Source organism: Protopterus annectens, chromosome 1.part2 (genome assembly GCF_019279795.1).
Source record: "Protopterus annectens isolate FY-2018-M chromosome 1.part2, PAN1.0, whole genome shotgun sequence".
In the NCBI taxonomy this organism is placed as follows: Eukaryota; Metazoa; Chordata; order Ceratodontiformes; family Protopteridae; genus Protopterus; species Protopterus annectens.
Window position 1 is genome coordinate 751,193,894 of NC_056727.1, and position 72,089 is coordinate 751,265,982.

Consider the following 72,089-nt stretch of genomic DNA (forward strand, 5'->3'; position numbering starts at 1 on the left):
TCAAGAAATCCCAAGGATCATTTAGAGACACTCATGGTGAGCAATCCCTCTGAGGGGGCAACTCATCTGGAAGACGCCCCTTTCAGGCTAGAGGGGATCTGCGTAACCAGAGCACTAGAGATTCTTTCTCCAGCAGACCCTACCAGTGCTCCTGAGCAGAAGCCCAATTGCTTTCCTCTGGAAGCAGTCGGGGGTCATTTTTCTCTGCACCTACCAGCCTGGCAACTTATTACTTTTGATGTTTGGGTGCAGAGAATAATATCCAGAGGCTACCAAATACCATTCAATTTAACTCCCAGATCCATCAAAAGAATTCCCAATGTGCCACCCAATCAGAGGGAACTAGCAGCCTTAGGAATAAAAAAGCTGCTAAGAAAAAGAGTCATCCAACCAGTCCTACCAGACTAGACAGGATCTGGGTTTTACTCGAGGTTCTTTTTAGTGCCAAAAAAGACAGGGGACTGGAGACCAAGCCTGGATCTCAGCTTATTGAATAAATTTATCAAACCTCAAAAATTCTGGATGGTCACAGTACAGTCCATTCTCCCCTTTCTAGGAAGGGACAACTGGATGTGCTCTATAGACCTGCAGGATGTGTACTACCACATAAAGATGGATCGCCACTCCCAGATGTTTCTCCACTTCCGGCTGGGAGCCAATCACTACCAATTCAGGGCACTGCCATTTGGTCTCTTGACAGCCTCCCAAGTGTTCACCAAATGTATGGCAGTTGTGGTAGCTCATCTTCGACTACAAGGATTCCAGGTTTTTCCATATCTAGATGATTGGCTCCTTACTGCATTGACCAGGAATCTCCTAGTCCGTAGCCTCTCTTACACTCAAGGTCTTGTTCTCTGCTTAGGGATTACAATCAACAAGGACAAATCTCAAATGTCCCTAACAAAGACACTGGAAATTATTGGAGCAGTCTTCGACACAACATCCTGTCAAGCTTCTCTTCCTCCTCATAGGCTTTTGAAAATAAGACACCAAATCCAAGACCTTCTTCCTCAAACTTATGTACCAACATGCCTTGTACTGCAACTCTTAGGTTCCATGGCAGCTGACATTATGTTAGTACCACTGGCAAGGCTGCACATGAGAATCCTACAGTGGCTCCTTTCCGCAAAATGGTCATTTTTAATGCAGCTATTTGACCACATGATACGTCTTACAAACCGTTGCAAGGAAGAAATGCTATGGTGGATGAAGTTATAAACAAATCTTTGGTGTCGACCATTCTGTCTTCCCCAGTCCATGACCATGGTGACCACGGATGCTTCCCTGTTAGGGTGAGGGAGCATTTCCAGGGAAAGATGGTCCAAGGCACCTGGTCCAAGATGGAAGCCAATTTGCACATAAATGTCCTAGAACTGAGGGCAGTTCTCTTAGCGTTGCAAGCGTTCCATACATCCCTACCTCCTGTGACCATTGCAATTCAGTCAGACAACATGTCAGTTATCTGTTATATTAACAAGCAAGGCAGAACCAGGTCTTACCCCCTCTGTCGGGAAGTAATGAGGATTTGCCACTGGGCGATAGCTTCCAACTGCTTTCTTATAGCAATGCACATTCCTGGGAGTTCCAACCTTATTGCAGACAATCCGAGCAGGAATATCCTGATACCTCACAAGTGATTCCTCAACCCTGTAACAGTGGATCGGATCTTCCAATGCTGGGGCAAGCCTTGCTGTGATCTGTTTTCTTCCCCCTAAACAACAAATGCAGAAGCTACTTTGCCCTGATCCCCCATCAGGGGAACCCCCGAGGGACTCTCTAATGCACAATTGGCCCCCGGGTCTACTGTATACCTTCCCCCATTTCCACTCATTCCAAAGTTTTTTCCAGAAAGCTCAAAGGTTGAGAAGCAAAGTGATCCTCATTGCCTCCTATTGGCCCCGTCAAGTCTGGTTCCTGTCTCTATGGCCTCATCTGATTCACAGCCTGTGGATCCTGGATCATTCCCAAGGCATGTTATCTCATCCTCAGGGACTGATTCATCCCAATATCCACAGCCTCAAGCTCACAGCTGGGTTCCTACACTTTCAATGATTGCCAAGCTGTCTGACATCCCGTCTCCTGTTAATGAAATTCTTCTGGCTTCACACAAACCTTCCACCAGGAAAATTTATTCTAGTAAATGGACTAGGTTCTCTATTTCGGCCAAAGATCAGAACATAGATCCCTTCTCTATGTCTATTCAAAACATCCTTCAATACCTGATGACTCTTTTACATGCAGGAGCCTCAGCATCGACAATCACTGTACATTTAGCAGCTATCACCAATTTTCATAATGGATTTGATTATTCTTCGATGTCACACCGCCTATGCAAGACATTTTTGAAAGGAGTATTACATGTTAAACCTCCAGTCAAGCCTCCCTCAGAACCCTGGGGTTTCACTTTGATGCTTCAATCTCTCACAGGTCTTCCTTTCAAGCCTTTTGATTCATGTGATTTAAAGTTTTTGTCATGGAAAACCTTACTTGTAGTAGCACTTACCTTTGTGAAAAGAGTGTCTGAGCTGCAGGCGTTGAGTATCAAGAGACCTTACTTGATCTTCCACATGGATAGGGTGTCCCTTCATACTGACCCTTCATTCTTGCCCAAGGTCATTTCTGGATTTTCCATTAACCAATCTATTGACCTGCTGGTTTTCTTCCCTCAGCATTCTAAGAGGGGATTACCTTTTGCAAACCCTTGATGTGCATTGGCAGCTTCATTGTTATTTGGACAGGACTAAATCTTTCAGCATAACAGATCAATTGTTTATGGCCTTTGCAGGACCCAGACTGGGTAAACCAGTTTCCAAAGTGACTTTATCCTCCTGGCTTAGAAACGTCATTATTTTTATCTACGAACAGAATAAGCTATCCTTACCTTCCAGAATAAAGGCTCCCTCTACCAGATCTATGGCTACTTCTGTAGCATTCCATTCCAGAGCCTCTATGGATGATATCTGCACAGCAGCCACTTGGGCAAGACCTCATACCTTTATCTCTCATTACAAATTGGATTTGGCCTCCAGGGGACGAGCATCTTTTGGTTCTATGGTGCTCAGGAAAGTCCTTCCTTAGGGCCACCCAGGACTCAACTAACTGGGGACTCGGTCCTAATAGTAAGGAATGAACAAAGATTTACAACATCAGATAAAGAAGTTATGTCTTACCATAATGTTCCATCTGTGTTGTAAATCTTTGTTCATTCATTACTTCCCACCCTCCTTGCCCCTGCCTGGACCCCTGGTGGACTTTAAGAACTCCTGGTTAGGGTGTTTGCTCAGACAGAGACTTCTACTATTTTCTATTTACTACCTCTATTTTACAGGGGTGGGCAAACTCGATCTGGAGTAACTAGGAGAAGGGCACTATGGGTAGGTCTTAACTGAGAGTTTTTGGCTGGTGCAAGCTTGGAAATGGCCGTATTGGTTCCTAGGATGGAACCGGAGTCCTAATAGTAATGAATGAACAAAGATCTACAACACAGATGGGACGTTATGGTAAGGCATAATTTATTTTTTTCCTACCCAGCACGCTACACAGTACAGTTTCTTGACCTCACTTTAACTGTGTCACAAAGTCTGCTTATTTACAGTAACAAATGCAAAGATTAACTGTCAGATACTTCCAAACAGTAAAATAACATTTAATGCCAATGAGAGAGAAAACAGCACTTTAACATTAAACTCTACAGGAAACATAACTTGTAACCATTTAAAAACCTTGTGCCATAAAACATACAAGCATATCACTGTCAGAGAGACCCAATTTATGTCAAAAGCTGGCAAACAGCTTTTTGTTCAGACAGGTAAAAATATATATTCTCAAACAATCAGAAGTTATAAATATTAAAGAAACTAGTTAATATATACTAAATCACAGATATGCCCTGTTATCCCATGTATCCAAAACAGTTTTGATAAATTAATCTAAGCAGTGACTATGCCTGTGTAATAACTCAGAAGAACATTTAGCAGGGCAAAGGGCTTATATTATTTGAAATAAAGCATGTCATCTTAAGGTCATAAAAGCAAAGATAGCTTACTGTTCAGTTATATCACTCAATAAACCAGTAATATTATACTAATATACTAAAAGCATAAACAGTTATTTAATTTGTATATGAACAAAAAAAAAGTATAGAAATGAAAAAGCAAGAAGAGAAAGAAAAGCGATAAGAAAAATATTGTCATGACATACCTTGCTTGAAAATTTAGCAAGTATAAAACAAATTAAAGTCCAATTGCAGTAGATGCTTTGAGAGATTTAGTGGGAACAGCAAACTTTGACTCGGTTTTTTGTTTTTTTCTTTTTAACATCAGTCCAAAAAGATTTATCAATAACTCTCTTCAGAGATGCTGATGCCCATTCCATATCTTCAGGTAAGGAAATAATGTTATTGTTTTAATAAAGGCAGTGGCTTCCTCTAGGGCATTAAATGATCTCATTTCATTCTGATATAGAATTTTTATTCTAGCAGGAAAGGCAAGCTGAGTTTTGATGTTATTCTGCTTTAACAGTTTTATTAATGGCCAAGCTTTTTTTTCCTCTGTTCCAAAAGCCTGGTAGAATAGTCATTATCAAACCTAATTGGGTTTTGATTAAATGTTAATGGACTTTTCCTCCAGGCAGGTTTTAGGACCAACTCCTTGTCCAAATAAGATAGAAACGTTATGACTATTGATCTGGGAGGAGTAGAGGAGAATGTTGACACTGGCTTTCCTAAAGCTCTATGAGCCCTTTCAATACCAAAGGACAGACCCTCCTTTAAGTCTAAAATCTCTGGAATCCAGGTATTCAGGAAAGAAATAATATCTTCTGCTTCAGCTCTCTCTCAGGGATGCCAAAAATCCTTATATTTGACCTTCTTTCCCTGTTTTCCAGGTCATTCACTTTATTGAGAAGCCAAATGTTTTGCTTGATGATAAAATCTTTTTGGCTTTCTTCTTCCTTCACTCTTCCATCAAGATCATTCAGGGATGCTTCTAAGTGTGTTATTCTGGATTGATGTTCCTTGAGAGAATCTTTTTGTTTCTGACAATTTTCCTTGAGATTTTGTAAATTCTCCTTAAAATCATCTATTTTTAGTGAGAGTTCTTGTAGAGCAGATGTCACAGCTGCATTTCTTTTAATAAACCCATGTCAGAATGAGAGATCTTCGAAGTGCTCATCTCCACAAATGATATATTCTCCTTTATAGCTTGACAGGAAAAAACTTTTCTAAGTTCACCAAAGTTACTAATAATATAGTTTATACTTTCATCTATCAACGTTATTTTTGCTAAACTAAAATGTTATTTCCTGTTTTTTATACTAGTTTCATGGATCTCTGAAAAACTGAATATATCAGTTGGCAGGCAGGGTGGCAAAGGGGGAAGAGGAGGGGAGGTGAAGAGAGGAGAAGTGAATCTTAGTCAGGATTAGAACAAGGACATAACCAGTGGCTTTTTAAGTGGGCTTTTAGTTTGGCTTTGAAATGATGGGACGATGATAGGGTGGTAATAGTGGGGGTGAGTATTCCATAATTTGGATATTATGCAGGAGAATAGAGCTTCTCCATCTGAGTTCTTGGCTTTTGTAACTTGTAGGTTTTTGTTGCTGGAGAGTAGTGGTCTAGTAGTGCAGTAGGGCTAGAGACGGTTTTGAAGGGATGGGACGTTTTGAGGATGGTTTACTAATTTGTGGGTGAGGGAGAGTTGATTGAGTTGGAGAAGTTGCGGGAGTTCTATCCAATCGAGCTTTTTAAGAGAGTTACAGTGTGGCTGTGGTAGGATGACCCTGTGGCAATTTGGCTATTTTGTTGTAGCAGGCCTCTAGCTTGTTTAGGTCAGTTTGTCTAAGACTGGCAAATATAGGAGATGCATCGAGTAAGGTTGAAATGAGGTGGGAGTTGGCTACTGAGATTCTAGCTGCATTGGGAGGAATTGCTTATTTCTATACAATGAACCTAGTTTTTTGTGGACTTTTTTATGGTTATAGAGATGTGAGTGTCGAATTTGAGATAGTTGTCAATCTCAACGCAGAGTAGTTTGGTATGTTCTTTAGGAGAGATTATGGTGTTGTTGCCGACCAGCATAGTGGGGGTTAGGTTGGGTTTAGTAGGCTGGAAGATTAGATTAGTCTTGTTAGGATTTAGTATTAGCTGAGTATTGGATAGCCACTTTTCTATAGAGGAAAAGGCTTCCTGTGTTAATTTGTGAAGTTCTGGTAAAGTTGGGGCTGATCAGATGAGAGTTGAGTCGTCTGCATACTGTATGAGAGTTGCCTGCTTGGTGGCTGTGTGTATATTGTTGGTGAAGAGTGAGAAAAGCAGCGGTCCAAGAATGGAGCCCTGGGGGATGCCAAGAGTGACAGGAAGTCTAGGTGATAGGTCATTATGCCACACAACGGATTGTTAGTGGCCATCTAGCTAGCTGTAAAACCAGTTTGTAGCTGATAGTGAAAAGGAGAGGTTAGAGAGAACAGAGAGTAGTTGTTTGTGTGAGACCATATTGAAAGCCTTGGACAAGTCCTGGAATGTGGCAGAGGAGAACAGGCTGTTGTTTTTGTGGTGCAGGATAGTGTTAGTGAAAGAGACTAAGGCAGTGGTAGTATTATGGAATGGCCTGAAGCCATGCTGGGTGTTGGAGAGAAGGTTATTTTTTGTAAATAGTCTATAACTTGAGAGTGAATGCATTTCTCAAGTATTTTGGAGAGTGGAAAGAGGATGGCTATGGGGCGGTAGTTGGAGAGTTCAATGGGGGAGCCACCTTTATGGAGGGGTATTATGTGGGATATTTTCCAAAGTGGGGACATAGCATTCTGATAAGGATCTGTTTATTAAGATAGAGACATGGTATGCTAGGACATTGGCTGCTAATTTTAGGCATTTGCAGGGGAGGTTGTCAGCAGCAAGTTTTGTGGGCTTAAACTTTAATAGATGTTTTTTATTATGGAGTTAGACACAGGAAAAAGAAAACACAGTGGACAGAGTATTTGGATTTGATTTGAGGGGGTGGGTGGTTGGGTTTTGTTGTCTTTACAAAGAATGGATTCAGTAAAGTGTTTGTTGAAAGAGGTAGCAATAATACTGGAGGAAGGAAGAGAGGTGGGTGGGGAATACCAACCTTACCTAGGTGGAGAATGGAGTTTATGGAGGACCAGAACTGCTTAGGGTTGTTTTGGCAGGAGTTTAGGGCAGTCTGGTAATAGCTGACTTTGTTGTACTTTATCTGCTTTTTTACCCTGTGGTGCAAAATGTAGATCTGTGAGGTACACATATGTTTACAAGGGTAGCTTGCTGACCTCTCTGAGTAGCTTCCCACCATTACATTATCTATTTTCTCTTCTTCTATTTTTTATATTTCCCTGCCTTTTTATGAGTGTAACCATTCCCTTTTTCCTTCCTTCATTTACTTGCAAGGAGTAACATTACCATCCACTCTGATCAACTTTTAACCTTCCAGTTTATTTAAATGGATTTCCTGTAGAAATATAATCTGTCCAATGTCTTTATGAAAGCAGGTAATATTTGCCTTTTCCCTAGAACAAGTAGACCATTCATGTTCCAAAATATTTTACTACATTTTTTCATCTATTTCTACCAAAAATAACATCCTTTTTGCTAAATGTCCACCATCCCTTTACTAGCAATCTATTCTAATCCTAATACATTAAATGCAGTTTAGAGCTGGTGACCATAGCTGGAGTTAATAGAACATGACTGGATTCTTCTTAACTGAAACTAATCGCATTGTATGGATGAAGAAAAACATTTAATGTATACATCCAAATAGTATTAACAAGTAACAACATACAAATAACACAAAGTTTAACTATAAGGAGACAAATGTCCTTCATCCTGTCTAGGAGATTTCACTCCTAGCAGTCCAATAGCATCCAGTTTAAACAGATGAATCTGAAGCTGGTCATCAGTTAGTGTGCATTCCATTATTTTCTTCTCAGTTGCCTCTCTTTTCAAACATCCAGCTCCACACAGTGAGAGGAGCTGAGCCTCGAACTTCAAACCCCATGTGAATACATGCCTACAGTGTAAACCAGTGTTCCAAAGTAAAAAGTAAATAAATAAATAAAATAATTCAAATAAAATTAAACTTGACACTCTAAATGAATTACGAATCCTATTCTATTAATCACTACTGCCCCTGGGATCTCACACCTCCTCTATGACAGCTCTTGGCAGTAAAGTTCACATACAGACATCTTAATAATTTTAACTCTGATTTCATTGCATATTCTTACCCTGCATAAATTGAACCATGTGGGATTTTCTTATCCTATTCAAGATAACTGTATTTTGAAAAGTATACCCCCGCCTGGAATAGGGACACTAAAGCAATTGCATTGAAACAGAACTGATCTTCCAATTCTCAAATATGTCTCCTCAATTCCACTCTTAAAGAGAAAAAAGTTTTCATCCTGTAGCCACCCATTACATGGCTTTCTAAATTGTCAGCTTTTCCATTTTTATGCTTTTGACCAGAAGGAGTGGTTCCCCATCACTTAGTTTCATTTATTTGATAAGACAGTCAAGAGTGACCTGCTCCAATCCACCATGCAAATCAGCTCTTCCACTTTTGCGATGGATTGGTATCCCCTAACCATGTGATCTATACTAGACTGTTAGCTTGCATGTGTATGCCATCTCCTATAGAGTGCTCACAAAGTAAGAGAGCTGTCAGTTCTGTCACCAACCTATGCTCATCCTAGTGTGGAAATTTTTGCAGTGATGGAGGATGCTCAAATTTTTTATTTTTCTGAAATCGTGCTGGCCTTTGTATCTCTTTGTTCAAGAGGGCCTTAACAGCAGTCTAATTCCACCCTGTAATTCAACTCTCCTGTTCATTTATAAACATCTGCAAACCCTGTATTACCATCAGTGGAATCATTGCTCATGATATCTGTTTGATTTTGTGAGGTAACCCAGTAAATAGCCATCCTTGTAAAATCAATGTAAATATTATAAGGTCATTCTTATGATCCATGTGATTAATGTAGCATTTGATCTGCTCATTTAACCCATACATTACAGGGTTTTAATTTTAAATTCACATTGACACATTCCTTTGCAAAGAGCTCACTGTCAGCTAGTACTTTTCCACACCAGAAATCTCAAGACCAGTCATATTTAATCTCTTAATATGTCTAGAGTTTCTTACATTAAACAGTTGATTACTTGTGTTAGTTATTGGGACATATATGTGGTTTAGCGCATGTGTGGGGCCTTCCACTTTTGCAATACCTTAAGTCCTTTTAAATGTTGTATTACTAACCATTTAGAGGCTATTTGCTATCAGAGACAAAGTGCAGTTCCATTTAGACACAGCAAAACATACCCAATAGCAATGTTTACATTTAATGGAACAGACAGAATTGAGAAATATGGGCTACATAAATTAATATGGCCTTGTCTGTTATACTGTAATGAAAATGTAGATAGTTACTACAGGACCACTTTGTAATCCAGGTTTAAAGGATCACTTATAGTTCTGTATTTATTATGTGATTGTTGGTGATATTGGAAGGTTTATACACAGTATGGCACTACTGCACAAATTTTCACAGATATATGTTTTATGTGAATGCCATCGTTTCCATATAACACATATTTAGATTATATTCAATTTATTTTAGAAATGTATTCAAACAGTTAATATTTATTAAGAAAGAATCATTTATTTATTGTTCAGACCGAGTGAAACTATTTATTTATTTATTGTTCATTGGAGTATTCAGAAGGAATAATAAAATGACCATGTGGGATAACAGTATGATCAGAACTGTATGATATGGCCCCTTAAGGATTAGGTATATATGAGTGATTACAAAGAGTGGACCTACTTGGAACAGTGCTGCATAATGAAGTAGTATTTTAGAAAAAGTCTCAGCCACTGTGCAGTTGTGTAGAATGTACTATGATAAGTCACATGACCCAGAGTCATTGAAATGCAGGTGCCCATCTATGGCAAAATGATGCACATGATCAGCAGTGCGAGCCAGGGTGGCAGCTACACAGCCATGACCCACAACTGCACAAACCCTCTGTGACCTATTTGCCTAAACATGCTTATGGTGGAAAGCTGGGTAGCATGATGCCCATGACCATAACTGTGCAGTGAATATGTAGTAACATGGATTAAGTACAAAGCTGAAGATACCTTAATTGGTCAAAGTGTACATTAATGCAGCATACGGGTGGCATAGTGCAGAACAGAGCTAATAACACATTGTGTTATTGTACTATTCAGACAGCATTGTAATATATTGTCTCATTAGCATAATCACTATGCTGCAAGCCCCTAAACAGCATGATGAACAGTGCAGTTGCTATCCTGAAAAAGTCCATGATGCAGAAACAGATACAGCACGCTTGCTGAATATTTTCATGTATTATGTGACTGTACTCGATACACCATGACAGTATGCTACTTAAGCTGTTAAGGGACAATCAGTGTAACTTTACCTGTAAATTAAACAGTCTGGAAACTACAACTGTAGGTGCAATATTATAATGTTATGATGTTTTAGAGAATGGATGACCCATAGATTGAACCCTGATTGGAGAATGAACAGTCTCCAGAGGGTCTTAATCAACAGGTAATAGCTGCTGAAAATGAATCTGATGCTTCATGGCAGCACATTAAGTTGCCATGGAGTTCAAACTGAAAAAACTAATGCCCGCCATTATTTTACACTTGCTAAGCATCACTTTTGCTGTTTAGCAAGTGCAAATAAAAAAAATATATAAAAAAAATAAAATAAAAAAGCATGTGTGTGTGTGCGTGTGTGTGTGTGTGTGTGTGTGTGTGTGTGTGTGTGTGTGTGTGTGTGTGTGTGTGTGTGTGTGTGTGAGAGAGAGAGAGAGACACACAGTAAAGAGTGAGAGTGATTGAGTGATCAATCACCTGGCAGCGACAGCAGCAACAAAGAGGTTTGCATACTTTCTGACCTCTTAACTCAAGGTATCTGGCTAATCCTAAAATAAACAGGGGACAAAGGCTCAGAATAGGAACATACTTCAAATGATTTGTATTAGTGTGCATTTTCTGAAGGAGAGGTATGTGTGTGTGTGTGTGTGTGTGTGTGTGTGTGTGTGTGTGTGTGTGTGAGGCAGATTGAGTGAGTGAGTGAGTGAGATTGACCACTGACAGCCACAGCATTAAATAGGTTTACATACCTCTGGACCTTTTAGCTGAAACAATTTGGATAAACTCTAAAATAAAGAGGGAACAAAGGCTCAAAAATAGGAAGATCATTTAATTACTGCTCTTATAAAAGTACAAACATGCTTAGATAAAAGGATTCTGTTATCATGAATTTTCTAAAGGAAATAAAAGTCTGAAACTCAAATGTATGTTATTATTTAGTAACTTAAATCTCCGATGACTGGTACGAAACCAAGCATTTTAGCAGTAAGGGACCAAAAATAAAGTAAACACCTGGATATTTTTAAAGTGTTATATTTTGGATGTAAAATGCTTCTTCCAGCACTATTAAAATATACTACAGCAAGTTTGAAACATTAGGTGGAGGAACTACCTTACATCAAAAATATATAAAAAATACAGTAATAAAAATAAATAAGTAAAATGCAACAATTTTACAGATAACCCATCCTCTAAGTACAATAATGCTCTCTAGATATGTGTTATTGTGCAAATAACACCCTTCCAATGATGTAGAGGCTTGACACCGCAACACCAATAGGCAACATTATTTCTACAATAACACACACACACTGTTGGGCATTACTGCTGCATATTACACACATCACAAACTGCTAGAAGTTAATAATTATTTCTCCTTAACACTTAAGCAAATCAGCCTTCTTGGAGAGCAAAAAAATTAATTATATTTCAAATACACCTAACATATAGTTTCATCAAATTAACTTCCTTGTTTCTTATTTAATGTGACTTTGCTCACATTAATACAATGACTCATTCTTATGCAATACTGGCTATTGTCTCAACTGTATGAAAACAAATTAAAGAAATAATTAATAATTATCGTCACTGCCTATCTTATACTCAGCTCACCTTGACCCATAAAATCATCCATACCCCATCTGCCTGTCCAGCAATTAGACCCCCTATGTCAACGCTATCTTCCAGATCATCCCTTTTGGTCAAATAATAAGCAACTGCTTACCATCTATAAACCACAAAGGGCTGCTGGGGTCAGTCTATATTCTAATAGTGTAGCTAGAACTTGGAATAAAATTCCTATATCAGTCAGGTCTATCACACACCTCCATCTTTTCAAACCATTACTAAAAGACTTACTCTCTTCCTCCTCGGTTTGTCCCAGCTCCTCATCTTCCCAATAGCTCTCTAACACCCTTCATCGCCTTTCTTACACCTCCCTTTAAAACAATAAATCACTTAACCTACATATTACATTCTAATACCTCACTTTATTGCACTTATTAAACTATTATATCTACTTCTAATTAGCACAACCAAATTACTATTCCATCATTGCTTATCTGTTAACACTATTGTATTTTTTTAAATTACTCTTACCTAACGTATATACCACTCTTCTATCTGTAAAGTCTCAGCACATGACCTGTAAATTTAATGTTTGTGAATATCAGTACAAATTTTATTATACTGACTATTATGTATTCACTGAAACAATTCATTATTGTAATTACTGATTGCATTAAATATGATACTGTGGAGCTTTTCACCCTGGGCCACCATTATAAAAGGGCACCTGTGCCCAGTCTGACTTTCCCAATAAATAAATGCCAATAAGTAAATATATAAATAAATAAATAAATGTGCTGAAATAATTTTCACAAAATAATCCAATGTTAATATACAGGGATAATCTAGTTACCATTTTTTGTAATTCAAATATGTTATCTCATAGTCTAGACAAATAAAGCTTGCCAATGACCAAAATATTAAAGTCACTAAAATTGTCTAAATGACTTTCCTTAGTATAAACAGCAACAGTGTTAGCTATGCTCTTATATTTAACATCATTTTTAAACTCATACATCCTTTTCCCAACTTTTTTATTTGGTTATCTCTATGTACTATCATGGAGGGAGACAATCAGACTTAATATCTTAAATGACAAATTAAGTTTAACAAGTGAAATATGCCTTTTAAACTAACCTTTCAGAATTAATATTTACTTCCATTGTTTCTCTTGCATGTTATACCTACTGCACTTGCCACATTTATGCATCTGTATTAAAATAATTATTTTTTTACATTTAGGTATCTTAAGAGACAATAATTCTCCCCAAGTAAGTGCTTTCTTATAAGACAAAAAAGAATCCTCAGTAAAATATTCCCTAATTTGGCATCAGATATTAAAAATCTCCATTTACTGTGGAGTATTTTAATAAAATCTAATAAAAATGGTACACTTTATTCAACGGAATATCTTATCACTGTGTTCTTCCTGTACCATTTCACACCTCTATAATTTCTTCATATTCAAAGGGTGAGATTATTTTAGCTTATGACTTTAACTGTATTCTTTTTAGAAATGATACTACCAAAGATAGGAAACCTGCTTTGTCAGCTACAGCTAAAAGATTGAATTATTTTATTGATTCCATAATTTTAAAAGACATTTATGGAACAAAATTGCCAGGTTCATTAAATTAAATGCATTTCTCATATAGATTTGGTACTAACAACTATTGATAACATTTTTACTTCTGATAAATTATTCTCTAAAACAGATGAAGTTTCAATAATCTCTTATCCATTATCTAATCACAATGCTATGATATTTAATTTTAATATCGAACCTAATGATTCAATTTTCTGGCAAAGAATTACAGCCTACATTGTTAAAATAAATGGATGTAAAGTTAATTTCTTGAAAGAATTAAACTTGTTCTTAGAGCTTAATAATAATAAAAAAAACCTGATGTTATCTTGTGGGACACATTGAAAGCATACCTATATCCAAAAATCAAAAACTGATATTTAAACAAAATAAAGAAGTGGGATAATGAATTAATCAATCTGCAATCAAAAATTAATACATTAAAGCTTCATATAAAAGTTAATTATATAAATACAAACACAAAATTGGAAATTTTAAATCAAAAGTATGTTGAAATATTGAATCCTAAAGTTTCAATAAATTTAGAAAAACTTAAACTGCAATCATATTTGGTAACCCAAAAAACTTACATAGATTAGCAGCAAGATCAAATGAATTAAAAATATTAACTAAATCAAAGAAATTACATATAAAGTTGGAAATAAACTTAAAAATGCAATAGGTCTAAAAGATATTCCAGAAACCTGTAGAAGGCATTATGAAGCAGTTAACAAAACTAGCTCTACAGCAGATAATTTTGACTTGGCAGATAGTTTTTTTTTTGAAAATATAAAGAATAAATTGACAATAGAACAAACATTAAATTAAACAAACCAATATACTTTAAAGAATTAAACGACCAAATCAAAAATCTAAAAAATAAATAAATAAATAAATAAAGCTCCTGGTTTAGATGGATTAATCCCTGAGTTATATAAATTATTTCCAGACAATACATTAAGAATTTTATTAAAAGCATTTGAAGGGTTCAAAAATAATCAATAAATAATTCAATTAAATTTCCCTCATGAAAATACACTATGATATCTCCCATTTTAAAGCAAGATAATGATTCAAAGTCATGTTCCTCCTATAGACCTATTTCACTTCTAAATGCTGATTACACATTTTTATATCCATGTATGCTAAAAGATTAAATCAAATGATGTCAAGAATTATTGAGGATGATCAAACAGGTTTCATTCTAAACAGGAAAATTCAATGCAATATCATTGATTGATTTAGCCAATAAGAAAAAGAGCTTTCAATTGTAAGTTTAGACTTAGATAAAGCTTTTGACTTGATACATTTGACACATTTATATAAAGTACTAAAAGGATATAATTTCAGTAGGTTTTATTGATTTAATTAATAGATTATATGTTAATTTAATATAATATATTACAATTGCATCATTTTTGTCAAGTCCTCTAAAAATACTAAAAGGCAGAGAGTAAGGTTGCCCATTGTTTCCTTTGCTGTTTGCCCTATCAATTGAGCCTTTTGAGAATTTTATTAGAACAAATTCAAAACTAAATGTTTTCCTCATTAATAAAAAAAAAAAAAAAACTATAGTCCTAAAATACAGCTTTTTTCTGATGATATTTTATTGACAGTTGGAGACATTGATTCCTCTGTATAACATATTATTAACTCAATAAAATTTTATGAGTAAATTTAATGTTTAACTTTTAATCACAATAAGCCTGAAACCTTATTGATAAATAAAAAGAAAATAAGCAATCCATTAAAAAGACATAACGAGTTTAATTGAGAAAACAAGCAATTTAAATATTTAGGTATAATTATAAAACCCAATTAGTTTGAAACAGCAGCAGAAAATTATAAATGTTTAATTACTACAAGAAGGAAACATTTAGATGATTGGAATACAATGTTTTATTTTACAATGGAAGACAGACTTGCCTTGATAGAGATGATTATTTTAACAAAAAAATTATTTTCTTCTACAATCATTGATTGTTTCTCCACCTAAAAATAGATTAAACAAATACACTCTTTATTACTTCAAATTTTTATGGTATCCACAAAAAACAAGAATAGCTTTTGAATGGCATTTTAGAAATTGGGAGAATGGTGGAATTGGTTCTCCCAATATTGGATTATATGCTAAATCAGTATTTTTAATTTAATAGGTTACTGGTTAAATACTAATTATAAGTCTGGTTGCAAAATTATTCATAAATTAGTCTATCAACCAACAGTACAGAAGTAAATAATAGTATATTCTCAAATACATACAAATTTTATTTGGTTATAAAAGAGTTTAGTGTCACTACCAAGAGAAGCTATACTTACACACCCTTCATTAATTATATCTTAAACAACTTTCAGAAAATAATGCATAGTAATTATCTTACTAAAGATTTATTATTTGTAATGTTTCCCATTGATTTCACTAAAGGCGGTCTAGATTCATTCAATTTACATAAAATAAAAGAAATAGAAGAAAATGATTTAAAATACTGACACCAATTTTAAATAATAACGTACATGAACCCAATTATCTTATAGCAAGATATAACATAAGGCAAAACAACTGGTTAAATATATAAATATTTAGAGAATTTATTAGTAACATGTTACAAGTATCATTAAATATAATCTCAAGAGTAATTCCTAAGATTTTAGACTTCTTGTTTTAAATTAGTAGTTCTGAAAATAAAAATAAATCATCTTTATCAACAATATATAAGATTTTGAGATCTGAATTTTCAATTATATTCATGTCTTTTCAGAACTATTCCACAAAGATTAATAATGAAATGTTTTCAGATGCTAATAAAATGTCAATATTTAAGCCCATTAGTGATACAGCTTTATCTTCCTTTTGGAAAATATGTACGTGGAAATATTTGTACAGGAGTTTCCTAACTCCACACAAAATTACTTTAATATTTAAAACAGACAGTATTAAGTGCTGGAGATGTGATGAAGCTTTAAATGCAAATTGGGTCCACATGATTTTAGAATGTAAAATGGTTGCTCTATTTTGTTTAGATTTCAAGAATTTTACTAAAGCATTACAGTCGGATAATTATGATATTACTAATTCATTATTAGTATTTAACACTCCAATTCCAAACTCCATTACAAGAACACAAGTGCCATTCCTCTGGTCTTTTCTTGCTATTGCAAGGAAAGTTATTACAATAAACTGGAAATGTAAAAGCATCCTCTAATTTTCAGAATTTATTTTTGTTAGAAAAAAATGTATGTAATAGGGAAATGCAAACTTGTAATGCGAGAACATCAAATGTTACTGTCATGGTTAAACCTCAAAGGTCTTTCAGACAAATTTTAATAATACTTAGAAATCGTTTGTATTAGTTCTATGTTTTAATTTGTTATATTGATTTTGTTATCTAAAATTTAATAAAAAAGTTTTAACAAAAAAGGTATGTGGTCATGCTGAAAAGTAAACTACTATCTTCTGTGATCTATTGGTTAGCTATGTTTGCTCATATTTGACTTAATAATAACTTAAAATTACAGTGAAACCTTATTGGTATGATTTTGTATAGTGCATGTAGTGCTTTAAAACCCATTGATCTGTAGTAAGTGACATACTTAACTAAATACACCTAAAACTAAATATACCAACTCCGAGATCGCACTACTGTGGAGGTACAGGGCAAAGGTCAACATGCTGTCCAAGCATTTTTTTCTTCTCAGTCTTTTGAAAGTCGGGTAAGTTAGCTTTCAGATTTCTGAAGGGGACCCATATATATATATATATATATATATATATATATATATATATATATATATATATATATGTGTGTGTGTGTGTGTGTGTGTGTCTACAGAGTATTCAGTATAACATGTACAATGCAATCAAAAAGCATGTTGATAACAAAACAAAACTGAAACCCAAACAAAAAAGAATAGGAAATGTGCATTCTACAGGGAGCAAGACACCTTGAACACCCTCACACCTCCACTATTTTAATTATACTAACTTTAAAATCACATAACGGTGTAGAAGAAGGCAAATTGCATTATCCCACCATTTACAGTCTCACACAGCATACACATCAAGGTGCAGTCCACAATTAGTGTAAGTGTAATTTATACTACTAAAACAAATAGCATGCAGGTGACTGCTAAACTGCACACAGTGATGTAATACACTTTGATATAACGAAGACAAAAAACATTCAACTGTCTGTATCATGATCAAGCATAATATGCCATACACAAACCTGTATATGAGTATATGTGTGTGTTTTTTGTTTTTTCAAACACTTTTATTGAATTACCACTTGTGACATAGGCAAATTTACATTTGTATAAAAGTAATCAAACTGTATTAACATAACAAACATTATACTTCACATATATGATTGTATAACATATAATCTAAGCAATATTACATAAATTATTCAATTCCTGTTTTTTTTAAACAATAAACATCTTTATTTAACACTCACTTACTACATATGCAATCATACAGTTATATAAATGAAAACAAACCACACAGATGCAGTCTTAATCACAAGCATTTTATATCACAAACCATACTGGCACACTCCCAGTTGCAAACATTATACAATACATCACTTGTAATCTACCCAATCTTTCTCACTCAAACATTAAATAGCTCATTTAAGTCCCGTCGCATTTTAGACCACATTTCTTCCTTGTGTGTTCCCATAAACCCCGTTTTTCCTATGTAGTTTGCTCCTACCCTTTTCTAAAGATCTCATTTCCAGTTGTTTTATCTCTATTACTATATACACTACTTCCAGTATAGTTGGTTTAAATTTTGATTTCCATTTTCTAGTAATTATTTTTTTGGCAGTCACCATTATTATACACAGCACTGTTGGAGATGCTGGGTGCGCAGATTGGTCTGATGAGGGAGATGATTTTTACTGAGCTATGATCCAGAATTGGAATTGCCTAGACATGGTAAGGCCTTGCTAAGTATATGCATGTGGTTGTGTCTATAGCATGAATGTGTGTGTGTGTGTCTGTGTGTGTGTGTGTGTGTGTATGTGTGTGTGTGTGTGTGTGTGTGTGTGTGTGTGTGTGTGTGTGTGTGTGTGTGTGTGTGTGTGTGTGTGTAAATATGTATATAATATGCAGTGTGTGTGTCTGAGTGTGTACCTATATATGAGTATACCAAAAATAATCAAAACACCCAAACATTGACTTTACTAACAATAGGTCTACAATGTAAATGTCATCATGTCAGTATGCATGCACCAAGGAATACCCTCAGATCATGCAAACAAATTCTAAAAAAAATCCAAAAAAAAAAACATTGTTTTTGAAGAGAGGCAAGCTCCCCCTGCATCCCCGCACCAATTACAAAGATTACAACAGCTCCTATTGTGCACTCTCAGAGAGAGAGAGAGAGAGAGAAAGAGAGAGTTAGATATAGATATATTTCAGGTATAAAATTATCTAGCTTAATCAGTGCACTGCTTTTTTATTCAAGACAGTGAGAGGGGTAAAAAGCCCTGAACTGTGAAACAAACCTTTCAACAAATAAGGTAGAAAAAAGCTTTTATTTCAATTCTGCTTAAATATTTTTTAGTGTGGTACTATTCTTTTTTTATTTATTTTTTCTGCATTTTCCCATGTTTTAGCTTAAAAATGTATCCGTATGCATTATTTTTAGTTTGTTCTTGGATCTTTGTTATTTAGCTTCATTAGCAAGATCTTAGCATCATTTATACCTTATACTGCACTTCCACCTCCATAAATAGAATTATTTATAAAAGCTAGCTGTCTGTATTTTAAACTCTGTCTGGGGCCTTAGTCTTATAGTTTAATTTGCAGTTGTTCAGAACTGTGAACTACAGCCAGATTTGAGCTTCATTTAGTCATGTATTACTACATTTTTCCATAAACAAAGCTACTGGCACATTTTTGCATAGTCTGGTGCCTTAGACTGTAGTGGGATAGCAGTAGTACCAGTACTATAAATTCTGCTGCAGGATCTGTCTGTACTTCACTGCTTTTACAGCTGTTTGCATTATTTACATCACAGTTTTACTGCTTATTATTTACCTGATTACAGTTGCATTTTTTCACATGTTCTTTGGGTCTGCCCCAGCCCCTTTCCTACTTTCACTATAAAAACTGTAGTTTCTGAAATTCTAACCTATCTGGGGACATTGATGTAGCTCAGGGTCATAGGGCTAAGACAGAAGTGACTTGCAACAGGTTCTGAAATCATGGAGCTGCAGTGTTGACATTATTTGATTGGATCCCTCTCTAGCTTGTCTTCTGTAAACAGCACAGAACTACTCCCACCCATAGTCTTTTATTTGAGACACAAAGAGGTGCTGAACACTCTGAACTGTGAAAAAAATAATTTTTATCAAAAATGTAAGAAATACGCTTTTATTTCAATTCTGCTTTAAATACTTTCACAGTTGGACTTAAAATGACCTGCATGGTGATACTGATTTTCTATGCTTTTTTTCTTTCTTTTTATTTTTATTTTTTTCTTTTAAAATAATAAAGAATAAATAAACAAATCAATTATAAAACAAACAAATAGCTATTTACATAGGTTCACAGCTGATGAATACATCAAAGTTCTACACATCAACAACAATTAATATTTTTCAAGAAAATCTTTAAGTTTAAACCAAGATTTATATAAAAGCAGTATAATAAAACTATCCAAGAGGCACTGCTAAACACTAGTAGAAAAATAAATGTCCTATTTGAGTGCTTTCTTTCTTTATTATTCAAACTTCATCAGAAATCCTTCAGTATGTGAGTGAGCAAAAATTCTAAAGTAAACAGCCTAAGATACAAGAGAGAAAGCTCCACCCACAATGTTGATGTCATGAGCTATCTATTCCATTTGAGTAAACATTTTATGTTTAAATTAAATTAAGTTAATTAATTGTTGTTAATTGTTAAATTAATTTACTGACATCCGCAAAAATGTGGGCAATAACAGTTCTCATTTTCCACTACCGATCTCTTTGGATTCCAATAACTTTAGACAATATATTACCACAAGCCGGAGCATTATTAATGCTAACCAAGAACTTTGGAGAGCTTTGAGTCCCACCCCCCTCATTTTGTTTTTAAAAAAAACTATGTTATTTAAATCTTTATTTGAATCTGAAAAAATTGTACAGTTTGTTGATTTCTAATAATGCAGGCATGTTTTCATGTAGTCATTGCATAGCCTATTAAAATATCTGACTTTAAAGATACTTTAGCTCTGTGTGTTCCCAGTTTTCATGTTTTAATTTTTCTGTTCTTGAAAATGTTGTGCCTTTTGGTGACAATAATAACTTGCTTGAGGTTAAGGAACTACAGTGGCAAGTCAGGCTGCATACTGATTCACCCCCTGGACTGAATGGTAATTTAAACATAAAATATTTACTCAAGTGGAATAGATAGCTCATGATATCAACATTGTAGGCAGAGCTTTCTCTCATATCTTAGGCTGTTTGCTTTAGAATTTTCACTGAAAGATTAATAATGAAGTTCAAATAATAAAGAATGAAAGAGCTCAAATTGGAAATTTGTTTTTCTAGTTATTTTTCCTTCCTTCATTAGACTTTTTATTTATATAAATGTATACTTTTGGAAATTCTCATCATTATAGTATGCAGTTCTCTACTGCAAACACACTTTTTGCCATACTAATAAATTCAACACTAGAGGGGATAACTTTACTTTTCCAATTTTTAGTAATTACTTTTCTGAATATAACAAGAATAGACCAAAGAAGAGGCATCTAAGTTTTTGGGATTATCTCAGAAACTGGAGCATTAGATAAAAGTAAACATTTAGAAATACTATATCTATCTGATCATAGAGCTTGAATGAATTTATTAACTTCTTTCCAAAAAGGGGAATGACTTCACATTCATGTACTATATGCATCCAATCAGCTGTTATTTCAGAATTACATCTCCAACATTAAATTCTATGTGATTTTTACATAATTGTAATTTTTTTAGGAGTGGCAAAAGCTCTGTGTAAGTATTTCCAAGTGAAAAATTTCCAACATAATGAAGATGTAGTTTTATCTGTAGATTTCCAATATTATTATCTTATATTGTTCAGAGTAGTCTTCATTATTAATTTTTGAGGAATAGTTTATAAAGGAATTGTATAATATGTGAATATAACGTAAGAATTGTATATGTTTGTGACAGATATGATTTATATTTCATTGCATTATTATTATTTATTAACAATTCCAATAATTTGGTGAACAATTTTTATCTACATTAAATATCTTATTAATCTTTGTGTTCACAAAGTCTCTAAATGTGTAAAATTAACCAATTCTTAGAACCTTGATTATATTGGGACCTTAAATTATCAACAGTATGAAGAATTGATGCCAATAAATTAAGTTACTTTGTTGTTTCAATGCTAGCATTTTGTTGAAGTTTGAGTTCCTAAGTAAGCATTTGCATATGCATCTGGAAACATAGAAAATATTAAGCCATTAATAGAATGGTTAGAATATGTGAACGTTTGGAAAGAGGAAATGACGTTATTTAAATAGGGAATTTGAGAATAGGATGTAATTCCATTTACAAAAAAATCTTTTAATAACCAGATAAAACTATTAAAGACTATTTGTTTATGACCGGTTGTGATACATTTATTATTTACTTATAGTATTACTTGATGTATTTTTTCCATTTTGAATCATAAGATGAATTTATCCACTCTATAACTTTTACAATTGTTGAAGTAGAATACAATTGAATATCAGGGAATTCTTTTCCCCTATTATCCCAATTTTTTCAATGCCAGTCAAAGGAAACTCTTGATTTATTAGGATACCAAAAAATAAGCAGAATATTATTTATCTTCTTCGTCAATTTTTTAGTGGGGATAGTACTAAAGATTGTAAGACAAACAATATTTTAGGGAGAATTACCATCTTAATAAACATTAATCATTCTTCCATAGTAAAGAAGAATGTGCTTCAATTTGTGACTAAACTTAAAATTTTATCAACAACCTGTTGAATGTTTGTTTGTATCATTTATTTACTATTAAACATACTGGTTATACCAAGGTTTTTCATTTGATTGCTATCCCAACTGAAGTTAGAATATTTTTGTATGTTTTTTTTTAAATTTTGTATTAATTAATAATGTACTTGTTTTATTATGATTAAATCTTAAGTTTAAGATTTCTTCAAACTGACTCACAGAACTAATTATATAAACTAATGAATTATTTATATTTCCTATTGTTAATAAAATATCATCAGCAAACAGTTCTCTCTTTAGTTCAAAATCTTTTATTTTAATACTCTGCTTTTTTCCATATTTTAGTCCAGAAAAGTTATCTGTTTGCATTTTGTGGTTTGGTTTGTTCTGGAGCCTTAATCATGTAACTTCATTTGTAGTTGTGAAAAAACTGTGAATTACTGCAAGATCATAGCACTGTTTATATACTATAATGCACTTCTACATTATCCTGCACTTTTATCTCCATAAGATATTTTCTGTTTGCATAAGCAATTTTATTGCATGTGTATGATTTTTCTTTTGAATCTGAAGCTACAACTATAAGTTGATTTAGGCTTTACAGTATACACTCTTATTTCTCTGAGGTCTTAACTGGATTATCAGCATTGCTCAACTAACTCAAACTTAAAACAAAAAGCCAGCTTTGACCAGCTGTGCAAGTTGTAGCAAGAGATTGTGGCAATTAAACCCAGTGGGAGTAGCCTTTAAGCCTGTTCTAGCCACCTGGTATTTTATATCACATGTGCATTCAGATATCTTAGTTGTTAGATCTTGGTGGGTTGGAAGGAAAATATTTGAACTCAATTTTGTATCTGAAGAAGTACACCTAAGCTACTGCACTTATCTTACAAGATAAATCAGTTTGGTGTGGTTTCTGTTTGTGTTCAGTCTGACCCTAAACTTAAAGCTATTAATTGACAGTACTTTTATAGTTGTATTGCTTTACAGTCTTCAGTGCTTTTCAAGTTGTTTCTGTACTGTGCTTAGGTGTTTAAATTATCTCTGAGTGAGCTTTCATTTTACTGCATTTTTATTATATCTGTTCCGAATGTGACGTTACAGCTATAAATTCATTTGGATTTGGTGGTGCAGTGATAGCTTTGTTGCCTCACAGCAAGAAGTTCTCCCGTTTGATTCTTGGCTAGAGTGTGGGGAGTGCCTTCTGTGTGGAGTCTGCATGTCCTCCCTGCAGTTGGGTGGGCATTCGAAACATCTGCGTAAATGGGCGTGCCTTTGTTGAAGGTTGAATGTCCAGCTGGCACCTCAGCTTTTGTGAAAATCTACTGCCAATCATTAGCGTACCGGAGGTCCACTGTGGCGACCCCTTACCAGGAAAAGCCGAAAGACAACAACAACAAAGTATATGGGGTCATTTTTATAAACACATAAGTGTATTATCAGCATTACTCATCTAATTCTATTTCTTAGTCACTCTTCAAATATGATCCATTGTTATTTTTCTGAGCTCTTAAGTGGATTATTAGCATTGCTCTTCTAAACAAAGCATTTTGACTCCATTTTATATTTACTGTATATATATATATATATATATATATATATATATATATATATATATATATGTATATATATATATATATATATAACATTTAACTAAGTATATAACTACTGCACTTATCTTACCATTTAAATGAGTTTGGAGATTTGACCTGCATTCCTCTGTTGTATATCTAGCAATGGAAACTCTTTCCAGTCTCTTCTCCTGTATACCTAGTCCTGGAAGCTCTTCCCACTCTTATCTCTTAGGCAGATCTTACTGAGCACTGACAGATGAAACTAGGAATGTCTTTCCATTAGACTGTTAGCATGCTTGGAAATGTTTTTAAAGTGTATGTTCCTCATTGCTATCTTGTTTGCCTTTGAATTGCCTTGCAATTACTTGTAGCTATTTGCTTTATTTGTTTCTGGTACCGTTTCAATTATGACTAACTAAAGTATGTTTTTGCATTAAGAAGAATTAGACTTCAGTTGTAATGGGCAGTAGAAAGGTAGCCTGGTCTGTTCAAATTGAGAAACACACAGAGAAGTTTAAAGTGAGAATTATTTGCTGCAGCTAGTTGGCACCTTTTCACTTTGAACTAAGTAAAGTGTGCTTTTTTTTTAAAAAAGGCTAGAACTGCAATTCCAGTGGTGCTGGAAAGGTAGCCTGGTCTGCCTGTGTTGAAGAACACACAGAGAGACTTAAAGTGAGAGTGTTTAATAGGATAGAACACTTTTGAATTGGTTTAGTCATATTTCTTTGAGTCTATAAATTCAAAAGCATTTGCTCAATGTTTGGCTCCCTTCCACAGATCTCAAATGCTTGGCATCCTGCCCTGTGTTCTCAGAATGCTTGGCTTGCATCTGCTGCTATCTCGGCTAAGATAGGTGCTTTAAATTAAACTACTGCATTTTTATAAGCTACTTCTGAAGACTGCTTCCGTATTTTCATATTATTTTATTCCATTTTTCTGCATGTCTTCACTGTAAGTACATATGCTTTTCTTTGGTCTAGCTGCGGCTAGTGTGGTTTGAAATTGTCTTAAGTATCTGTTTTTCATTGTTGGCTTGTCTGCATTAGAATCACCTCATAATTTCCTGTTGTAGTTAGTTGCTTAATTTGTTTCTGGTATCATTTTATGTTTGGCTAACTACTGTGTGTTCTTACATAAAAAAGACTTGGACTTCAATTTTAGTGGCAGTAGAAAAATAGCCTGGTTTGCCCAAATTGGGAAACAAATAGGGAGGATTAAAATGAAATCATTTCATTGACCAGAGGGATTTTTAGCTGGTTTAGTCACTTTTTTGAGGATATCAATTCTGCTTTTCTTCATGCAGTGGTGTTTAGCAGTGCCTTGTATAAATGCAGGTGCAGAGAAACTACATTTCCCTATAAAACTTCCCATGTAACTTGACCTATGAATCAATTGTGCTAACAGCAGTTTCTTTGTGCATGGAGGAGCACTGCTGCATGAATTCAGTCACCCATCTAAGTTAACCTGCTGTACCACTCCTTTGCAGTTCTCCTAAAACAAGTCCAGATACGGATGAGTGATTTCCAGTTTCTTTACTACCAGCTTGGTAAATATGGACATCCTGAGACAATGTAGAAATTGTTGCATGTTCACTGACAAACAAATGATCCTTAGAGAAATAGATACAGTATGTGAGAGATGAAACTATACAATGTCACTGTAGGTAAGATTCTCACACAAAAGCTCTCAAAACAACAAGGATGTTGCCACAGTATGAACAAACACTACTTGGTTTCAACAACTGGCTTAGTTTCTGGTGTTATCCCAAGATGGTACAATATTTGTCAGCATGGAAGAATATGGTCAGCTGATCACAGTGGTTTGCAAGGATGGTCTGCACCTGACACTCAAGGCTTTCCAATATTGGCTAGAATATTGCCCTCCCCATTAGTGCCTTATTTTAAGCAACGGCAAATTGACAAACCTTCTGATGTAGCAAAACCAACTACAAGGGATCTAATGGTGTACTAAATGCCAGAAGAATAAACAAGAAACTCTACTCCCACTCCCACTGAGTGATCCTCACCCTGGAGAATGTGGGCATCTGAGCATTTACTGAGACTTGGTTTAAAGCTGTGGAGAGCACCCCAAGTAGTTCTTTCTGCTATCCATATCATGTTGCCAACTTTAATACACTCACAAAAATTACAACTCATACATTGAAAATACCATTCATATTATTATTTTTATAAAAATATTCTTTCAAGTTTTCCCCCATTTGGAAAGAAAAACTGGTTCATCACCTATTTCAATTTTTAAATCCTGGAAGTTCATATGGAACATCACCTATTTCACTTTTTAACTCGTGGAAGTTTATTTGGAATCTCCAGTTGTTTTTTTTTTTTTTTTTTTTGTATGCTTTTTTCATCAAGGGAATTTTCAAAAGAGCAACTATAAAATAAGACTGCAAGATAAATATGACTGTAAATCAAAATATGTAGTGTATGTAGTATTATGTGGGCTGTGCTCAGCTTTTTATATTGTTAGAACTACAAGGGAATTTCATAAAAGAATTCATGAGCATTTAAGAGCTGTTGAAAAAGCAGATATGAGTAATGCTCCAGCAAAATATGCAAGCCAGGAGCATTTGATTAGTTTGACAAAGGTGAATTTTAAATTTTCTGTGATTGATCAAATTTGTAATTATGAATGTAGAGGGGATGCAGAAGATGAACTGGACTGGAAAGAGTACTGCTAGCAAATCTGATTAAATTGATGTGCTGTTCCTGGAATGAATGACAGAGAAATTGTTAAAATTGTACTGAAAAAGAAATGGTTAATTCATGAATGCATTTTAATGAATAATGTGACTTTAACAAACTATTTAATGATTTTTTTGAATAGCTACAACCTAGTCTGATAAAGTTCTGAATAGACAATGAAAGCACCTACATATTGTTTTTAATTTGAAGTCTTAATAAAGTATTTTGGATTTTATGTACCCATGATTCATTTTATTAAAAAATATTCTATATTATTCTTTTGTGTGGATCTGTTTATTTTTTTTTTCTTTTTATTTGTTTGGATTATTATTCTTTTCACCAAGTTTGGAAGATTTTCTTCAGAATAATGGAAATAATGGAGGACTGTTTTTCAGATCAGGTTTCAAAGAATTCCTTATATCCACATGAATGCATATAATTCTTCTACTTTGAAACCTTTTTGCTAAAGCATTTCACTACCTCGTATGTTAAAGGAACTATTCAACTTGATAAAAAAAATAAATAAAAAAACAAGGGTCCCTGGCTTGTAGCTCTTAATCTTGTATTTCTTGCTGTGTTGACACCTTCTTCCTAAAAGGCCAGAGAACTGCATAGTATAACTTTAGTCATACTATCTTACTTGGCATTTAGTTTCCTGGTCAAAGAATGTTTAGAATACAAGGCATAAAGCCATAACAATAATTTACACTGGTTTAATTAAGTCGGGGAAGTTATTAAAGCAAAATACTTTAGCTGCAACTTACTGGGTCTTTATTAATTTAAAAAAAGTTGTAGACTACTTTGTTTACTTTGATAGACCATACGATGGCATTTGCATAGTTTGAGTTTGGAAACAAATGAGGTATGTTTAAAAATGCGTTGTGAAAATATTAAGAAGTGATGAATTTATATGTATTCGTTTGAATAAAAAAAGCTTTTGAACTTTTGGTGCTCCTTGTGAACAACATAACTCAACACTCCAGGTGATTGCCCTGTCAACCAGTGTATAGAATTAGACCTGAGGGTAATACATTAATCAGCTGTCTCTAATAGCAGCACATTTATGACTACTGAGAAAACAAAAGGTCTCAGGACTAACCTCTGAGGTATATGGATTTCAGCATTTACAATATTTTATACTGTGAGTTCAACATTATTGCAAAAGTATTCAGAGTGCATATAGATGCCTAACTAAATGAGAGCTTATTTAGTGAAGAAAATGTAACTGTTCATTAATTCCTCTTTCATGCATGTTATATTTCATTCTACAGGAAACTGTGTCACAGAATCAAACGCTTTATACTTCTACATATACATAGCACTAGCAGGCAGTTTTTAGTACAAGTTGGGAAAGAGAATACAAATAAATAGAAGAACAAGATGTCCACTGTAGCAAGCAGAAGGAAAGGGCAGCTCTTTCTTCAGGTGTTCACTGCCAGTCATATAGTCTGTTGAGGCAGAATATTTTGACTACAGCTTGTTGGGTTGTAATACTTTGAACAGTTTCGGAAGAATGCTGTAGCCGCAACTTGCTGGATCTTTATTAACTTAAAATTCTTTACACTTACAACAGTTTAATTTAGTCTAGAGTGCATAGAAATATAGACAGAACAGTTTTGCTGTCCCCTACCAGGGTGTTATTAAATTTGTATTTCATTAGGCTTACAGTGCATTGTTGGTTCAAATGTTTTAACTATTTGCCAGTCCGTGTTAAGCCTATACGGATGCTGTATTTCTTGTGTTTTACTTGCTATAATTGTTTGGTCTAGCTGAAACAATGTAGGTACTCACCACCTAGTCATACCTGATATTAAAAATAACATAGGAATAGAATTCTCTTTATTGTTTTTGTTGTGATGCTTTCTGGTCAATCCGTGCTTCACTTTGTCTCATTACACTGGGCTTCACATTGCTTCAGTTCCCTACTCCCATTTCAAACCTTCCCCAAACCATTTCTTTCACCTAAATAAATTCTGACTTCCTTAATGCCTCAACTTCTTTAATTAAAACCAAGCACTCAATGTCACTTCTATTCCACTGTCACTCCCTAGTAAAACACTTTCATTCCCATTCAGTTATGAATTTGTGTATGTTAAAAACTTTTCATTTTCCTGATAATCCTTCAGTGATACCCCTTTGACAAACCAGACCTTTAACCAGAACAGGCCCACTGCAACTTTTCCATTCTCATTTGATCTAGCACAAACTTCCAGTCCCAGTATGCTTTCCATTAAGTCTCCTCTTCCTTCTAACAATCATCTTAGAAATAAAATGTAGAGGTCTGATATCCCACAATGATATTACATTTCCTTACAAGCAAATCATCCCACATCATCAGAAAATCAGCTCTTCCATTGAAACAGATTTAGTAAATAATATTATTACTTCTACTTGTGAGGAAATTTGAATCAAGCTCAGGTCCTTTCCCAGTAATTGCCACTTACTTGCCATCTTAACCCTCCTTAGAACATTTGGTTAAATGCCAGTCACATGAAACATAAATCAAGGCAAGATGACTCCTTTCTCAGCATATGCAAGACCTGCACTATAGTAATCTCTGAAACGTGGCCGAAGGACAGCACATCAGACTTATATGACTATTATCAACCCCCTTTTCCTATTTACACATGTGGTCAAGGAGTTACATTAACATTAGTCAATGTGAACAACTCATCTTGAGCCAATATTTAAACCATCATAGGTTCATAGTTAGGTACTAGGCTATTGGCCCCAGGGCCTATATAAGCCTAGCCAAATGGTGCCCTGGCTTTCGCCACCCAAGAAAATTATTTTCCTGTGCCCCTGTCAAGCAGAGCCACAGAAGTGATCCCGGGGTGAATTTCCTATCTCCCATCCAATCATCAAGATTTTTTCTTGAAGAGTACTAATGAGGAGCTTTGTTTGATATAAATACGTAGTTTGTTCCAGAGTATGGGAAGTCTCTGGGACAGGAATCTATCTCTCCTTCACGTTCTGTTTATTGTGGTGACAAGGTTTAGGTCCCTAGAGCATGTAGCTTGGAGGGATTGGGATTTCTTTAAGTGGAGCATGTCCAACAGCTCTGGGTTTGACATAACTTTGTATGTTAGGCAAAGATCACCTCTGAGTAGGCGATATGTGATGGAGTAAAGCTGGAGTTTTTTGAGACGGTCTGTGTAAGGCATCTGTTTGAGGCTGGTAATCCTCTTAGTGAGATATTTCTGCAGCCTTTCCAGTTGTTGTAGATGTCTTGTGAGGTACATACCAAAAGGGGTATTGCACTCTCTAATGGATCTAATGAGTGATGAGTAGAGGGGAACAATGACCTCTTTTTTCCTGGATGAGAAACCTTTTGTGATGAGGTGTGCCACATAGAAAGATTTTCTGACTACTGTGGCGATGTGATTATCAAAGGAGAAACTACTGTCCACCTGTGTCCCTAGGTCTCTTATAACACTTTCAGTGTTAAGTAGACTACCACCTATGTGGTAGTTCATGGGTACAGAGGTTTTACCAAAATGGATGAAAATGCACTTTTTAGCATTGAGCTTGAGGCCATGGCTTTGACACCGGGAATCTGTCTCAGTGAGGCCCTTTTGTAGGATGTTCATATCGTTAGAAGTTTTGATTATGGATCCTAGTTTGCAGTCATCTGCAAACTTTGGTAGCCAAAGACCTTCTGTGTTAGCCTGTACTTCAGAGAGGTAGATACCAAACAGGAGAGGACTCAGGACTGAACCCTGTGGTACTCCACTTGTCACTGGTCTGAAGTTGGATTTAGAGTCTGCTACTTTCACAGTGTGGGTTCTGTCAGTGAGCCAGTTGGTAACTCATCTTGTGACATAGGGATTTACACCTAGTTTAATGAGTTTATCTATAATTCCAGAGTGGGGGATGGTGTCAAAAGCCTTGACGAGATCTAGATAGGCTGTGTGAACCACTGTACCCTCATCTATGGCTTTGGTGACCGCTTCAAAGAGGTCAATAGATTTAGGAGACATGATCTGCCTTTTACAAACCTGAACTGGGTATGGTCCAGAGTTTGGAGATTACCAATGTCATTGTTTATAAGTTCCATGATGATATGTTCCATAACCTTGCAGACCAGGCTTGTCAGGCTAATGGGGTGGTAGTTCCTGGGGTCGGTGGTGGCTCCCCCTTTGTGGAGTGGGATAACCATTGATGTGCATCATTCAGTGGGTGCAAAGCCTGAGGTGAGGCTATGACTGAACATTGTACTTAGGTGGGGTGCCAGTTTGTTCTGTAGTTCATGTAGAACTCAGCCTGGGATGTTGTCAGATCCCATGAATACTGTGTTTTTGGCTTTGGAGAGTGTGTTTTTTACCTGTGCAACCGTGATTACAGGAACTTTGCATTCTTCTGGTATAGAGATGGGCCCTTTAGGGGGTGAGAGGGAGGTAAAGTTAGCACTGAACCTATCTGCCAGGATGCTGGCAATATCAGTTGGTTCTGTATATTTAGTGCCATTGTGCTGTAACTCAGTGTAGATCTGAGTGTTGCCATTGAGATTCTTGATATAGCTATAGAATGTTTTGTGGTTGTCTTTAGAATCAGTGGTGATTTTGTTTTCGTAACTAGCTTTGGAGGATTTTATGAGGGATCTCAGCTTCTTACTGAGGCTGACCAAGGAGTTCCTCTGATCATGGGATTTTACTCTTTTTGCAACAGTTTCTTCCTTCTGTTGTAAAGTTTGCTTATGGCAGGGGACCACCAGACTGGCTTCCTTTTTTGGAGAATAGCATCTTGGTTCTGTTAGGGATTGCATGATCCATGCACTCATGTACTTATAATGTGCATTTGTATAGGATTCAGCAGTCATACCTCTATTATCCATCAGCATGGGTGTCGTGAAGTTTGCCACTTCTGCCTTAAGAAGTGTGAAGTTGGCTTTGAAGAAATTTTTTACAGTGGTTTCCATAATGGGGGGTGGGGCTAGGATGTGGATGTCTAGGGTGATTAGCTTGTGGTCGGATCTGACCAATGAGGAATTGACCGCTGGTGTGGAACACTGGTTGCCCATGTTGGTAATGACCAGGTCTAGGATATTGCTGCCCCTGGTGGGGATGTGGATAAGTTAATCCAAGGTGTTGGAATTTATGAATTCCAGAAAATGTTGAGCACAAGAGTTGCTACATGAGTAGTTTTCCCAGTTAATGGTGGGGTAGTTTTAATTGCCCATTATTAGGGTGTTAGGTTGTACCCTGATATTTTTCAGTGTATTAGGAAATGAGGAGTGGGAATCCTAGGGCATGGTGGGAGATCTGTAGCAAGCCACAGTTTGGATTGCGGTCTTGCCCAGAGTTAGTTGCACTTGGATAATCTCGGATGCATTATGCTGAGCAACTAGCCTGGAGGTGTGGATATCCTTAATGAATATGGACACACCTCTGCCTTTAGTGTTTCAGTCCAGGTTAGCTGGCCGAAAGGTGTTGTATGAATTATAGCCTGGTAATGCAAGGGTGCTCTCTGGAGCCTTGAACCAGGTCTCTGTCACTGCACACATGTCAATGTTCTCCATTTTAAGGAGTGCCTCGAGTAAGTGCATTTTGAGGTTTAGATTTCTAGCACTGAGTAGCATTACTCTCAGATTTTGCTTGCTTGTACCTGTTACGGTGGTGAATTTGTCATTTGAACCTTGCCTAAAAAAAGCACTATAGGGGTGGGAAGAGCCTTATCCAGGTGCAGGCCATCTCTGGCAAAGCATTATGGTTTGTCGATCATGTCATCCCAAGCAGACAGATACTGGATCCCCTTAGAATGACACCAGAAGCTTAGCCAATTATTGAAGTCAATCATTTTGTCCTTGTACTGTGGTATCATTCTGGGTGATGGCAGGATGCTACTCAGGGCTAGGGTCATACCTGCCTGGGCTACAAGATCAGACAGCTCCTCCATGTCTCTTTTCTTGTAGTCCATGGAGGTACATCTCAGGTCATTCACACCAACATGGACAATGACAGAGTCATATTTGTACTTGTGGAGTGCGTGCATTATGTGGCGGATCCTGGCACCCGACAGGCAGCTGACAGTAACTTTCTCCTTGTTTAGCCTGATTAGTGGAACATCAGTGTGCCTGACTATAGAGTCACCTATGACTAGAGTGTTGGGTACATTGTTATGTCTTATGGGCTGTGGTTGAGTGGCACACTGAGTGTGTAGGCTATGTGTCATTTGGGTTATATTTGGGGTAGAGGTTGCTTGCTTTTCTGCTTTGGAGGTTCCTGTTGCTTGGGTAGATTTTATTGAGAGCCTCCGTGAATGTAGGTGTATGTTTTGTGTTTCTATGTGTGTGTTTTGGTGGTGTAGGTTTTGAGGGACTATGTGATGAGTGTGGTGTGGTGCAAGTGTTTACCTTCTCCTCTTGACTGACTAGTCCAGTCTTGAGTGAAGAGAGCTTTGTTTCCATTTTGGCTATATAAGTGCATCTCTCACAGGTTGTAGTGTTGGGTGGTAGGAGGAGAGGGTTGTCTGTGTACATGAGGCAATTGCTGCATTGCCCCCAAGATGCCCATATTCATCAGGTAGACAGGCGATAAAACCAGCAGCTAACCCTTAGGCATGCCTGGATAGGTGCTTATTTATTAAGTACTAAAAACCTCTAGACAAGTGAGGAGAGTTGAGTACTGTAGTAATTTGTAGCTTATTTAGTGCTTACAATGAGTTCTGACCAAGTGCTGAGACTAAAAAACTGGTTAGTTCTAATAAACAAAATTAAGCTAGAGGGCTTCCCTCCAACACAGAAAGGTTGGGGGCTCAGACACTTACAAACAGTCCTGGATACAGCAAATCTGTATCTGGAGTAGATGACTTACAGGAAAGGCAGAAAAGAAGCTTAGAATTTTTTTTTTTTTTTGTAAAGTGGAAAGGGGAAAGGAGGAGCAGAAACTGAGTGGGTTGGCCTTCTCAAATGTTCTCCCTGGATTAGGTAGAATGAGGCAATGACACTAAACTGAGACCAGTGTTCCAGATCAAATTTACAGTAGGGTCGGGCAACTGCAAAGCCACCAAATATAAGCAAAAATCAGAACAAACAAACACAACTAGATGTTTAACAATTGTAGAAAATTTCTAGTTAATACCTCACACACAGTGAAACTAGCTAGAAAAGTATATGCAGACAATAAAAGTGCTACAAATAACTCAAAAATAAGCAAAAAAACAGGATACATAATGTTATATATCACAAATCAGTTTGCTCAGTGCCCTTCCTCCGATTAGCTCAGTGTGAAATGGCAGAAACACTCACAAGTTAACTTCTTAAGTAACAAAGTTGAGACCTGAAACAACTTTAAAAAAAGCTTGAAAGAACCAATAAGGTGCTTACTCCAAGCCGTAGTCCAGGTAACCCCAATCAGCCAATGACCATAAGCACTTCACTCTCACTGAAATGCTATACTGGCTTTGACTAAACTAAGATGGCCTGGAACATGTGCTCAGACACACAGCCTCTACCAACAAGTAACTAGGCGCAAAACACAAGCCTAAATATGGACAATGCTACAACTAACCACACTACTTAGGTAGAAAAAACTGCAGAAATGTTTAAACAAATAAAGGAGAAAGGAGACTCTAGAAAATGCTTTTAGCTGTAAACAAGGTATATGAAACACTCCTTGGCAGGAAATCAGAACAAACAAACCCAGCCAGATGCTTAACAATTGTAGAAAATTTCTAGTTAAGACATCACACACAGTGAAACTAGCTAGAAAAGTATATGCAGACAATAAAAGTGCTATAAATAACTCATCAAAATAAGCAAAAAAAAAAAAAAACAGGATACTTAATGTTATATATCACAGATTAGTTTGCTCAGTGCTCTTCCTCTGATTTGCTCAGTGGCTTATACCACTTTATTATAAGATACGTCTATGTGCACAGTTCCAGGTCAGAGAACAAGAGATGAGACTATGATCCCACACAAGTCATAAATAGAATTAAAACTCCATAGTAAATCCAATAGCTCTAATGATCATTACCCTAACTGAATAATCATAACTACTATTTTTAAAAAAAGCATCTTAAGCTTTTTCTAGACATAACTTACTTTAACTTCTCTCATCCAAAGCTGTATAAAATATAAAATTGATTCCACTCTATCATCTTCCTCCCTAATAATGTTATGACAGTTTAATATTAAACTCTTTTATCGACTTAAAAATGAAGTCTATTGAATTCCAGTAGATATATACCTTCTTTAAATGATTAATAAACCAACACAGCTCAACATGAAATCAAAAAATCATTTGTTCTGGATATAAAAACAAAAACTCCAAAGTCCAACTCTTAAATGTTAGTTTTCCCCCACTTCCTCAGTGATGAAGGCCTACATTACTCACTTTTTAGGTACAGATCTCTAAAAACTGCCAATAAAGATTACCTTAAATTCAAAATAACTAAGTAACATCACCCAGCTAAAAAAAACAATCTTAACTCATTCAACCGGAGTCCTGTTCTACAACATCCTGATACTAGAACAGTAGCTGTCAGTTTAACATTCATGCTGTATGACATGCAAAGCAAAATTTTCCATCACATCACAGGTCTAGCTATATTAAGTAATTACAACTGCTTCACATTGATACTTAAGCACTAGGTCTGTAGCTTAAACTTAGAGATGAAGGATGGTATCGATAGAAATTAATCAATGTCCCCTCCAATGACGACTGAGTTATAACTTTAAGAAACGTAGTAAAAAAATTAGTAAAGTGGTATAAAGTCATGGCCATCAGGAGCAATCAAGAATTACAGGTGATGAACCCAAAAGAGTTCCAGAAACAGGTAAATTTTGTCACAGGTCAACAACTCATACCCAATAACACCCTTTAAAACTTTATCAGGAGAACAAAAATTCTTTGCCGGCCATGGCTTCCTAAAAGGATTCTCTAATTTCTAACAACCCTACTTTTCCTATTCTAACAGCAACACTGATCAATCTTTCCTCTAGTGCTTGAACAACCCTGTCCCCATCCTGAACTTATTCCCACTTTCATTTTACATGCATCAAAGAAGAACTTGTAAAAAAATCCCACTGCAGGCAATCTTCTGCACCTCATCATCCCTTTGCATTACATTTCAAACAGTTCTTACAGCTAAGCATGTTCTCTTTTACAGGTTCATAGGTGTTTACTAGGCTAATGACCACAAGGCCCTTTTTAAGCTTAGCCATGCATCCCAAATCTCTGACAAAGTTCTGATACCCTTGAAAAGTGTAAGCAGGGGTTTTGGAGATGAAACATTTACAAGCAGGGTCCTCGGAGATTTACAGGTTGCCTGTGTCATGTCCATTACAGACATAGGTGTCAAACCAGGGATGAATCTCCTGTTCTCCATCCAATTGTCCAAGTTGCACTTGAATTGGGTTAGGGAGGAGCTCTGCTTTGCATGGATGGGGAGCCTTTTCCATAGACAGGGTACTCTCTGGGATACATACCTGTCTCTCCAGCAGGTCCTATTTATATCACAGGCAAGGTTTAAGTCTTTAGAATGGATAATTCTGGTGCTGTTTGTTTTCTGGGATATGCAGGATGTCCATCAGTGTGGAGTCTGACAATGCCCTTTATGACAGGCATAGTTCTGCCCTCAAAAGCCTGTAGGAGACAGAATTCAGGGATAGGGCCTTGAGGTGATCTGCATAGGACATTTTACTTACGCCCTTTATTCTTTTAGTGAGGAACCTCTGTGGATGTTCCAGTTGTTGGATATGCCTGGTTAGGTACAAACCAAAGGAGGCATTGTACTCAATGATAGGTCTGATGAATGTCAAATACAGTGTAACAATATCTTCATTGGACTTAAATGGCATACCTTTGTTTATAAGTTGCACAACATACAATGATTTCTTCACTGCTGTAGACATGTGATGTTCAAAGGCTAGATTACTATCTATGTGCATCCCTAAGTCCCTGACTGTTGGATCAAATCTAAGGGGTGTGTTGTCAATATGATAGTTGTCAGGGGTGAATGACTTCCTAAAGGATACTATTATGCATTTCTTGGCATTTAGTTTTATTCCATACCTCTGAGACTAATTGTTTGTCTGTGGCAGCCCCTCTTGGAGAACATTTGTGTTAGTGTGGGATTCAGTGGCAGTTCCTAATTTGCAATCATCTGTAAATTTAGTCAGCCAGAGACCACTGACATGGGTCTTGACTTCAGAGAAGTAAATGCCAAAAAGGAGTGGTCCAAAGACTGATCTCTGAGGGACTCCACTTGTGACTGGCCTCTTTGTACAGGTGGACTCCCCAATTCTAACTTCCTGGGTCCTGTGTGTGTGAGCCAGTTAGTTATCCACCGGGTGACATACAAGTTTGTACCTAACCTCTTGAGTTTGTCAACAATGCCTGAGTGAGGAATTGTGTCAAATGCCTTGGCCAGTTTAAGATAGGCAGTGTGAACCATTTTTCTCTCATCCATTGCTTTGGTTACCTTCACAAAAAAGACCACCAGGTTGAGCAGGCATACTCTGCCCTTGATGAAACCAAACTGGTTTGGTTCCAGTGTCCGAAGGTTTATGATATCTCTATTGATCATTTACATGATAATTCCTTCCATGGCTTTACATATAAGACTAGTGAGACTTATAGGTTTGTAGTTTCCAGGGTCTGTACATGGCCCACCTTTGCAAAGAGGGATGACTGTTGCTGTTCTCCATTCATGAGGCGCAAAGCCTGTTTGGAGGCTGCAGTTAAGTAGTAATTCCAGAGGCCCTGATAGGTCATGTTTCTTGCCATTTAGAAGGCATCGTGAGATATTGGTTGGGTCCATTGATGCAGTGTTCTTGGTGTTAGAGAGAGCATTAAGGACCTGTCCCCTACTGATAGTAGGGGGAGTTATATTTGATGGTATTTCCTGAGGGAAGGTTGAGGGGGAGAGAGGGGTAAAGTTGGAGCTGAATTTATCAGCCAGGAGGTTCGCTATATATTCTGGATCAGTATAGGTGGCTCCATTTTCAATAAGCTCTGCACACAACTGTGTATTGTCTTTGAGGTTGCAGACATATATGGAAATCTGTAATAATAAAGCTACTGCAAAGGAATGTATCAAAAAATATAGTTTCTGGACAAGAAGAAGAAGCATCATAACAGCCATGTGGTCTTTATCTAATTATATCCACAGTGACATAATTGGAGAAAATTTAACACTGGCTGTCCTCATAGTCCTTTACATGACATGTGGCCTGGTCAGACACAGTCCTCATAGTCCTTTACATAACATTTGGCCTGGTCAGCCACAATCTGTTTTTAAATTTCTCCAAGTCTTTTGGGTTTCTAATAACTTGATGGGAATGGACCCCATTCCAAAGTCAAAGTAAGATTACAGTTCATGAATTAGTATTGTTTCAATCTTTGATGTCAACCAGAAATGCTCTTCACAGCACCTGCAATGTACCCAGTAATGACACCTTTTGCAATTCGTATAGAGCTGCATGTATTGGTAACATATCTAAATACGACTCTAGATTATTTTTTATAAGGCCCGTTGCTCCTATTACTATTCAAATGGTCTAGGTATCTTTCTTCCACATTGCTCTCATTTCTGTCTGCAAACCCAGATATTTTATGACTTTGTATCGCTCTGTATGCAAGACACTGTAGTCACTGGGTGTGGCAACTTCAATGATCAGTGCTACTTTTGTCTTCTTTCCATGGACCACTAGATCTGGTTTTCTAGCATTTATCTTTGGAACTGTTGATAATGGGTAACCCCATGTGATGTAGACTTCATCATTTTCTGTAATGCTTTGTGGTTCATATTTCCAGTGCTTTTCAGCCACTTCAGTACCATAATGTTTGCAAAATCCCCAGTGCAACAGACTTGCCACATTATTATGCCTTTCAGTATACAGTCCTTCTGCCATTAGTATGTCACAACCAGCAATGAGGTGTGTAACTGTTTCCAATTCTGTTTTACAAAACCTACATTTGTCTGTTCCTCCCACATGTTCAGTGGACTTTGTAAACCGTGTATGTAGCCCACTATCTTGTGCAGCCAATGTTAACCTTTCATTTCTTGTTTTGAATTTTCCTCTCCTTAACCATTCTTGTGTTTGATCCTGATCAACATCAGGTTCTTACAGAAGTTTTCTATACTTGTAATGTATCTATATTAGTTCACCAAAAGTGTATTTCAGTGAACACCTAATCATCGACCCCTAATCAATGAATATTACTTCCATGATTCACTGAATTTACCAAGGGCAAAGAAGTAATTGGCCAGCTACACAACTTTGCCCTTTTCTCCACTGTAGTGTGATCTCGGAGTTGGTATATATAGTTAGGGGGTGGGGGGTGAAGCCCCCCATTTGGGTGGGTGCAATTGAATGAGATGTTCATCCTTTGTGGTGTGGAGAAAGTATTTTGTTCCCCTTGGCAAATTCAGCGAATCTTGGAAGCAAATTTTGCTGAATAGGGGTTGATGATTAGGTGTTTGCTGAAATACACTTTCGGTGAACTAATATAAACCCCTTACAACTATAGTTATGCATTTTCCACATTTCTTACCTTCTCATCTGGTCCTTCAGCTTATATTCTTTATTTTGTTTTTTGGCACATTCAGTTGCTGCTGATTTTTATCTACTTCTGGTTTATTTTCCATTCCTGCTAAATGCCGATATGCTTTTGCTAGAGTAAGCAGAGAGGTCATCTTTAATTTTATTCTCCTCATGTTTCAAAACTTTCACTATGTTTAGGTCTTGTGAGGTCAGTTGATATGTGCACAGTCCAATGATTGAGATCTATACATGTTCATAGGTTCGTAGGTTCATAGGTTTGTATTAGGCTACTAGGCTATTGGCCCTAGGGCCTATACAAGCCTAGCCATAACAATTCCCTGTCTATTTCTTCCCACAATATTTACTTCCCTGGACCCCTGTCTAGCAGGGTGACTGACATGATCCCCGGGGTGAATATCCTATCTCCCATCCAATCATCAAGGTTCCTTTTGAAGTAGGCCAAAAAGGTGCTCTGCTTGACATGTATGGGCAGTCTTTTCCAGAGTCTTGGGAGTCTCTGAGTCAGGAACCTATCCCTCCAGCATGTTTTGTTTATTGTGAAGACAAGGTTTAGATCCCTGGAGTGTGTGGCTCTGAGGGATTGGGATTTCTTTAAGTGTAGTATGCCCAACAGCTCTGGGTTTGACATGGTCTTGTATGTTAAGCAGAGATCGCCTCTGAGTAGACGATATGCGACAGAGTATAGCTGGAGCTGTTTTAGACGGTCAGCATATGGCATCTGCTTTAGGCCTGTGATTCTTTTAGTGAGGTGTTTCTGCGGCCTTTCCAGTTGTTGCAGATGTCTTGAAAGGTACATACCAAATGGGGCGCTATATTCTATAATGGGTCTAATGAGGGATGAGTACAGTGGAACAATGACCTCCTTTTTAATGGATGAAAAGCCCTTAGTGATTAGGTGTGCCACATAGCAGAATTTCCTGACTGTTGTGGTGATGTGGTTATCGAAGGTGAGACCACTTTCCACCTGTGTCCCTATCTCTTATCACACTTTCAGTGTTTATTGTACTGCCACTTATGTGGTAATTCATGGGTACATGTTTCTTCCCAAAGGGGATAACTATACACTTTTTGGTATTGACCTTGAGCCCATGGCTCTGGCACCAAGCATCTGTTTCTGTAACGCCCTTTTGTAGAGTATCCACATCATTTGGGGATTCAATAATGGCTCCCAGTTTGCAGTCATCTGCGAACTTTGTTAGCCAGAGTCCCTTAATGTTGACCTGCACTTCAGAGAAGTAGATGCCAAACAAGAGCGGTCCAGGACTGAACCCTGAGGTACTCCACTTGTCACTTGTATGGAGCTGGATTTGGATTCGGCTACTTTTACAGTTTAGGTTCTATCAGTAAGCCAGTTGGCAACTTTATCGAGTGACGTAGAGATTAATGCCCAGCTTAGTAAGTTTATCTATGATTTCAGAGTGGGGGGGGTGGTGTTGAAGCTCTTGGCAAGGTCCAGATAGGCTGTGTGGACTGCAATACCCTCATCTACAGCTCTGGAGACTGATTCGAAGAAGTAAATCAGGTTTAGGAGACAAGATCGGCCTTTCATGAACCCAAATTGGGTGGGGTCCAGTGTTTGAAGTTTATCAATGTCTTTGTTTATAAGTTCCATGATAATACATTCCATGGCCTTGCAGATCAGGCTCATCAGACAGATGGGGTGGTAGTTCCCAGGATCCAAGGTGGATCCCCCCTTGTGGAGTGGGATAACTGTAGCTGTGCGTCACTCAGTGGGCACGAAGCCTGAGGTGAGGCTATGATTAAACATAACACTTAGGTGAGGTGCCAGTTCATTTTGTAGTTCATGTAGTACAAAGCCAGAGATGTCATCTGGCCCCATGGATGCTGTATTCTTAGCTTTAGAGAGTGCATTTTTTTTTACCTGTGTGGCCGTGATTACCGGAATTTGGCAATATTTTGGTATTGAGATGGGTGAGAGGGGGGTGAAGTGGGCACTGAATCGATCTGCCAGGATATTGGCAATATCCTTGGGATCAGTATATTTAATGCCATTTTGTTGTAGCTCAGAGCAGATCTGAGCATTGTCATTTAGATTTTTGACATAACTATAGAATGCCTTGTGGTTGTCTTTGGAATCTTTGGCAATTTTATTTTTGTAACTAGGTTTGGAGGATTTTATGAGGGATCTCATCTTCTTACTGAGGCTTTTCTGTAACAGTTACTTGCTTTTGTTGTAAAGTTTGTTTATGGCAGGAGAGCACCAGATTGGCTTCCTTTTTTTGTAATCCATATCAAGGACGCCTATCCCTCCTTTGGAATGGGGAATATATAATCTTGGAATGCACTGATTTTTATAAATAATTTGGTGAGCATGAACCATTCTTCTTGTTTTCCTGTCTAATCTATCCAACACATTTTGGGGCCAGTCAGTCACTCCAAAACCAAAACTGTAAGTTAGGACAGAAAGAGAAAATTGGTTTATAGCTTAAAGTTTGCTCCTAGATGTCAGCGCTGTTTTCAGGATTAATTTAAGTCTTCTAAAATATTCCTTACTAAGTTTTATTCACATTTATTCATGCTTTATTGTTGATCCTTCATCAGTTCCCAAATATTTATACACTCCCTCTTGCTCAACTTCTTTTATATCACATTCTTGTCCCAAACTGATGTTTTTCTTGGTGCTGCAGTTTTCCTGCTTTAAAGGTTGCTTTTGCACATTTATCAAGACCAAATGACATTCTTATATCATCCGAAAATATTTTGATAACTTTGAGTTGTGCTTTCAGTTCCTCATTTGATGAGCTATACAGTTTTAAATCACTGACAAAGAGAAGATGAGAAGTCTTTACATGTTGTTGTTTTCTAGAAGCTAAATTATGGCCATGGCCTAAGCTGTTAAGTAGGCAGCTTAAAAGATTAAGGGTAATATTGAATAGCAGCGGTGACAAAGAGTCACCCTGGAATATCCGCCTTTGAATTGTTATCTCTGGGATAATAATTTGTCCTTTATCATGGCTTAATTGCAAAGTGGTCTGCCTCTGTTTCATGGTCACTGTAATGTAGTCGATCAGTGCAGGGTGTATCTTATACATTTTTAAGTACTCTTTTATCCATGAATGTGGGATACTGATACTTTCAAATGATTTTTTGTAGTCAATCCATGCCATACTTAGATTCTTCCCCTTTTTACAGTTCTCCACTGTCAGCCACAATCTGCTATATAACTCCATGGCTGTCCTGATAGTCCTTTACATGACATGTGGCCTTATCAGACAAAGTCTGCTATATAACTCCATTCTTTTCACTTGTGCTAGTAGGAAGACAATAAACAGGAACCTCAAAGTAAGTATTAGAGTCTCCCTCACATAAGCTGCCCATGTAGATAAAAGTGTACCACAAAAGTCAGTAGTCTTCATATTCTTACTCAATGTACTAGTAAAGAGATTTCCTTCTGACCTCTTCTGACTGTGTCTACAAAACAATAATTTGTTTCATGGATGACAGGGTAATGCACAGATCAGAAACCCCTCTCAGTAATTAAAAATCTACTTAAAATTGAACTTGTCCTCTTATCAGTCTCACTATGCAAATGGATATGATGAAGAAGGCATAGTCCAAGTATGTCCAGAGTACTGGACAAATGAGATTTGGGAAAAAAACAGTTTGTCCAGGGCCATCTTTAGGGAGGTTAGAATAAGTGAAATGGGGAGTGGTGGTGAGTGTAGAGATTTAAAAGGGTTATGTATAGTGATAAGTCATAGGTTAGGCTTTGGGTGGTGATGGGTTAATCGGTGTGTGGACTTAGAGAAAGTGAGGTAGGTTTAGGGTGGGGGTTTAGCTTTTATGTTGTTGGAGTATAGAAAGTAGTGTCACATTTTGGCATGAGTTTGTGAGGTTAACTTATGCCCAGAATTACCTGTAGGTAATTTGGTGGGCAGGTATGCCTTGATTGTTTTTTTTTTGTTTTTTTTCTTTTTCTTTTGTATTTATGGATTTGTTGGTATGGAGTAGGAAGGTTGGTACAATTTATTTAATAGATATTATAATTGCTGGGGCAGGGAGTAGGTAGAGTAAATGGTTTGTTAATGACCCAGGAAGAAGGAAGGTTTAAACTAGCCATTTTTATTACCTTTTGTCAAGTGGGTTTAGACTAGCCATCTTTCATTCCTTTTTTTGTCAGGGATTGGGTTCCATCGTTGGGGTGTCCAGTTCTTTGTGGTTTCTGTATGCTCATGATTTAGTTGTTGGTGGGGTACTGGGTGATTGCAAGTTGCAGTTCTGTTAAATAGTCATTGGTGGGGTGTTTTTGATTTGCTGCTCTGTGAGTTTCAAAGTGATCTGACTCATAATTGTTGATTTATTTGGTGCGTCATTTCTCACTTGAAATGCCCATGTCATTGGTGCATTCAGCTGTTTCCTGTAGGTTTCACACTGATCAGATTTATGCTTGTTGAAGTGATCTGCTGGACTTAGTTGCATTAATATGTGTTTTTTTTTTCAGTCATTCCGTGTTAGAGGGGGGAGACCCTGGCACTGGTCAAGAGGGCCTGCAAGATGGATCGCCGGGCTTTTCACGGGCTTTGACTTTCTACTAGCAATGTTGGCAGTACACACATGCATATTAGGGTAATTAGACATTGGCAGATGGGAGCATAGGAAGGCTGAGTATGAGGTAGGGGCGGGTATATTACAGATCAGTTAGATAGGGTTTCTTGTTGTGGGAGAAGTTAGGTCACTGCATTTGCACCTACATCCCGTTTTTTTTAAATTAGCAAAAAGCTATTGCTTTAGACTTCTGTCCAAATGTCGTTTATCTTTTCCTGAACTGGGGGCATAGCAAAGTTCATTTACTAGGACCACACATTCATCTAAAGAGTTAAATCAAAGCATAACCTTAGTCCAGTCTGTGTTAAACACCCCTACAAACTACAATGTCATTTGCAGTCATAACCCTTTCCATAGGCCAGGGCAACTATAACCTGAATATCTGAGGTCCTGTGTAAGTCCTTTGAAGGGATTTGATGCTCTAATGTTAGAAGCTAATAACAGCCAGCCTGACAGCCAGTGAGACAAGTTGGACATAGGTGCAGTTTTAGGGGCAAATGGTACACCTTGTGCTGCATAATTTAGTCTGCAGACAGGATAACTGGCTTTGCATTAGTGTGAAATTTCTGAAGGGATGATGGTTGGTATTCAATTGGCTGGGTTTTTTTTTAATGTTCTTTGGTCATTTAGGAATTTGGTCATGTGGTGTAACTCTGTACAGTTGAGCGGTATAGGTAGCCAGAGGGGTTGTGGATTGATTGGTTGTCATTGACTTTGTACGTGTGAGTGTGTCCATTGGGGGGGGTCCTTTATAGAGTGTCAATTCAAGTATGCTCACCTTTTCTATCATATTTAATGAAAAAAGTCAGTTATGCTGTGCTTCACAATGGACAGTCAGTCTTCAGGCAGGGATTCTTTTTTTTTTAAATGAGGTAAGGATTGCGAAATGTTAGAAGCTCCCAGTTTATCCCTGTGTTTGGTTTAAGTGGTTTGGATAGATGTGGATATCAGTGTCTCTTATGTAACTACTTGCTTTTTTTATTTATTCTAAGAGGAGCATAGCACTGACTCTTGGATGGAGGAACAGCCCAGGGAATCCAGCCACAAGAGGCAATATTCATTGATGAGGACCAGGTTGGTGACTCATGGTAGGAGACAACAATTATCAAAGGAGGTGTTTCCAGTTGATCCATCAGCGCCTGGAGAGAATCCTGACAGAGCATCAGGTAATGACATTACATTGGGTGTTCTGTTAGGCAGGGCAGGTTTGGGGTGTGTTGGGGATGTCAGCGAGACAATGGGGGATGAGTATTGTCATGGGTTGGATGACATGGGGAGCACTGTGGAGGAAGTACAGGGGAGTTATGAGGCAAGTCAGGGGGGTGCAAATAAGGATGACAGTGCAGACGGCTGGCAGCTATGGATTTTGTTCGAGGTAGGTTCTGATTTTGGCATATGGCCAGGTGATTAGCTAACTATGCAGGTGTTGGGTCAGGGAATGGGGGCAGTTTTTCTGACTTCACACATTCTATCTTCGGTGAAAAAGAACATTTGGAAAGGGGAATATGTTGACATTTTTGAACTAATTGATACAGAAGGGGTGCAGAGACTGGTGGAATCTGAATCGGCAAACAATAAACATTTGTTGGCTGCCTTAGCGGCATTACGGCATTAGGGAGGAGGATAGTAGGCAGGATGCACCCTAGGACACGGGATAATTGAGTAGTAGGCTTTGTTTATTATATGGCTGTTTTGTTAGAGAAGGATTCAAATTTAGCATTGCCTCTACTGGATTACTTTCTTACGATACAGGAGGCTCAGTGTTTGCAGCCTGGGAATGCCTGGTTATGATATGACTAGAGGTTTCAGAAGTAGAAAGTGGTGGATCACTCTGTCCACTAGGAGGTCCAACACCCAGATATCTGGTTGGCTATTATGATGGATAGTTATGGGGAGAGTGTTAGAGGAGGAAGGGTGGGTGAGGAAGGCAGAGGAGTGTATTTGGTGTATTTGGGCTTTAATGCAGGAAGCTGCTCATGGGTAGGGTGTAAGTTTCTGAAAGTTTGTTCAAAATGTTGTGGGAGTCATCCAGCTGCACAGTGTGGGTGACAGAAAGTTAATATGATGGCTCTGAGCTCATTGTTAGTGGAAGGGTTCTTTCCTCTTCTCAGGGGGTTCTGAATATTAGAGGTAGAGGCAATTTTAAGGGTTATGAGGTGGGGTGTCCTTTCAGGGGGCTAGAGGAAGGGCAGGAGTCACATTCCCCCATTAGGATAGAGGTATTGCACTGTATGCTCTAGGGTTTTACTGATTCTTCTCTTAAGGAAGAAATACTTGAAGATTTTTCTTGAGGAGTTTCCATCAAATCATGGGTGGAGGGGGATGGGGTAAAATTTATTATCTGTATGGGGAAGGATTGAGTTTGGTGGAGAGTGAGCGTCAGGTGGGTAGGTTGTTGGGTCCTTTTAACAACCCTCCCTTTGAGAGTTTTAAGTTTTCTCCTTTGGGTTTGGTTCCAAAGAAAGTGATTGGTGAGTTTAGGCTGATTCACCATTTGTCGTACCTGGAAGGGAGCTCTGTTAATGATTTAAATTCAGCTAAGGGTGCTAAGGTCACTTATGCATCTTTGAATGATGCTGCAAAGGTTATTCAGGGCTTCCAGAATCCGTGGTTAGCGAAGGTGGATACTGAATCTGCTTTTCATTTGCTGCCAGTCATAGAGGAGAAGTAGCCTTTGCTAGGCATCGTAGTGGGGAACAAATTTTATTTTGATAAGGCTATGCCAGTGGGCTACTTGGTAGCTTGTACCACCTTTGAGAAATTCAGTATGGCTGTTCATTGGGTGTGCAGCAGTGGGTGGGTACTCACAGGGCTGTACATTACCTAGATGATTTCTTAATAGTACAAGAGGGATTCCAAGGAGAGGAACAAGGTTTGCGAGAATTTCTATGGTTGTGTGATGAGTTGGGGGTTCCATTGGCTCAGCATAATTTGGAAGGCTCAGCCAAAGTAGATGCAGAATGGGGGTTATTTTGCTTGCCTGTGGGTAATATAGTCAGATTGAAGGTGAAGATTGGGGCAGTTGTGAGTAAGGATAAGGTAAGGATTAGGATGGTTATGAAGCTATTAGGGCTTTGAACTTTGCATGTTGGACAGTTCATCCAGGCTGTACTTTCTGTAGGTCAGTGGCCTTTTTATTGAAAGGAGGGAAGAGCAAACAGCATTGGATTTGGATTAACAAGTTGGTATGGTATGGACTGATTTGGCTCTTTGGTTATCTTTTCTGGAGCAGTTCAATGGGATTTTCTTTTGGCAGACTGAGTGGGTTGGTCAAGAGGAGCAGCAGTTGTTCATGGATGCGGCGGGGGAACCAGAATGTGGGCATACTTTGGAGGTGAATGATTTGTGGCTCATTGGCCACTGGATTGGAGGGAGGGGTGGAAGAGGGGTGTGGCATTTTTAGAGTTAATGCCAATCTTGGTAGTGTCAGTAGTTTGGAAAGAGAAACTGAGGGGAAAAAGGGTAATTTTTCATTCAGATAACATGGTGGTGGTGCAGGTTTTACAGACAAAGACTGCTAGATCTAAATTGCTGCTGTTAGTTTTGCACAAGTTAGTTTTGCAGAATTTGTTAATTAATTTTTCATTCACAGGTTTGCATGTGCCAGGGATGAACAATGCAATTCCTGATAGTTTGTCTCGGTTTCAGTTTTCCAGATTCCGACAGTTTGCTCCGGGGCAGAGGAGGTGCCAGTAGTTCTACCAGATGAGGTGTGGCATCTTGGGTTGGTGCAGCAATCATGGGCGGTGTCTACCAGAAAGGCAAATGGTAGGACTCTTTATGATTTTAATAAATTTGTGTTACAATTGCCAGAGGATAAAGGGGTTTGGTCAGAAGAGTTTCTGCTTCGTTACTTAGCTCGAACTTGGTGGCAAGGTAAGGCTTTGCAAATGATTAAGGTTGATTTGGAGGCAGTTAGTATATTTGCACAGGTGGCTGGGTTACCTGACTTCACAAAGTCTTGGACAGTTGGACAGATGTTGAAAGGATGGGGAAGAGTGGTTGGAATGAATATGGATATGCGATGGTCGTTGAGACGGTTTTTGAAAGTTTTATTGAGGGGCTTGGCATTAGGGTAGGTGAAGTCAGTTGATTACATTGTATGGGTTACTTTGTGTGTGTGGTTGTACTTTGGTGCATTTCGAGTGTCAGAATTGTTAGGATCATTATTCTGGAGGGATGTAATGATATGTTCATGTGCAATTCACACTGGGTCATGGATCATTTGGGGAAAGGTGCATCGGTAGTACTGAGAAACGATAGGAATGACGGGCTTCATCTGGTAGGTTGGGCTACAGAATTAATGCAGATACAGGTGGGGGGATCCTCAGGATTTATTTTTCTAGCCATTAGATGGCAGAAAGGTAACAAGTGGTCAGTTCATACAGGTCATAAGGAGGGCGTTTCGCAGTATGGGTTTTCCAGCTGAGAGGTTTGCAGGTCATTCTTTTCATATTGGTAGGGCTTCACATTTGGCAAGATAGGACAGATCCATTGAGATTATTAGAAGAATGGGGCAGACGGTCTTCTAATGCCTTTTTATCTTACATTAGATAACGGATTTAATTGTATTAATTTCCTTTTTTTTTTTTTTTTTTTTTTTGTCTTTCAGAAAAGCAGATTGTCATATTGGGCCATTCTTATATCCACTGGGTGGAGAAAAGGGCAGCAGTTAGAAAGGACAGAAGGAATTTGGGATTGTATCAGTTAGGTTGGATGGTTAGTTGGCAAGGGATTAGAGATTATAGGTGGACTCAATTTATGTAGGAGGTTGAAGTATTTAGATGCGATTGGGTTTTCCTCACATACTGGTGATACACTTGGGAGGGAATGATTTGGGGACAATTCCTAAGAAACAGATAGTGGACAGGATAATGGCGGATTTGTTTACATTGCAAACACTATGTCCAGGTATGCATATCTTATGGCTGGAGATAGTGCCATATTTGAGTTGGAGGAATTCTGCTAGTTTTCAGACTTTGGAGCAGGTTCGGAGGTTTGTCAGTCAGAGGTTGGCTCAGCAGTTGGGAACTTTATGCATGTACATGATAGAACACAGGGACTTTCAGGACAGAGGTTTTGTTTGGTTTAGATCAGATGGTGTGCATTTGAGCAATATTGGTTTAGATTTATTTAATGTACATTTGAGATTATTTTTAAAAAGTATGGTGAAAGTTATGGGGTAGAGTTGGGGGAACAGCCTGGGATGAGACTGGTTGGAGGAGAAGAGGGACAGGATTGGTGATGTTGTTGATGGTATGGAGTTTTCAGATCCAAGTGAGCTGCTGGACACTGCTTGAAAGGAATAAGTGAGTGGAGTATGGATGCTGCTTATTCATATGTGGTGAGCAGGTATGCTGCCCTGATGGATGATTCAGACAGGGTGAGTGGGTACGCTGCCCTGATAGATGCTAGGAAGAATGCCATGTTTCCAGTTAATTTGTTCCATTTATCTGAATAAAGTTATTAGTTTTGTTGAATTTAATACAAGGTTATCAAATGCCTTTTGGTGTCAATCTGGATTATTTAGAGGGGACCAGGATGATGCCCTATTACTGTTACAGTTAGAAACAGTAACAATAACAGTAATAGGACGTTGTCAAATACTATTACAGTTAGAAACAATTCTTCTTCACCACCTGGTAGTGTCCTAAGGAACATAGAAGAATATAAATTAGAAGCATAGAAAAAAAAATAGATGAAACTTTTAAAAGAAATATGCGTAAAATTGTGTAATCTGTAGAGGTTTTGGCGTGTGATCAGTCCTTGTTGCAGTACAAAGTCCCTCTCAAGGTCTTTTTTGCCTGCTGAAACATTTGGGAATCCTCTGATTTATATACACATATTTCAATATACAACAGCAAAATAATTGTCTGCACTGATACACTATCCTTTCTACTTGCCACTTATCGCAGTTTCTGTATTCCACAGTATAACAGATGCTGTTTACTTTTGTCATAGTTTATGGCACTTATGGATATAACCATAATAACTTTCTAACATATGTTATCACAATTAATCTACTCACCGAGAGTAGGCTGAGCTCCAGAAATGAAATAATTAAGGCCTTGAACCACAGAAATCACTGTAGAGCCTGTCATGTCTAGCTGGTAACATAAAAAACACATGAAGTATAGCTACAGTAAACTAGCTATAACAAAAGAAGAGATCTGTAGAAAATCAGTCATTGCTTTGAAAAAATTGCATTGACTCTGAAATCTTAATATTTTTATAAGCTATAGCAGTCTCTGTAAGGAATGTATACACTTGCAATGACGTAAGTAGTACAACCTTTCACATGGCAGGGTGCAGAGAGATTACCCTCTCCTTCCAAAGAAAAGTGTTTGCCGTCATACAATACGCACGTATTTCTAACAATAATAATTTTCATTTCAGACTTTTCACACAATTGTGACTTAAACATAATGCAATAAACAGCTATCATTACTCCTTCTGAGGAAACTGTACAAGCCTATAACTATTCCAGTTTATAAATATCTTCCATTTTCAGTACAGAATATGACCCCACAATGGATTTATCCATATCTTGTAAACAAGGTGTTGGCTTCTCAATGATTTACAATCATACAAGACTCTTTAGGGATGCATCCTATGAACCATTAACTGAATGAATGAAATTTTAAAATGTTTCTTAAACATGTCCACAAACTGTAAAGTAAAAACTGCAAAATGTTCTGTTACTGTGGTGTTTCTAATCCTGACATATCAGACACGTGGTTTACTAACCGTAACATCGCAATAAACTAGCAAACTGTCACTTCATAGGTTAAACAGCAACAATCAGTTGCACAACAGAAGGACATGCAACAAAATTATTACAATCCTATAGTAATACTAGACTCTGAAATATTACAACTACACTACACTTGCAATGCAAAAGCACACAATACACATTTCACTTCTGCCAAACAATATACATTAAAACTGTAATTTATTATCCTATGCATCATAGCTAAAATAAAATCATCTGAAAAAAAATACTTACATGCACTTTAATATCATTTAGAAAACAGAATGATACAAAGATGCCTAAAATCTGTTGAAAACATAAAATTACATTAATGAGCTCTTTCTAAGGATTATCATATTCTGTTATTGGAAAAAGCTGATCAGGATTGGAGCATGTGTCATGTACAAGAATGAGCCTGTAAGAAAAGTTGAAGTTTTGTATAGTTCTTCATAATATGAGCAATAAACCTTCATATTAGAAAATGGTTGGAAGGATGGGAAGAGGCATTGTGCACCAGTGCAGTACATAATGTATGCTGGATCACTGGGGTTCTGTCTTCAGAAGATGTCACTGCATGCAGCACTCCACTAAAGGGTTTATGTTTAACAAAATAAAAAGAAGCCAGGTTCTGCAAGATGGGCTTATCTTCTGTGAGTTTTGCTTATTTTAAGCAATTTTAGCTTCTAAAAAAAAAGCTCACTGAAATAGCTGCATTATGACATGCATCCCTTGCTAATGAATGAAGTTTCTAAAATCAGATCTTGCTTGTAAGGCTGATGCCAAAATAGGTCTGATATGCCAAAGGCAATTAGTGTATGACTAAGGTTTAAACGAAATTTCTTAATGGCTATTTGACATATGTATTACTATTCATATATCTGACACTGTTCTCTGGAATGAATCTGCAAAGATAATACTGGAAAATAACTTGGTTGTTTAATGCACACAGTCAATATGTTGTTTTTTAATCAAACAGTTGTTGTGCTTGCATTATATATGACTAAGCAGTAACGTATCCTGTGTTTATTAATTTCTTGGCTGAATGTCTGCTTTAGAAGTAGCTCAGAAGTACCACTGAAAATCAAGATGGTTTATAGCTTTATTGGCATCTGCAAAAGTTTGATTTGTTGTAGTTTCCCAGGCCAGGTTTTATTCTGCATTTAACAGAATGAGCTTCTGCTAAGTAATGAAAAGGGATTCAGTTTGCTACTTTAAGTCCCCGCAGTGCTTAAAATATGATATGTTTTTGTTAGTTTAACTGTAAAGAATGCCTTGGGTTTGCACAGTATAATTTTATCTATTTTATGTCTTCATTGTTTCTTCCTAATATAAGAGCCACTAAAACAATAAACACTGTTTATATGCCTATATATATATATATATATATATATATATATATATATATATATATATATATATATATATATATATATATATATATATATAGATAGATATATATATATATATATATATATATATATATATATATATATATATTTATGGAGGAGGATAATATTGCCAAATGTTTGTTTGTTCAGCATGTAATTAGTCGACAGTATTTGATCTACTACACAAATGGTTGACAGGTGTTTGAGATCACACAGTCCTTGGGGTTTGGAGAAATGTTCATTCCCCAATATTGTATGATCTCAGAGTTAGTATATATAATTAGCAGGGGATGTGGGGGAGGGGGGACTGGAGCTTATCTCCTGCAAAAAAGAAAAATGATGTTTTAATCTTTTACACAACTCCATATCATTTCATTATAGTGTTACAGGATTGGGACAGGCAGGAAGAAGGCAAGAGGAAATGAGCGTAGACAGTGAGAGAGAAGACCTGTGACAGTCAGAAAGAGTGTCAAAGAAGATAAGCGATTAGCATTGAAGAAAGAGAGAGAGAGAGATGGCAGCAGTTGACATGACACCCAGACCACATGTACAAAATGAGAAAAAGGAGGTTGATGATGACTGATGATGATCATAGGTTTGAATATAAAATATGGTGTCAAAATCAAGAGAGTGACATTCTAACCTTAGTGAACACAAGATATTCATTCATCCAGTCTCCCTTTATTTATTTATTTAACATTTGTTTACCAGGAAAATCTGACTGGGAGAGAGCCTATTTTCAGTGGAGGCCCAGGGAGAAATGCTCCAGATGCATGTCTTTGAAATGTGGGAGAAAAATTGAGCACCAGCAAGAAGCCCACGTGAATGCAGGGAGGACTGCAGACTCCACACATAAGGCACCCCAGCCAGAAATCAATCTGGAGAACCTCTTACTGTGAGGTGACAATGCTAACCTCTGCACCGTGTGTCAATCATTAGTTAATCCAATTCAACATGACTAGTCAGCTGGAGCCTTCCCTAACACTCAGTAGGTGCAAGGCATAGAAACTAATTCGGGGCAGGGTGCCAATCCTCTCCAGGAGGCACCCACATAGGATAATAAGATCATAGAAAGTTACTAGAATAATGGCCCTAGGGACCTTACAAGCCTAGCCAATTTCTACCCTTATTTCTATGACCAGCGCCTATTGTCCCTGTCCACTAGGGACACAGGTGGAACCCCAGGGTGAATTAATGGTTATCCATCCAATCGTCCATATTGTGTTTGAAGAGGGTCAATGAGGTGCTCTGTTTGACATGAAGTGGCAGTCTGTTCCAATGGTATGGTAACCACTGGGAGACAAATCTGTCCTTCCAGCAGGTTCTATTAATGTCACATACCAGGTTAAGGTCTTTAGAGTGAGTAACCCATGTACTATTCTACTTGCAGATATGCAGCATTTCCAATAAAGCAGGGTCAGAAATTGCCTTACATGCAAGGCAGAGATCATCTGCAAGTAGTCTGCATGAAACAAAATAAAGTGACAGAGATTTCAGATGATCCACATAAGGCAGATGCTGAAGACCTTGAATTTTCTTTCTGAGGAATGTTTGAGGTCTCTCCAGTTGCTGCAGGTGCTTTTAAAGGTACATACCAAAAGAGCCTTTGTACTCAATTATTGGCCTGATGAGGGAAGAGTACAGGGAGGTTATAACTTCTTTTTTTCTGGAGGCAATGCCCTTACTTATGAGATGAGCGATATATAATGCCCTTCTTACCACTGTGGAGACGTGATAAAGGTAAAGTTACTGTCAACCTTTGTGCTCAGGTCTCTCACCATTGACTGCATACTTAGGGTGTTGCCTTTGATGTGGTAGTTAGCAGGAACATTGCTCTTACCAAAAAGGGTGAGAATACATTTTTTTTGCATTGAGTTTAAGCCCATGACTTTGGCTACAATCATTTGTTTGTGTAAGACCCTCTTGTAGGATGTTGACATTGTTTGCAGATTGTATGACCACTCCCAGTTTGTAGTCATCAGTAAGCTTTGTCAACCACAGAACTTTAGTTTTGCTTGTACTTCAGAGAAATAGAATCCAAACAGTAGAGGTCCCAGGACTGATCCTTGTGGAACACCACTGGTTACAAGTCTGCTGTTGGAGGTGGATACCCCTATTTTGACTATACTTTTTATCAGTAAGCCAGTTAGCCACTCATCTAATGATATAAGGTTTGATACCTAGCTGAGTAAGCTCATTAATGATGCCTGAATGGGGAATAGTGTCAAAAGCCTTGGCTAAGTCTAGGTAGGTTGTATACACAGATTTCCCCTCATCCAGGGCCTTGGTGACTGTCTCGAATAAGTCCATCAGGTTTAACAGGCATGATCTCTCTTTGACAAATCCAAACTGAGTAGGTAAAGTGTTTTGAGATTATCTATATCTTTGCTGATAGGGTCCATGATTATTTGCCCCATGGCCTTGCAGATAAGTCTAGTCAAGCTAATAGGTCTATAGTTCCCAGGGTCAGTGGAAGCACCACCTTTTTGCAAGGGGATAACAGTGGCCATTTTTCATTTAGCTGGGATGAAGCAGGTGCTTAGACTATGATTGAAAAGAGTGCCCAATGGTGTTGCTAATTCTTGTTGGAGCCTATATATAAAGCAGCCTGTGATGTTATTAGGTCTCATAGATACTGTGTATTTGGCCTTAGAGAGGGTGATAATGACTTGCTCTTTAGAGATACATGGTAAGGGACGAGTGTTAGGGATGTCATGGGGTACATGTGGTGAGGACAGGGGAGTGAAGTTTTCCCGGAACCTCTTGGCTAACAGATGAGCTAAGTCCACAGGCTCAGTATATGTGATATGATTAACTAGCAGTTCAGCACAAATTTGGGCCTTTCCTTTTAGGTTACAGATGTTACTAAAGAATACCTTATGGTTGTCCTTAATTGAGGAAGCTAATTTGGATTCATAGTTTGCTTTGGATAACTTTACAAGAAGTCTTATTTGTTTGTTTAAGCTGAGGAGGGAGTGTTTCCAGTTTAGGGCTCACTCCCCCTTACTCTTAGACAGCAATTTCTTACTCTTATTGTAAAGCCTGTTAATGGCAGTTGTCCACCAGGCAGGTTTGCTCTTCCTTGAAGAGCTTGTTTTCATCCTATCAGGTATGGTGAGTCAATACAGTTATACAAGAGTTTGTATAAAGCATCGGTGTAGAAGTTGGCATAGTTGCAAATTCCATCTGAGGGGGGCACCCCATATTGGTAAGTGCCAGATCCAGGATGTTGGCACCCCTTGTGGGGATGTCAACCAGCTGGCCTAGGCCATTGGAGATAACAAAGTCGTGGAACCATTGGGCAAGTGAGTTTGAGCAGGAGTAATTTACCCAGTCAATGGATGGGTAGCTAAAGTCACCCAAAACCATGGTGTTCGGATGTATCTTGATAGACTCAAGTAGATCCAAATAGGCAGAGTGGGTCACCTGGCAGTGACTTGAATAGGTGTTCTACCAACAGTTAATTGCACCTGAAATATCTCCAGGGAATCATACTGTTTAACCAATCTGGAAGTGTATTCATCTTTAATGAATATTGATACACTGCCTCCTTTAGCTTTCATGCTTTCAATTTGTGGTCTAAATGTTGGAAGGATATATGACCCAGTATGGCTGGGGTGCTCTCCACAGCCTTGAACCATGTATCTGTGACTGCACAAATGTCTGCGTCTTCCAAAGTGAGGGTTGCTTCCAGTGAATGCAGTTTCATGTTAAGACTCATAGCATTTAGCAGCATAACCCTAAGGCTGTTTCTAGGTGGAGTTTTTATATCAGGATTTTTTTCTTGAGACACTGTCTAAAAAAGGCACTATGGGGGTGGCAAGAGCCTTAGCCAGTAGCTGAAATCCCAGGGGTGACAGATGAAGACCATCTCGGGCAAAGCATCGAGGCCTGTTGATCATGTCATCCCAGGCTGACAGACACTGGATCCCCTTAGAATAACACCAGAAACTAAGCCAATTATTGAAGTCAATCGTTTTCTGTTTGTATTGAAGCATCATCCTAGGTGAAGGTAAAATGCTGCTTAAGGCTAGGGACATACCTTCCTGAGACACATAGTCAGAGAGCTCAGTCATGTCTCTCTTCATATAGTCCAGAGAGGTACATCTCAAGTCATTCACACCAACATGGACTATAACAGAATCATATTAGTACCTGTTGTTGAGAGACTTGAGTGCATGTGTGATATGGCAGATCCTGGCACCTGACAGACAGCTGACCATGACTTTTTCCTTATCCAGTCTGGTGAGAAGGACATTGCGTGTCTCATGATTGGATCAGCTATGACTAATATGTTTGTTTTTTGTGTTTTGCCTTAAGGGCTTGACAGGTGAGACACTGGTGTGTGGACTATTATGTGTATTGTGTACTGCAGAGGAAGTATTTTGTGTAAAGTGCTTGTATTTGTGATTGGGAGGTCTCTGGTGTTTAGGTACTTTTCTGGTGAGGCCCTCCACATATATAGGTATGTGTGATATGGGTTTGGGTGGAGTAGGAGGTGAGGTGTGCATGCTGACAGTTCACTAATTGTCATACGTACTGACTGATATGTGAAAGAGCATGGATTCAAGGTTCTTAATATAGTTGCATCTCTTATATGTTGAGTTTGTGTGGACTAGGAGTAGACGGTTTCCAGTGAAGATAAGACAGTTGCTACACTGCCTCAGGATGCCCATTTCAACCAAGTTGGCTGGAGAAACTGTGGGAAATTGTCCATCCATAGTGTAAGGTAAATTTATATTGTCAGAAAAAGAGGCCACACTTAGGAATGGCTAGTGGGTGAGAGGTGTGTTGGTAACTCTGAGGCTAGGCTTAGTGTTCCACCTGACAGTGGAGCAGGGATGTGAAAAACCTCTGGAGGACCACAAGCAAAGTGCTAAGAGAAAATTTAGCATGAAATGCATAACTATGGTTAATTTTTGAGGATACATGATCCACCAGCAAAATATGTTTAGGATGTGTGAAAATTTTGAAACACCTAGAAAAACATATGTGGACACAGAGAGTACAAACAGTCTGTTCACAAATTATACCCTAGCCGACAACTAAACTAAAGAGCCCAATGCTCTGAAGCTGAAACAGGAGATTGTTAACATATTGAGGTACCATAAAGATAATGGGTTCTATCAGTTAGCAACTCATGTAATGATATAAGGGTTGATACCTAGCTGGGTGAGTTTGTCACTGATGTCTGAGTGAGGAATTGTGTCAAAAAGCTTGGGTAAGTAGGGTAGAGCCTTGTTGACTGTCTCAAAGAAGTCCACCAGGTTTAACAGGCATGATCTCCCTTTGACAATTCCAAACTGAGTAGGGTCAAGTGTTTGGAGATTACCTGTATTTTTATCCAAATGTACATCTAGTGAACAAGACAATGCTAAACTTCTCAAGCCAAGAATTTTTAATCAATGTTCCGAGCTGCCCCAGACATTTATTAAACGTTCTTGGTTTGAGAAGTTTGTTTGCCTGTTTGACACTCTCAACATTGTTTGGTTACATTTATTAAATGTACTTGGTTTGAGAAGTTTATTTTCCTGTTCATAGGTTCATAGGTAGGTACTAGGCTATTGGCCCTAGGGCCTGTACAAGCCTAGCCAAAAAGGTACCCTGGCTTTCGCCACACAAGAAAATCATTTTCCTGTGCCCCTGTCAAGCAGAACCACAGAAGTGATCCCTCGGGTGAATTTCCTATTACCCATCCAATCATCAAGATTTTTCTTGAAGATCGCTAATGAGGAGCTCTGTTTGACATAGATAGGTAGTCTGTTCCAGCGTATGGGAAGTCTCTAGGACAGGAATCTATCCCTCCAGCATGTTCTGTTTATTGTGGTGACAAGGTTTAGGTCCCATGAGCATGTAGCCCGGAGGGATTGGGATTTCTTTAAGTGGAGCATGTCCAACAGCACTGGGTTTGACATAACTATGTATGTTAGGCAGAGATCACCTCTGAGTAGGCGATATGTGACGGAGTAAAGCTGGAGTTTTTTTGAGACGGTCTGCGTAAGGCATCTGTTTGAGGCCAGTAATCCTCTTTGTGAGGTATTTTTGTGGCCTTCCAGTTGTTGTAGATGTCTTGTGAGGTACATACCAAAAGGGGCGTTGTACTCTATAATGGGTCTAATGAGTGATGAGTAGAGGGGAACAATGACCTTTTTTTTTCTGGATGAGAAACCTTTTGTGATGAGGTGTGCCACGTAGAAGGATTTCCTGACCACTGTGGCAATGTGATTATCAAAGGAGAGACTACTGTCCACCTGTGTCCCAAGGTCTCTTATCACACTTTCAGTGTTAAGTAGACTACCGCCCATGGGTACAGAGTTTTTACCAAAGGGGATGACAATGCACTTTTTGGCATTGAGATTGAGACCATGTCTTTGACACCAGGCATCTGTCTCAGTGAGGCCCTTTTGTAGGATGTCCACATCGTTAGGAGTTTCAATTATGGCTCCTAGTTTGCAGTCATCTGTGAATTTAGTTAGCCAAAGACCTTCTGTGTTAGCCTGTACTTCAGAGAAGTAGATACCAAACAGGAGAGGACCCAGGACTGAACCCTGTCTGATTTGGAGTCTGCTACTTTCACAGTGTGGGTTCTGTCAGTAAGCCAGTTGGCAACCCATCTTGTGACATAGGGATTTATACCTAGTTTAGTGAGTTTATCTATAATTCCAGAGTGGGGGATGATGTTGAATGCCTTGGCCAGATCTAGATAGGCTGTGTGAACCACCATACCCTCATCTATGGCTTTGGTGACTACTTCAAAGAAGTCTATCAGGTTTAGGAGACGTTATCTGCCTTTTACAAATCCAAACTGTGTGGGGTCCAGAGTGTGGAGATCTCCAATGTCTTTGTTTATAAGTTCCATGATGATACGTTCCATGGCCTTGCAGACTAGGATCGTCAGGCTAATGGGGCGGTAGCTCCCGGGGTCTGTTGTGGCCCCCCTTTTTGAAGTGAGATAACTGCGCGGTGCACCATTCAAAGGGCACAAAGCCTGAGGTGAGGCTATGATTGAACATGGTACTTAGGTGGGGTGCCAGGTCATTCTGTAGTTCATGTAGAAGGCAGACTGGTATGTTGTCAGGTCCCATGGATGCTGTGTTTTTGGCTTTGGAGAGTGAGGTTTTTACCTGTGCAGCTGTGATTACAGGAACTTTGCATTCTTCTGGTATAAAGATGGGCCCTTTAGGGGATGAGAGGGGGGTAAAGTTAGCACTGAACCTATCTGCCAGGATGTTGGCAATATCAGTTGGTTCTGTATATTTAGTGTCATTGTGCTGTAACTCAGAGCAGATCTGAGTGTTGCCATTAAGATTCTTGACATAGCTATAGAATGATTTGTGGTTGTCTTTAGAATCAGTGGCAATTTTGTTTTCATAACTAGCTTTGGAGGATTTTATGAGGGATCTCAGCTTCTTACTGAGGCTGACCAGGGAGTTCCTCCAATCGTGGGATATTACTCTTTTTTGCAACAGTTTCTTTCTTCTGTTGTAGAGTTTATTTATGGCAGAAGACCACCAGATTGGCTTCCTTTTTTTGGAGGATAGCATCTTGGTTCTGTTAGGGATAGCATGATCCATGCACTTGTGTAAGTGCTTATAAAGTGCATTTGTGTAGGATTCGGCAGTCGTACCTCTATTGTCCATCTGCATGGGTGTCGTGAAGTTTGCCACTTCTGTCTTAAGAAGCGTGAAGTTGGCTTTGGAGAAATTCTTTACAGTTGTTTCCCTAATGGGGGGTGGGAGCGGGATGTGGATGTCTAGGGTGATTAGCTTGTTGTCGGATCTGACCAACAAGGAGCTGACCTCTGGTGTGGAACACTGGCCATCCATGTTGGTGATGACCAGGTCTAAGATATTGCTGCCCCTGGTGGGGGCATGGATAAGTTGATCCAATGCATTGGAATTGATGATTTCCAGAAAACATTGAGCAAAAGAGTTGGTACATGAGTAGTTTTCCCAGTTAATAGTAGGGTAGTTGAAGTCACCCATTATTAGAGTGTTGGGTTGTACCTTAATATTTTCCAGTGTATCAAGAAAAGAGGAGTGGGAATCCTGGGGCATGGTGGGGGGTCTGTAGCAAGCTACAATCTAGATTGCAGTTTTGCCCAGAGTTAGTTGAACTTGGATAATCTTGGATGCATTATGCTGAGCAACTAGCTTGGAGGTGTGGATATCCTTAATGAATATGGACACGCCTCCACCTTTAGTGTTTCTGTCCTTTTTTGGTGGCCGAAAGGTGTAGTATGAATTATAGCCTGGTAATGCAGGGGTGCTCTCTGGAGCTTTGAACCAGGTCTCTGTCACTGCACAGATGTCAATGTTCTCCATTTTAAGGAGTGCCTCGAGTGAGTGCATTTTGAGGTTTAGACTTCTAGCATTGAGTAGCATTACTCTCAGATTTTGCTTGCTTGTACCTGTTACGGTGGTGAATTTGTCATTTGAACCTTGCCTAAAAAAGGCACTATAGGGGTGGCAAGAGCCTTTGCCAGTATCTGGAATCCCAAGGGTGACAGGTACAGGCCATTTCTGGCAAAGCAGTGTGGTCTGTCGATCATGTCATCCCAGGCAGTCAGATACTGAATTCCCTTAGAATGACACCAGAAGCTTAGCCAATTGTTAAAGTCAATCATTTTGTCCTTGTACTGTGGTATCATTCTGGGTGATGGCAGGATGCTACTCAGGGCTAGGGTCATACCTGCCTGGGCTACAAGACTGGAGAACTCCTCCATGTCTCTTTTCATGTAGTCCAGGGAGGTACGTCTCAGGTCATTCACATGGACAATGACAGAGTCATATTTGTACTTGTTGTGGAGTGACATGAGTGCATGCATTATGTGGCAGATCCTGGCACCTAACAGGCAGCTGACAGTAACTTTTTCCTTGTTTAGTCTAGTGAGTAGAAAATCAGTGTGTCTGACTATAGAGTCACCTATGACTAGAGTGTTGGGTACGTTATGCCTTATGGGCTGTAGTTGAGTGGCACACTGAGTATGTGGGCTATGTGTCATTTGGGTTGTGTTGGGGGGTAGAGGTTGCTTACATTTCTGCTTTGGAGGTCTCTGTTGTTTGGGTAGGTTTGTACTGAGAGCCTCTGTAAATGTAGGTGTGTGTTTTGTGCTTCTGTGTGTGTGTTTTGGTGGTGTAGGTTTTGAGGGACTATGTGATGAGTGTGGTGCGGTGCAAGTGTTTACCTTCTCCTCCTGACTGTCTAGGCCAGTCTTTGGTGAAGAGAGCTTTGCTTCCAGTTTGGCGATATAAGTGCATCTCTCACAGGTTGTAGTGTTGGGTGGCAGGAGGAGAGGGTTGTCTGTATACATAAGGCAATTGCTGCATTATCCCAAGATGCCCAGATTCATCAGGTAGACAGGAGAAAACACCGGGAGCTGACCTTTAGACACACCTGAATAGGTGCTTATTTATTAAGTACTAAAAACTGCTTTCTAGACAAGTGAGGAAAGTTGAGTGCTGTAGTAATTTGCAACTTATTTAGTGCTAACAATGAGTTCTGAACAAGTGCTGAGCTCAAAGAAACAGATGAGTGCTAAAACTAAAAAGCTGGCTAGTTGAAAGTGAAATTTTGAAGAACAGACTTTATGGTGCTAGGAATAGTTTAACCCCAGTTAAGTGGGGGGGGGGGGGTTAGGAGCTCACAAACAGTCCTGGACACAGCAAATCCGTATCTGGGCAATAACTGCCACAGGAAAGGGGGGAAGCAAGCTTAGAATTGTTTTCTTTTCCAGTAAAGTGGAAATGGAGAAAGCTGGAACAGAAGTTAATTCAACGTTAAGAATCTGAGTGGGTTGGCCTTCACAAATGTTCTCTATTAGATTCATAGGTTCATAGGTTCATACTAGGCTATCTGCCCTGGGGCATTTATAAGCCTAGCCCAATTGTGTTTGGCTTACGCCACCCCTTAATTTGAGTATACTGTGCCCTTTTTAAAGTTTAGTTTACTGTGCCTCTGTCTAATAGTGACACGGAAGTAATCCCCGGGACAAACCTACGATCCCCCATCCACTCATCAAGATTCTTCTTGAAGAGAGTCAGTGAGGTGCTCTGCCTAACATGAATTGGAATTCTATTCCAGAGCAAAGGGAGCCTCTGGGTTATGAACCTGTCCCTCCAGCATGTTCTATTTATTTCTGTGCTGAGGTTCAAGTCCCTCGAGCGTGGCTCTAAGGGATTTAGATTTACTGAGGTGGAGCATGTCCATTAATTCTGGGTTGGACATAGCTTTATATGTCAGGCATAGATCGCCTCGAAGTAGGCAGTATGCAACTGAGTAGAGCTGGAGTTTTTTTAACCGAGCAGCATATGGCATCTGTTTGATTCCCTTGATCCTCCTGGTGAGGTAATTTTGGGGTCTTTCTAATTGCTGCAGGTGTCGGGTAAGGTACATCCCAAAGGGGGCATTGTATTCTATGATGGGCATGATGAGGGATGAATAAAGGGGCACGATTACCTCTCTTGATCTAGATGTGAATCATTTCATGATGAGGTGGGCTATGTAGAAGGTCTTTTTAACCACTTCGGCAATGTGGTTGTCAAAGGAGAGATTGCTATCAATTTTGGTCCCCAGATCCCTAATTACTTTCTCTGTACTTAATGGTTACCACCTATGTGGTAATTTGTGGGCACATTGCTTTTGCCAAAGGGTATGACTATACACTTTTTGGCATTTAGCTTTAGACCATGGCTCTGGCACCAGTTATCCATCTCTGCGAGACCTTTTTGAAGGATGTATGTGTCAGCTGGAGAGTCGATTATGGCGCCCAGTTTGCAGTCATCTGCGAACTTGGTGAGCCATAGTCCTCCCACATTGGCCTGTACCTCAGAAAAGTAAATACTGAACAAGAGAGGTCCCAGGACAGAATCTTGTGGGACGCCACTTGTGACCGGTTTCAAGTCTGACATGGCCCCAGCAACTCTGACTCTGTGGGTTCTGTCTTTGAGCCAGCTTGCGACCCATCTTGTGACATAGGGGTTTATATTTAGGCTGGATAGCTTATCTATGATGCCCGAGTGGGGTATTGTGTCAAATGCCTTTGCGAGGTCCAGATAGGCTGTGTGGACTACCTTCCCCTCATCTATGGTCTTGGTGACTGTTTCGAAGAAGTCGTCCAGGTTCAAAAGGCAGGATCTGCCCTTTACAAAGCCAAATTGGATAGGATCTAGTGTCTGTAGGTGCCCAATGTCTTTGTTTATGAGTTCCATGATGATCCTCTCCATAGCCTTGCAGACTAGGCTAGTCAGGCTTATGGGGCGATAGTTTCCAGGGTCCGCAGAGGCACCACCTTTGTGGAGTGGAACCACTGTTGCTGTACGCCATTCTTTGGGCACATATCCTGTAGTGAGGCTGAGATTGTACAGCAGTTTTACTTGAGGGATTAGTTCTTCTTGGAGTTCATGTAGGACGCAACCCGGGATGCCATCTAGTCCCATGGAAGCAGTCTTTTTTGCTTTGGAGAGGGCGGCCTTCACCTGAGCATCAGAGATGTTTGGGAGGCTGCACTCTGCCGGGATAGATACTTGCTCTTTTGGGGGGGGAGAAGTTTGCACTGAACCTGTCTGCCAGAATATTGGTGATGTCTGTGGGTTCAGTGTATTTTTTGTCGTTTAGAATCAACACAGAACAAGTCTGGGAGTTGCATCCCAGGTTCCTAACATAACTGAAAAAAGCCTTATGATTGTCTTTAGTGTCCTGTGCAATTTTTCTCTTGAAGCTGGCCTTGGAGGATTTTATGGGGGATCATAATTTTTTGCTAGTACTGATCAGAGATGCCTTCCCTTTTAGGGATATTGCTCTATCATGTAGTAGCTTCCTCCTTCTGTTGTACAATTTATTTATGGCTGGGGTCCACCAGACTGGATGCCTGCCTTTGGATGATTGAGTCTTGATTTTGTTTGTGATAGCATGATCCATGCATTCCTGGAGATGTCCGCAGAATGCATTTATATAGGATTCTGCAGTTTGGGCCATAGTTTCCACTGGCTCTGGGGCCTTGAAGGATTCCACTTCGGTTTTCAGAAGTGTGAAGTTCGCTTTTGAGAAGTTTTTCACTGTGGTTTTCTGGGCTGGGGGTGGGGTCAGGATGTGGATATCCAGTGAAATTAATTTATGGTCTGATCTTACCAATGAGGCATATACTTCTGGTATGGAGCATAGAGTCCCCATGATGGTAATGATCAGGTCTAGTATGTTTTCCCCTCTTGTGGGAGTGGTGACTAGTTGTTCCATAGCATTTGAGTTTATAAATTCCAGGAACCTTTGGGCTAAGGTGCTGGGGCTTGAGTAATGCTCCCAGTCTATGTTTGGGTAGTTGAAGTCACCCAATATAATGGTGTTTGGAGAGATCTTCATGTTCTCCAATGTTTTCAGGAAAGTCGAGTGGGATTCCTGACTTTGAGAGGGTGGTCTGTAGGATGCTATAAACTGAAAAGCAGTCTTGCCCACTGTCAGTTGCACATGGATGGTCTCCGATACTTTGTGCAATGCCACTAACCTGGAGGTGTTGATATCCTTGATAAATATGGAAACTCCCCCTCCTTTTGTGGTTCGGTCCGGGTTTTGGGGCCGAAAAGCATGATATGAGTTATAATCTGGTAGTGCTGGGGTGCTCTCTGGAGCCTTGAACCAGGTTTCTGTCACTGCACAGATATCGATGTCCTCCATACTGAGGAGAGCTTCGAGTGCATGCATCTTGAGGTTAAGACTTCTGGCATTTAGCAGCATTACCCTTAGTTTCTTGTTCCTTGTGCTGTCTATGGAGGTGGGTTTGACTTTTGAGCCTTGCCTAAAAAAGGCACTATGGGGGTGGCAAGAGCCTTTGCCAATATCTGAAAGCCCAGGGGTGACAGGTGCAAGCTGTCCCTAGCAAAGCAACGTGGCTTGTCGAGCATGTCATCCCAGGCTGACAGACACTGGATCCCCTTTGAATGACACCAAAACTTTAGCCAATTGTTAAAATCAATCATTTTGTCTTTATACTGTGGCATCATTCTAGGTGAGGGTAAGATGCTGCTCAAGGTCAGGGTCATACCGGCCTGGGCCACATGATCAGAGAGCTCATCTATGTCTCTTTTCATGTAGTCGAGGGAGGTACGACTCAGGTCATTCACTCCAGCATGTACAATGACTGAGTCATATTTGTATTTGCTTTGGAGTGACCTGAGTGCTTGCGTTATGTGGTGGATCCTAGCGCCTGACAGGCAGCTCACTGTGACCTTCTCTTTATTCAGCCTGGTGAGTGGGATGTCAGTGTGTTTGACAATAGAGTCACTTATTACAAGATTATCAGGTGTGTTATTCAGCCTTAAGGGCTGTGACTGCTTGGCACACTGACTCTGTGTGCTATGTGTTGTACGTGTTTTGTTTTGGGGTAGCGTTTGCTTGGATGTCTGCTTTGGAGGTCTCTGTTGCTTAGGTAGATTTTTATTTAGAGCCTCCGAGTATGTTTTTCTGTTTTTATGTGTTTGGTTCGCTGTTGTGGTGGGACTATTTGATACTGGAATTGTGTTGTGTGAGGTTACCTTCTCCTCCTGACTGGTTACACCAGTTTTGAGATGAGAGAGCTCAGCCTCCAGTTTGGCAATATGGTTGCATCTCTCACATATATTCAAACCTGTTTGGAGGAGGAGAGGGTTGTCCATGTACATGAGACAGTTGTAACACTGCCTCTAAATTCCCAGATTCACCAGCTAGACTGGAGTGGAAACCATTGACTGACCTTTGGACATGCTAGAGTAATATAGGGAACTGAATTAAAAAGGACCAATAGGGGACAAGGTAATCATAGAGAGTATAAGAGTAAGTAGTGCTCTTAGATTGAGTGAACTAATGACACCAGACTGGGAGGAGTGTCATGGATCAAAATAAAGTATGGGCAGGCAACTGCAAAGCCACCAAGTATAAGAACACACAACACTAGGGAGGGTGGGTAAGAAATTACAGTTCCTAGCTGTAGAAACTAAATGAAAGTTTTAAACAGATCAAGGAGCAGAGTCGAGAATGCTTTGAACTGTAAACAGACAATTATCAAAAATGCACAGAAAAGTTTGGATAGAGCACTCACAAACAGAAAATACAACTCTCAGCATGAAAAAGCAGCAGTTTACACTTAAGTAATTTTAAAACAGTATAAAACAGTACATAAATGCTGTGAAACAATAAAAAAAGCTTTATAACAGTGCAAAATGTAGATCAACTGTATAACACAATTATAAGCATTTCAGAAGTGCAGTTCAGTGAAATAAGTGTTAGAAATAACTTATCCTGCTCTTGGAATCTTAAGGAATTTCTATTTATGCAATGCAATCCAGAGCCTGAGCCATACAATCAGAACTTTTATAAGACACAGGGTTTATATAGCAGTAAGAATGGAAGAGTTGGAAGATCAGATTACTACTCAGTCCCTGTTATTACCCAATCACTTGTACTACAGAAGGTCAGGAGACCTTGTTATTCTCAATAATAATGAAGACAATCAGCAGAAAATGGCTGCTAGAAACACAGGAAACTCAAACAAAACTACCAGCCTAGACAACAGGCCTCTATCAAGATTATGCCACCCGAGCAGAAGACAGAAACCTCACTTTAAAAGTATAAAAAGAACACACACAAACAGAAAATACATGTCTCAGTATGAAAAAGCAGTTTACAATTTAGTAATTAAATAAAAAAATGCAAATATAGTAATGCACACTATTACAGTTCCTAGCTGTAGCCACTAAATGAAAGTTTTAAACAGATCAAGGAGCAGACTCGAGAATGCTTTTAACTGTAAACAGACAATTATCAAAAATGCACAGAAAAGTTTGGATAGAGCACTCACAAACAGAAAATACAACTCTCAGTATGAAAAAGCAGCAATTTACACTTAAGTAATGTTAAAACAGTATAAAACAGTACATAAATACAGTGAAACAATAAAAAAATCTTTATGTCAGTGCAAAATGTAGATCAACTGTATAGCACAATTATAAGCATTTCAGAAGTACAGTTCAGTGAAATAAGTGTAAGAAATAACTTATCCTGCTCTTGGAATCTTAAGGAATTTCCACTTATGCAATGGAATCCAGATCCTCAGCCATACAAGCAGAACCTTTATAAGACACAGGGTTTATACAGCGGTAAGAATGGAAGAGTTGGAAGATCAGATTACTACTCAGCCCCTGCTATTACCCAATCACTCATACTACAGAAGGTCAGGAGGCCTTGTTACTCTCAATAATAATGAAAACAATCAGCAGAAAATGGCTGCCAGAAACACAGGAAACTCAAACAAAACTGTTTGACTCTCTCAGCATTGTTTGGTTCACTGGATGTACATTTAGATATTGATTTGTGTTCTGTGTGAACCATTTATTCGTGTGCTACTGTTGGTGTTTGGATACTGTTGATTACCTATATCTTTGTTGAGAAGGTCCATGATGATTCACTCCATGGCCTTGCTGATAAGGATAGTCAAGCTAATAAGTTTGTTATTCCAGGGGTGAGTGGAAGCACAACCTTTGTGCAAGGGGTTAACGGTGGCCATTCTCCATTTGGCTGGAATTAAGCCAGAGCTTAGACTATGATTGAAAAGAGTACCTAGTGGTGTTGCTAATTCTTGTTTGAGACATTGTAGGATGTAGCCTGTGTTGTTATCAGGTCCCATAGATGCTGTGTTTTTGGCCTTAGAGAGGGAGTTAATGACGTGCCAGGAATGTATACTTATGTTATGGAGCATACACCTATAATCCACTAAGTTCTTTCTCAAGTTCACATGTGTAAGTTCTAAAGAATCCGACAATTTCTGAGATATTTCGCTTAGTAGGGACCCCAGAGGGAGTTTCAAGACAGCTATATACAGGAAGGATTGTAAAAGGAACACACTGCTCCAAAAGATGAGTATGCATCCCCGACATGTTCCACGTAATGTAGTGAGAGGACAAGTGTTGAGGACAATAAGACTACATAATGATGAACAGTCTCACAGATGCTATGGAAGGGTTGAAGCATAATTTTTTAGAGAGAAGTTATAGTAATAGAGAGATTGAAGGTTGTATCCAACAGATATGGACTGAAAGAGATAGGATTGGTAGACCTTATTTCTCAGATTGTTATAGGTCTACACATTGTCATGACAATATATACAGATGTAGAGATGAAGTTAGGATGACTCTTATGTATTCTAGCAATGTGAGAGTAATTTGTGACATTATTAATAAACATTGGGGGATTTTACATTCTGATGAAGGAATTAGTGAAGGAGAATCTTACGTTTACTTTCAGGAATAGTCTGTCTCTGAAGAGGCAGTTGTGTTACAAGAACACAAGGGATGTTTATTTACCACAATCTGACTGTGAGGGGACTTTTCCCTGTAAGAAGTGTAAAACATGTAGTTTTATTTATGCAAGAAGTAGATTTGGACATGCCACATGAGGATTTGTAGTAGATACCTCTTTCTATGCTGACTGTCTGACCAAAGACTTGGTATATTTTGCCTACTGTAAAGTATGCTTTGCCTTCTACATAGGGAAGACCAATACGCATTTTAAAGAGAGGATTCTTGAACATGTTAATGATATCAAGAACAAGAAAGTAACCCAACATAACACATCAGAGATACTTCAGGTGCAGCTAAAACTGAGTAAGACAGCGATTCAGGTCAAACCCTGCTATAGATCCCCAACCATGTCGCAAGACTCACACTCCATGTTCCTTAGCACCCTGGAGAATATTACGGTCCAACCTAACATTCTCATACTAGGCAACTTCAACTACCCCTCCACTAACTGGGAAAACAACTCATGTACCAATACACTTGCCCAATGTTTCCTGGAGTGCATTAATTCCAATGCCCTGGATCAGCTAGTTGTTACCCCCCACTAGAGGTAGCAACATCCTTGACCTGGTCATTACTAACATGGGCGACCATTGTTCTACACCAACAGTCATCTCCTCCCTGGTTAGAGCCGACTACAAACTAATCACCTTGGAAATCCACATCCCTCCACCCCCCCCCCCCCCAACAAAGGTAACTACCATGAAAAAAGCTAACTTTGGGCTTCTAAAAACAAAGGAGGCAAACTTCACGGCACCCATGCAAATGGAGAATAATTGCATGACTGCTGAATCATACACCAATGCACTGTACAAGGACATATACAAATGCATGGATCTCACCATACCCAATAGAAACAAGACACTCTCCTCCAAAAATGAAAGCCAATCTGGTGGTCCCCTGCCATAAAAAAACTCTACAACAGAAAGAGGAAACTGATGCAGAATGAGGTGAAGTCCCAATACTGGATAAACTCCCTTGTCAACCTCAACAAAAAGTTGAGATCCCTCATCAAATCCTCTAAAGCTAGCTATGAAAACAGAATTGCAGCAGACAGTAAAGACAACCACAAAGCCTTCTATAGTTATGTAAAGAATCTCTGTGGCAATACCCTGATTTGCTCTGAGCTACTTCACAATGGTACCTGCTATACCGAGCCAACAGATATTCCCAATATATAGGCCGACAGACTCAGTGCCAACTTTACCCCTCCTCCCAAAGGAACAATCACAATACCAGTAGATTGCCAGGCACCCAGGAGTACTGCTGCACAGGTTAAAACAGCACTGACCAAGGCCAAAAATACAGCTTCTATGGGACCTGACAATATCCCTGGCTCTGTTCTACATGAACTACAGAGTGAACTGGCACCTCACCTGTGTGTCTTGCTCAATCACAGCCTCACCTCAGGCTTTGTCCATACCGAATGGTGCACTGCTACAGTCAACCCTCTCCACAAAGGAGGAACAACCACAGATCCTGCGAGCTATCACTCCATTAGTCTGACAAGTCTGATATGCAAAGCCATGGAATGCATCATCATGGACCTAATAAACAAAGATATAGGGAATCTACAAACTGTGGATCCCACACAGTTTGGTTTTGTGAAGGGTAGATCATGCCTGCTCAACTTGGTTGACTTCTCTGAGTCAGTCACCAGAGATGTGGATGAAGGCAAGGTGGTTCATACAGCCTACCTTGATCTGTCCAAGGCCTTTGATACCATTCCCCACTCAGGAATCATTGAAAAACTCACTAAGCTAGTCATCAACCCCTATATCACTAGGTGAGTTGCAAACTGGCTCACAGATAGAACCCACAGTGTGAAAGTAGCTGACTCCAAGTCAGACTGCCGACTAGTCACAAATGGAGTCCCACAGGGTTAGGTCCTGGGTCGTCTCTGTGAAGATATGGGTGAAGGCTGCCAGCCTAGCCAGACAGAATTTTGGAGCTAATTCTGTCATCTGTAAATATTAATGTAAACCACAGGCTTGTTGTCTTAAATTGTAAAAATAGAGTTACATGTGGAACTGAAAAAAATGTAACAACAGTACACTCTGCTGGTAGTAAGCTGAACAAGTAAAGCATGTTGTGACTCTTTGATCTAAAGTTGGCTCAAGCCGGTCTAGGTAAAGACATTCTTTTTATTTTTATAACCAAGAGTTAAATTGCTAGATTTAAACATGCAAATGTATTTTTATTGCTCTGCTTCCTGACCAGCTGCAAGATAACACAAGGAGATGTTAAGAATGTAAATGTAGTTTCTGTTAGCTTGGGAACCCAGGGAAGTGTGAAGAATGATGTAATGGGAACCAGGAATGTGATTTTAAAAACAGAGAAAATCAGAGGGCATTAAGCATTTTTGTCTTGACCATCCAACTCATCAGCACTCTGCCTATTCTATATGTAAGTTTATCTTAGACTTGTGTTTTTTCTTAGAAATAGCTAGAAACTAGAAAGATTAGACTAAGTGTTTTTCTGTGATGTCAGAACTGTACTATTGAAATGTTTTAAGTATTTCTCTGTGATCTCTGAACTCTTAGCTAGCACTGTGTCATAAGAAGTATTATCTTGTGTTTTTATTATTTATTATTAAATATTTTAAAACCTTTCAACTGTGGCTGTTTTATGTAGTGATAAGTTAAGCTCTAAGAGTACATTGTATGTATATAAGGATCCTGTACCAAGTCACTCTAATAAGCCTTGACTGTTTAGTCATACTACCAATTGGATAATAATATTGGACAGTAATAACTGGACACTCTTTTAAGGGCCTTTGAGTAGCTGATAATTATTAGTGGGTGGTGGCAGGGTACTACTGTATAGTCTGGGAAAAGAGAGCACAGCTAGAGAACCTGTGCCAGCCTTCCCCAGGAGTGTATGTGTGGTTGTATAAACTCTTCTCAAAGTGTGTGTGTGTGCATGTGTCAGCTACTTGGGCAGGGACACGAAGCACTAGTTGGACAGAGAGGGTACTAGAGGTTTCAGCTTGACCACTAGGCTGAGATCAGGACTCTATATCTGTGCTGGTAAGGAGTCATATTGGGGACCTGGAGAGCAAGGAAACGACCAGCCCCAGACTGACTGTGATATCTGTGTGGTCTTAAGGGAAATTGCACTTTACTGTGTGTATTTGTTATCCTTTCCTCCTATATGAGATGCCTCTCACTGGTGTTAGTGGTGAGGATTGAGGCTCCTTGATTGCTGGGCCAGGGCACAGGCATCACACTCTTCTGTTTGGTATCTACTTCACTGAAGTCCACATCAACTCAAAGGCACTCTGGCTGACAAAGTTTGCAGATGATTGCAAGTTGGGAGCTACTCATACTAGTTGTGTTTTTGTGGGTAATAGTTTTGGGTGGATCACAATCATTCTGCAAGCAGAGTAAAGCTCAACTATTGGTGGTGTGATTCACATACTTTTTGATTACGTGGTCATTTATGTTTATAACCAGTTTAAAAACTGTTGTTTCATTTCAGACTAAAGTTTTTGGTAGCCCATGGCTTTTGGTTACCATTTACGACTAATAGGTTGATTTGGTCATGTTTCATGGGGGCAGGATTATGATAATCCAATAAGTCTGAAAATTGTAGTATGATTGTTTTCTATCAAACTTTTTTATTATCATCAGTTTGACCTTTTATATTTTAACATTGGGATGTGCCGGACTATGTTCATTATATGATTATACATTAAGTCTTCATATTTGGAAACTCTTTGACACTAAACGTAA